The following is a 51,559-nucleotide window of genomic DNA, read 5'->3' on the forward strand; positions in this document are numbered from 1 at the left end:
CTGTCTGGTCACTCTAAACAAAGTGTTCACCCTTAACATTGAAAATGGCTAAATTGTTTATGCTGAAACTTTAAAAACAAAATCAAAAACAAAACAAAACCCAGCATGGAAGATTTCAGCCAAATGGATAAAATTTAGCAAAGTTACAAGCAACTGAAAATAGGCTGTTATAATGGGACATGCCAGGCAACATTAACTAAAGTAGTGCTACTAGCGATGCTTATAATAAAGTAAGTTTAATTTAGATTAAGTACATCCACACCACATTTTGTAGCCATTTAAGTAAATTGATTTAAATCTGATTTAAAGTTAAAACAATGCAACCATGAATATAGACAAGACATCCATCCTTTGTCAGCCATCGCTGTTTAGATTTTGAGCTCATGGGCACAGCGACTATCTCTCATTGGTGTCTGGGCAGCGCTCAGCACAATGGGGCCCTGATTTCAGTCACTGTTTTCTGTGCAGTGCCTGGCACAATAGGGCCCCGATCTCAGTTGGCAACCTTCTGGGGGATACTATAATAGAAATATTAATAAGTAAATACATCTTAGGAAGGCCAAAAAAGTATTTGAAAAACAGCTAGCCAAAGACTCAAAAAGTAAAAGCAAAAACGTTTTTAAGTACATCAGAAACAGGAAGCCTGGTAAACAGCCAGTGGGGCCACTGCGGGATCGAGATGCTAAAGGAGCATTCAAGGACGATAAGGCCATTGCACAGAAACTAAATGAATTCTTTGCATCTGTCTTCACAGCTGAGGATGTGAGGGAGATTCCCAAACCTGAGCCATTTTTTAGGTGACAAATTTGAGGAACTGTCTCAGATTGAGGTGTCATTAGAGGAGGTTTTGGAATAAATTGATAAACTAAATAGTAATAAATCACCAGGACCAGATGGTATCACCCAAGAGTTCTGAAAGAATTCAAATGTGAAATTGCAGAACTACTAACCGTAGTTTGTAACCTATCATTTAAATCAACTTCTGTACCAGATGACTGGAGAATAGCTAACGTGACACTGATTTTTAAAAAGGGCTCCAGAGGTGATCCTTGCAATTACCTGCTTCAGTACCAGGCAAACTGGTTGAAACTATAGTAAAAAATAAAATTGTCAGACACATAGATGAACATGATTTGTTAGGAAAGAGTCAACATGTTTTTTGTAAAGGGAAATCATGCCTCGCCAATCTACTATAATTCTTTGTGGGGGTCAACAAGCACATGGACCAAGGGACTCCAGTGGATATAGTGTACTTAGATTTTCAGAAAGCCTTTGACAAGGTCTATCACCCAAAGGCTCTTAAGCACAGTAAGCTGTCATGGGATAAGAGGCAAGGTTCTCTCATGGACCAGGAACTGGTTAAAAGATAGGAAACAAAGGGTGGGAATAAATGGTCAGTTTTCAGAATGGTCACTATTCATAAATAATGGTGTACCCCAGGGGTCTGTACTGGGACCAGTCCTATTTAACATATTCATAAATGATCTGGAAAAAGGGGTAAACAGTGAGGTGGCAAAATTTGCAGATGATACAAAATTACTCAAGATAGTTAAGATCCAGGCAGACTGTGAAGAGCTTCAAAAGGATCTCTCAAAATTGGGTGACTGGACAACAAAATGGCAGATGAAATTCAATGTTGATAAATGCAAAGTAACGCACATTGGAAAACATAATCCCAACTATACATATAAAATGATGGGGTCTAAATTAGCTGTTACCACTCAAGAGAGATCTTGGAGTCATTGTGGATGGTTCTCTGAAAAAATCCACTCAATGTGCAGCGGCAGTCAAAAAAGCAAACAGAATGTTGGGAATAATTAAGAAGGGGATAGATAATAAGACAGAAAATATCATACTGCCTCTGTATAAATCTATGGTACACCCACATCTTGAATACTGTGTGCAGATGTGGTCACCCCATCTCAAAAAAGATAGATTGGAATTGGAAAAGGTTCAGAAAAGGGCAACAAAAATTATTAGGGGTATGGAACAGCTTCCATATGAGGAGAGATTAAGAAGACTGGGACTTTTCAGCTTGGAAAAGAGACAGCTAAGGGGGATGTGATTGAGGTCTATAAAATCATGACTGGTGTGGAGAAAGTAAATAGGGAAATATTATTTACTGTCTCAACACAAGAACTAGGGATCACCAAATGAAATTAATAGGTAGCAGGTTTAAAACAAACAAAAGGAAGTATTTCTTCACACAATGCACAGTCAACCTGTGGAACTCTTTGCCAGAGGATGTTGTGAAGGCCAAGACTATAACAGGGTTCAAAAAAGAACTAGATAAATTCATGGAGGCTAGGTCCATCAATGGCTATTAGCCAGAATGGGCAGGTGTCCCTAGCCTCTTTTTGCCAGAAGCAAATGGGTGACAGGGAATGGATCACTTGATGTTCACCTGTTCTGTCCATTCCCGCTGGGGCACCTGGCATTGGCCACTGTGGGTAGACAGGATACTGGGCTAGATGGACCTTTGGTCTGACCCAGTATGGCCGTTCTTATGTTCTTATCTGTATTGCAATGTTTTGATGCACAAATCCCCAGCCTGGAAAAAAAAAACTTTCAACCAGCATTTTCTGGCTCGGTTTTGTGTTTTTATACAATCAAACTTTTCACTAATAAACAGGGAGCATTGCGTCCTGGAAAATGATTAAGTCCCAGTTGTTCCTTTGCTCAGCAATTATCAGAAGAAAAGGCAGAAGCGATAGTGTAGAGTTGACCCAATGCTGAATGGATAAAATCAGTCTGGGTAGCTCCATTCTGGGTCACAGCCATTCAAACAAAGCACCATATCCCACATACCACACTCCAACCAGCTGGCACTGAGTGCACATTCATGTCATAATGGGCCATGCTTTCAGAAGGGGTTCATGATATTGACAACAGCCTGATATCTGCTCCCAGATCTGGGAGGGGAGTTGGGTCTAGAGGGTCAGAGCAGGGGGAGCTGGGAGTCAGGACTCCTGGGCTATATCTCTAGCTGTGGAAGAAGAGTGGGGTGTAGTGCTTAGCACTGAGACCTGGGAATCAGGACTCCTGGCTTCTATTCTCAGTGCTACTGTTAGAAACATCTCCAGAGCAGGATTTAACTGTCACCTGAGATCAGGGCCCTATTGTGCCAGATGCTGCACAAACACAACAAGAGACAGTCCCTGCCACAGTTGAGATCAGGTCCCTGTTGTACCAGGTGCTGCACAGACACACGAGAGGCAGTCCCTGCCTCCAAAAGCTCACAATATAGATAGACAAAGGAGGCAGGAAGTGGGACAAAGAGGGGGAGAGGCCAGCCCAAGGTCCCACAGTACATCAATGGCAAAGCCAGGAACAGAATCCAGGAGCCCTGCCCCCCAATGCAGTGTCATTGCCACTAGGTCCCACTGACACCCAGTGGCAAAAGAGATTTGCCAAAAGATGAGTGCAAACCAACCTCAACCAAGGCACGATGATTCCCGACAGGCTGCTCCTCATGGTCCTACACAGTCCTAGCGCTTAATGTCCTGAGTGATGAGGCTTTCACCCCACTCAGGAGCTGATTTCCCAGCTGCCCAGAGCCCTCTTGGTGGGGAATGGCCATTGGGTCCTACCATGACATTCTTCTCACCTTCGTCTTCATGGTGATGAGGCATTGGGCACTCTGAGAATGAATGTTAGTCGATAGATATGGCAGAATGGCCACACAATGATAGATAGATAGATAGATAGATAGATAGATCCTGCACCCAGCACTAATGGCTGCCCCCATGTGGCAGCTGGCAGTACTTCAGCACAGCACTGGGCGGGTCCCACTGGCTCTCCAGAAGGATCCAGCCCACCGTTCCCGCCTACCGAGTCTCTGAGCAGCCAATGAGCAGGAGGCACCACCCACCCTGAAAGGGGCTGGGGATGAAATATTGCTGGAGGGTGCCAAGTGGGCATGTCCCTCGCGCCATTGGCTGGACCCCCAGACGCGGATAGTACAAAAGCCTGACAATCCAGATGAGGTTTCAGCCAGATGGCCCTGACGAGGTAAGTCCAGTCATGTGGTTACAGCATGGGGGGGGGGGCTGGGTGCCAGGGTTCCTGGGTTCTATCCATGGCTCTGGGAGGGGAGGGGGATTGAGTGGTTAGAGCAGGGAGGGGCTGGGGGTCAGGACTCCTGGGTTCTATCCATGGCTCTGGGAGGGGAGGGGGATTGAGTGGTTAGAGCAGGGAGGGGCTGGGGGTCAGGACTCCTGGGTTCTATCCTGGGCTCTGGGAGGGGAGTGGGGTCTAGTGGTTAGAGTGGGGGGTGTCAGTCTATTTCTAGCCCTTTCTTTTCCAGGTCCCATTTTTTATTGTCTCTTGTTTGTTGCAGAAATGGGGCCCATCCGAACGCTACTGCTCTGGGCCTGGCTCGCTCTCCTCTGTGGTGAGTTGAACTGTGGGCTAGGTGCTGTATACTGGATGGAGGTTCATGCTGTACGCAGGGGGGCATATGCTATATGTCTTGGGGGGAGGGCCTGCGTATATGGGGTTACGCCATGTTCTTGGGGAAGGATCTACCAAATTCAGGGCCATGAAAAATGTCATGGACTGTGAAATCTGGTCACCCCCATGAAATCTGTCTATTTTAGGGGGGTCGCAGTGCCACCCTTACTTCTGTGCTGCCTTCAGCAGCGCAGAAGTGAGAGTGGCATGATATGGGGGCATTGTCAGGGCTGGCCTTATGGGTGGGTGATGCGGGCAGCCGCCCAAGGCACCATGGAGGGGGGGTACTGTGGTCACCACCACCCTGCCCCCCACACACACACACATACACTGCCAGCCCAAGGCTCCTTTAATCCCTGAGGGATGGGGCCAGAGCCAGGGAGGGGCAGGGCTGGGGGCACCCCAGCCAAGGGCTCCTACTGGGCTCGAGCTGCTAGTCCCGGCTGGACTGAGGAGGGATTGGACTTCCTCTTCTCCTGCACAGGCCACTCCAGGGCCAGGTCAGACCCACCTCCAGGAACCTCCCCTGGCTGCAGGAAGCTCCATCGCTGTTGCTGGTGGCTATACAGAAGGAAGGGTGGCAATACCCTAGCACGCCACTCTCACAGATTCTTAAAATCCTGACCACAAAATTTACCAAAATGGAATGTGAATTTGTTAGGGCCCTAGCTGTGGGGGACGTGTTGTATACGGGAGGGAGGGGATCAGGTTCTGTGTACCTGCAGTGGTGGGAGGATCTGTGTACACGGGGGAAGACATGCCGTGTCGTGTGCCTGGGGGAATGTGCTGAATACAGGAGGGGTCAGGTGTTGTATACCTGGTGGGAGGTTCTGCGTACATGGGGGGACATACCGTGTGCTTGAGGGATGTGCTGTATACGGGAGAGGGAGAAGGTGCTATATATGGGGGGGGTGCTCCCCACTCTCACAATTCATTAGAATAAGTTACCAGGCAACGTTGTACCTGGGGCCCCCACCCCTTCCTCCTGCACTGGCTAAAGGGGGGAGCCACAGGACCCCCTCACCTGCCATGACACAGCTCCCCTCTACCCCCTACCTCGCTCCCCAGCATGCCCCCCAACTAAGACACCCTTCCTTCCCGCTCAGCCTCCCTTCTGCCCCCTCAGTCTCCCTCCTGCCCCCCAGATTTATCTGCTTCCCCCAAGCCTCCCTCCTCCCCCATCCCACTCCACCTCCCTTCTGCCCCCACATCCTCCTGCTCCCACTCAGCCTCCCTCCCACCCCCAGAACCCGCTATTTCCCCCTCAGCCTCTCTCCTGCTCCCCCTCAGCCTCCCTCCCGCCCCCACATGCCACTGTTCCCCCTCAGCCTCCCTCCTGCCTCCACAACCCCCTGCCCCCTTCAACTTCCCTCCTGCCTTCCACAACTGCCTGTCCCCTCAGCCTCCCTCCTGTCCCCCACATCCCCTTGCACCCTCAGCTTTGCTGCTGTCCCCACATCCCTCTGCCCCCAGTCTCCCTCCCCCCACATCCCTCTCCTCCCCCCAGCTTCCCTCCTGCCCCCCACATCCCTCAGCTCCCCCATCAGTCTCCCTCCCACCCCCCCAGCTTCCCTCCTGCCCCCACATCCCCCTGCCCCTTCAGTCTTCTTCCTACCCCCCCCCACATCCCCCTGCTCCCCCTTCAGCCTCCCTCCTGGCCCCCACAACACCCTGTTCCCCCCTCAGCCTCCCTCCTACCCACCCCACATTCCGCTGTCCCCTATATCTCCCAGCTTTCCTCCTCTCCCCTTCAGAAAGAGGACCAAAAAATGCCACCATGGGAGCAAACGGGGTGGTTAGAGACCAAAGGGCATCCTTTAAAAAATGGAAGTCAAATCATAGACTGGCATGGCAGTAAAATTAACCAGGCCAAAAAAAAATCTGAAGAGCAACTAGCAAAAGACATAAAAATTAACAGCAAAAAATCGTTTAAGTACATTAGAAGCAGGAGGCTGCCAAACAGTCAGTGGGGCCAGTGGGTGATCGAGGTGCTAAAGGAGCACTCAAGGAAGACAAGGCCATTGGGGCGAAGCTAAATGAATTCTTTGCATCAGTCTTCACTGCAGAGGATGTGAGGGAGATTCCCACACCTGAGCCATTCTTTTAGGCGACAAATTTGAGGAACTGTCCCAGATTGAAGTGTCAATAGAAGAGGTTTTGGAACAAATTGATAAGTCACCAGGACCTGATAGGATTCACCCAAGAGTTTTGAAGGAACTCAACTATGAAATTGCAGAACTAATAACTGTGGTATGTAACCTATTGCTTAAATCAGCCTTTGTACAAGATGACTGGCGGATAGCTAAGGTAACGCTGATTATTTAAGAGGCTTCAGAGGCAACCCTGGCATTTACAGGTCGGTAAGCCTGACTTCAGTAGCAGGCAAATTGGTTGAAACTATAGTAAAGGACAGAATTGTCAGACACGTAGATGAACACAATTTTTGGGGGGGAGAGTCAACAGGGCTTTTGTAAAGGGAAATCATGCCTCACCAATCTCCTAGAATTCTTCGAGGGGGCCAACAAATTTGTGGACAAGGGTGATCCAGTGGCTATAGTGTACTTGGACTTTCAGAAAGCCTTTAACAAGGTGCCTCACTAAAGGCTCTTAAGCAAAATAAGGAGTCATGGGATAAGAGGTCCTCTCATGGATCAGGAACGGGTTAAAAGAAGGAAACAAAGGGTAGGAAGTTTTCAGTATGGAGAGAGGTAAATAATGGTGTCTCCCTCCAGGGGTCTGTACTGGGACCCCTGGAGGAAGTGATCATGGAGGGAGTGACCCCTGAAGGGAGTGATCATGATTACTGGGTGAAAGTGATCATGAAATCATAGAGTTTGCAATTCTAAGGAAGGGTAGAAGGGAGTACAGCAAAATAGAGACAATGGATTTCAGGAAGGTGGATTTTGGGGAACTCAGAGAGCTGATAGGTAAGGTCCCATGGGAATCAAGACTGAGGGGAAAAACAACTGAGGAGAGTTGGCAGTTTTTCAAAGGGACACTATTAAGGGCCCAAAAGCAAGCTATTCCGCTGGGAAAGATAGAAAATGTGGCAAAAGACCCCCTTGGCTTAACCATGAGATCTTGCATGATCTAAAAATAAAATGGAGTCATATAAAAAATGGAAACTAGGACAGATTACAAAGGATGAATATAGGCAAACAGCACAGGAATGCAGGGGCAAGATTAGAAAGGCAAAGGCACAAAATGAGCTCAAACTAACTACGGGAATAAAGGGAAACAAGAAGACTTTTTATCAATACATTAGAAGCAAGAGGAAGACCAAGGACAGGTAGGCCCATTGGTCAGTGAAGAGGGAGAAACAGTAACAAGAAACTTGGAAATGGCAGAGATGCTTAATGACTTCTTTTTTTCAGTCTTCACCGAGAAGTCTGAAGGAATGCCTAACAGAGTGAATGCTAATGAGAAAGGGGTAGGTTTAGAAGAGAAAATAAAAAAAGAACAAGTTAAAAATCACTTAGAAAAGTTAGATGCCTGCAAGTCACCAGGGCCTGATGAAATGCATCCTAGAATACTCAAGGAGCTAATAGAGGAGGTATCTGAGCCTCTAGCTATTATCTTTGGAAAATCATGGGAGACAGGAGAGATTCAGAAGACTGGAAAAGGGCAAATATAGTGCCCATCTATAAGGGGAAATAAAAACAACCCAGGAAACTACAGACCAGTTAGTTTAACTTCTGTGCCAGGGAAGATAATGGAGCAAGTAATTAAAGAAATCATCTGCAAACACTTGGAAGATGGGGACTAGCCAGCATGGATTTGTAAAGAACAAATTGTGTCAAACCAATCTGATAGCTTTCTTTGATAGGATAATGAGTCTTGTGGATAAGGGAGACGTGGTGGATGTGGTATACCTAGACTTTAGTAAGGCATTTGATACGGTCTCGCATGATATTCTTATCGATAAACTAGGCAAATACAATTTAGATGGGGCTACTATAAGGTGGGTGCATAACTGGCTGGATAACCGTACTCAGAGAGTAGTTATTAATGGTTCCCAATCCTGCTGGAAAGGTATAACGAGTGGGGCTCCGCAGGGGTCTGTTTTGGGACCGGCTCTGTTCAATATCTTCATCAACGACTTAGATATTGGCATAGAAAGTACACTTATTAAGTTTGCAGATGATACAAAACTGGGAGGGATTGCAACTGCTTTGGAGGACAGGGTCATAATTCAAAATGATCTGGACAAATTAGAGAAATGATCTGAGGTAAACAGGATGAAGTTTAACAAAGACAAATGCAAAGTGCTCCACTTAGGAAGGAAAAATCAGTTTCACACATACAGAATGGGAAGAGACTGTCTAGGAAGGAGTACGGCAGAAAGGGATCTAGGGGTTATAGTGGACCACAAGCTAAATATGAGTCAACAGTGTGATGCTGTTGCAAAAAAGGCAAACGTGATTCTGGGATGCATTAACAGGTGTGTTGTGAGCAAGACACGAGAAGTCATTCTTCCGCTCTACTCTGCACTGGTTAGGCCTTAACTGGAGTATTGTGTCCAGTTCTGGGCACCGCATTTCAAGAAAGATATGGAGAAATTGGAGAGGGTCCAGAGAAGAGCAACAAGAATGATTAAAGGTCTTGAGAACATGACCTATGAAGGAAGGCTGAAAGAATTGGGTTTGTTTAGTTTGGAAAGAAGACTGAGAGGGGACATGATAGCAGTTTTCAGGTATCTAAAAGGGTGTCATAAGGAGGAGGGAGAAAACTTGTTCACCTTAGCCTCTAAGGATCGAACAAGAAGCAATGGGCTTAAACTGCAGCAAGGGAGGTTTAGGCTGGACATTAGGAAAAAGTTCCTAACTGTCAGGGTGGTTAAACACTGGAATAAACTGCCTAGGGAGGTTGTGGAATCTCCATCTCTGGAGATATTTAAGAGTAGGTTAGAGAAATGTCTATCAGGGATGGTCTAGACAGTATTTGGTCCTGCCATGAGGGCAGGGGACTGGACTCGATGACCTCTCAAGGTCCCTTCCAGTACTAGAATCTATGAACTCATAAAATCTAAGAACTCATACTCATAAATGATCTGGGAAAAGGAGTAAACACTGAGGTGGTCAAGTTTGAAGACGATACAAAATTACTCAAGATAGTTGAGTCCAAAGCAGACTGTGAAGAGTTACAAAGGGATCTCACAAAACTGGGTGACTGGGCAACAAAATGACAGATGAAATTCAATTTTGATAAATGCAAAATAATGCACATTGGAAAACATACTCCCAATTATACATATAAAATGATGGGGTCTAAATTAGCTGTTACCGCTCAAGAAAGATCTTGGAGTCACTGTGGATAGTTCTCTGGAAACGTCCACTCAGTGTGGAGCAGCAGTCAAAAGAATTAACAGCATGTTAGGAAAAAAGGGACAGTAAATATAATGCCACTATATAAGTCCATGGTCCACCCACACCTGGAATTCTCTGTGCAGTTCTGGTCACCCCATCTCTGAAAAGACATATTAGAAATAGAATTGGAAAAAGTACAGAGCTGGGCAGCAGAAATTATGAGGGGTGTGGAACAGCTTCCATATGAAGAGAGATTAATAAGACTGGGACTTTTCAGCTTGGAAAAGAGACGACTGGGGGCGGGGGTGGAATATGATTGAGGTCTATAAAATCACAAATGGTGCAGAGAAAGTAAATCAGGAAGTGTCATTTATTTATCTCTTCATGTAACACAAGAGCCTGGGTCACCTGATTAAATTACTAAGCAGCAGGTTTAAAACAAACAACAGGAAATATTTTTTCACACAATGCACAATTGGTTGAGGGGGGAGCAGGGGGTTGTGGGGCAGGAGGGAAGCTGAGGGGACAGCAGGTGGAATTCATTGCCAGGGGATGTTGTGGAGGCCAAAAGTATAACTGGGTTCAAAAAGGAATGTGCTACGGTCCGTCAATGGCTATTAGCCAAGAGAGTCAGGGATGCAACACCATGCTTCAGCTGTCACTTGCCAGAAGCCAGGTGTGGAGGACAGGATGGATCACTCCATGATTGCCTGGTCTGTTCATTCCCTCTGAAGCATCTGGCACTGGCCATTGTCAGGATGCTGAGCTAGATGGGCCATGGGTCTGACCCAATATAGCCGTCCTTATGTCCTCCCCCCCACACATCCTGCTGCCTTCCCTCAGCCCCCCTTTTTGCCCTCCATTGCCTCTGGATCTCAGTGGGGTACCACACCAGTAAAGACATAACCCATCTGCTGTCAAAGAGAGTGACTCCAGTTTAGGATCATATGGAGCAGTGGTTCTCAACCAGGGGTACATGTACCCCTGGGGGTACGCAGAGGTCTCCCAGGGGACACATCAACTCATCTAGATATTTACCTAATTTTACAACAGGCTACATAAAAAGCATTAGTGAAGTCGGTACAAACTAAAATGTCATACAGACAATGACTTGTTTACGCTGCTCTATATGCTATACACTGAAATGGAAGTACAGTATTTATATTCCAATTGGTTTATTTTATAATTAGGGCTGTCAAGCGGTTAAAAAAATTAATCATGATTAATCACCCTGTTAATAATAGAATACCATTTAAATATTTTTGGATGTTTTCTACATTTTCAAATATACTGATTTCATTTACAACACAGAATACAAAGTGTACCATGCTCATTTTATATTTATTTTTATTACAAATATTTGCACTGTAAAAAACAAAAGAAATCGTATTTTTCAATTCATCTAATACAAGTAGTGTAGTGCAATCTTTGTCATGAAAGTTGACCTTACAAATGTAGAATTATGGATAAAAAATGACTGCACTCAAAAATAAAACAATGTAAAACTTTAGCGCCTACAGGTCTGCTCAGTCCTACTTCAGCCAATCGCTCAGACAAACAAGCTTGTTTACATTTCCAGGAGACAGTGCTGCCTGCTTCTTGTTTCAGTGTCACCTGAAAGTGAGACCAGGCCCTTCACATGGCACTGTTGTAGCCAGCATTGCAAGGTATTTATGTGCCAGATATGTAAAGATACATATGTCCCTTCATGCTTCAACCACCACTCCAGGGGACATGCGTCCATGCTGCTGCTGGGTTCTGCTTGACAACGATCCAAAGCAGTGTGGACCAAGGCATGTTCATTTTCATCATCTGAGTCAGATGCCACCAGCAGAAGGTTGATTATATATATATATATTTTTGGTGGTTCAGGTTCTGTAGTTTTCTGCATCAGAGTGTTGCTCTTTTAAGACTTCTGAAAGCATGCTCCACCCCTCCTCCCTCTCAGATTTTGGAAAGCACTTCAGATTCTTAAACCTTGGGTCGAGTGCTGTAGCTATCTTTAGAAAGCTCATATTAGTACCTTCTGCGTTTTGTCAAATCTGCAGTTAAAGTGTTCTTGAAACAAACATGTGCTGAGTCATCATCTAAGACTGCTTTAACATGAAATATATGGCAGAATGTGGGTAAAACAGAGCAGGGGACATCTAATTCTCCACCAAGGAGTTCAGTCACAAATTTCATTAACGCATGATTTTTTTAATGAGCGTCATCAGCATGGAAGCATCTGCAGCGAGTTATATGGGCCCGTGGTGCCCGTGGTCCAACAAATTCAGGTCACAGGAGCCTGGCTCCACCAGTGTTTGGGGCCAGGTCTCTCCCTTGGCCCTGCCTGCTGCCCCGTGTGCCTCCCCTGGAGTGTCCCCCGGCCCCACCTGCCACCCCTGCGCACCTCCCCTGGAGCATCCCGGGGCACTGGGCGGCTGCCCTGCTGCTCCGCGCTGCGTTCCCTCACCAGCTGCTGCTGGCTACAAAAGGGACCAGTGCTGGTGGCAGGCTGAGGTGGTGGCACCGCCGCCGCCTGCGGAGGGAGGAGGGGAAGAGGCACGCACATGATGGTAGCCCTCCCACCCCTTCCCTGGCATCCACCACAGGGGAGGCGAGGGCAGGGCCGGTGCCTAAGAGGGCCCTGCGCCCTAAAGAAGAGCGCCTTTTTAATTTTTACTCACCTGGCAGCACTCCGGGTCTTCGGCAGCGGGTCCTTCACTTCGCCGGCTTAAGACCCGGAGCGAAGACCCGGAGTGGCACCGGGTGAGTCATCCTTGCTAGGGCCCCGTCAAAACTATTCAAATCGGGCCCTGCACTTCCTAAAGCCGGCCCTGGGCGAGGGGCTTCCTGGACCTGAGAGGGGCCCAGCCTCTAGTAGCATGTGCAGTGCCGGTGCTGGGTGAGTGAGCTGCTGCGGGGGAGAGGGCTGAGGGGACTGTGGAGTCCTCTCTGGCCCCAGCCCTGGGACAGCCTGCCTGCACCCCAAACTCCTCATCCCCAGCCCTGCCCCACCCAGAGCCCACACACACCCCACACCCGAACTCTCTGCCCTAGCCCTGAGCCCCCTCCTGCACCGTGAACCCCTCATCCCTTGCCCACCCTGCAGCCCTCACCCCAACCCTCTTCCCTAGCCCTGAGCCCCCTCACACCCCAAACCCCTCACCGGCAGCCAGAGCCCCCACACCCCAACCCCTCTACCTTAGCCCTCACCCCCCACCCCACATTGTTCAATATAGGGAAAGTGTTACATGTTTACTGTTTCCAGTCCATTAAAATATGAGATAGATAGATAGATAGATAGATATCGGCTTACGGGGGGGAGGGGTGGCACGCACGTGGGACTTGAACCCATTCTGGGCACCACCAAAAATTATACAAACCTGCCACCCCTGGAAGCGTGTCCTGTGGAATGGTGGTAGAAGCATGAAGGGTCATGCAAATGTTTAGCATATCTGGCACATAAATACCTTGCAACACCAGTTACAAAAGTGCCATGTGAATGCCTGTTCTCACTTTCAAGTGACATTGTAAATAAGAAGTGAGCAACATTATCTCCCTGTAACGGGGGCGAGACTCACCCCTGCGGCGCCTCCTGTCGGTCGTTCTGGGAATTAGCTCTTTTGACCCAGAGCGCCCTCTGCAGGCTGCTGCCTCGCTGCCGCTGGCCCCCGTGTCCCTCCCGGACCCGGTGCCCCTTGTCCTTGGGCGCTGCCCCCTGGCAGTACACCCGCTCTCTGGGTCTCCCCACCCAGGGGAACCCTCACCTACTATCCCCACCTTGCCTCAGTCTTCGGCTACTGCCAGTCACCACCTAGCCCCCACTCACTGGGGCAGACTGCAGTGTACAAGCCACTCATCACAGGCAAGGGGGGTTTGGACCAACTGCCTCTGCCTACCCTGTCTGCACTCTAGTACCTTTCTGGCCTTTGACAAGGCCGCAGCCTGGGGCTTTTCCGGGCAGGAGCTCCCCAGGTCCCTTGCCCTATTCCCCAGCCCTGCCCCTCTCAGGTACCCTGTTCGTCTTCCCAACATCCAGGCCCTTCTCCCTCTAGAGCAGGGGTAGGCAACTTATGGCACATGTGCCGAAGGCGGCACACGAGCTGATTTTCAGTGGCACTCACACTGCCCGGGTCCTGGCCACTGGCCCAGGGGGCTCTGCATTTTAATTTAATTTTAAATGAAGCTTCTTAAATATTTTAAAAACCTTATTTACTTTACATACCACAATAGTTTAGTTCTATATTATAGACTTATAGAAAGAGACCTTCTAAAAGCGTTGAAATGTATGACTGGCACGCAAAACCTTATATTAGAGTGAATCAATGAAGACTCGGCACACCGCTTTGGAAAGGTTGCCGACCCCTGCGCTAGAGACGGAGAGAGACTGACTCTGCTCCTGGCCCACTGCCCTCTTATAAGGGCCTGCTGAGGCCTGATTGGGCGTGGCCACAGCTGAGCCTGCTTCCCCAATCAGCCTGGGAACTGCTTGCTCCCAGCCACAGCCCTCTCCTGGGCTGTTTTAAGCCCTTTGAGGCCGGAGCGGGTGACCACCCTGCCACACCCACACACACACCCCTCAAAACCCCACCCATGGGGGAAGGGGGGCCTCTTGGTCTGGGCTTCCTGAAATTAGCCCTCCAGAGCCACCCCTCCAGTCCCGCACGCTTCCTCTCCGAGGCCTCCAGCCTCAGGCTATCTCCCGGGCCTGCGCCTCGGCCTTCCAACGGGGCAGCTCCGCCGCTTCGAGCTGTGCCCTCAGGCCAGGGTCCCCCAGGCCCTCTTCCTTCAGGGTCTGGGTCCATTTCGTCTCTTGTTCCTGGGCCACTTGGGCCGCAGCCTCATGCTGTGCCCACTCAGTCTGGGTTTCTGTACTGGCGACCTGCCCAGCAATGGTCTGGGTCCCGACCTCCTTCGGGGTCCCCTCCATCCTGGTTACTGTCTTCTCCAGCTTTGGCCCTTCTGGGCCCACTGGCACCTCCTCTGGCCGCCTCTCAGTTCCCCCGTGCTGCCCGGGGCTTCTCCTGGTCCATTTGGAGTTCCGTCCTTTTGCCAGGACTGACGTGGACCTTTCGCATCAAGCCTGGGCATGTCCACTGCATGCGGCCCTGTCGCCCACAGGCCCAACAGGTCGGCAGCCGCCTGGGTTCCCTCACCCAGCAGACTGTCCTAAGGACCTGTCCTTGTCCCTGCTTCGGCCGCAGCGCCCTGCCTCCACCCCAATAGGGACAGTCCCATCTTAAATGCCTATGCCTGGCACAGGTGTAACACGTCTTCCGTTCCGCACCAGGCCTCCTAGCCCTGGCACTGGGCTCCTCCCCGGCCCTCGGTAGTTCCTCCTGAACTCCCTCCGGAGGAGCTTTGTCAGGGCCCACTGTTCCTCCACCAGCTGGGCCATCTGTCTATGGAGGGCCCATTGCATCTCCCACAGTCCATTCTGGGTCTCCGGCCCCCCTGCAGGTCATTAGCCCCCTTCCACCAGGGCGCTGACCTCGGGGCCCACCCAGGGACAACACCCGGGGTCTCCCCATAGAAAACCCCAGTGTATCCAGGATCTATCATCCCCTGTTCCTTTTAGTTCAATAGTCCCACCATCCTTCCCATGCCCCTTGTATCGGGGCGAACCGCCTATGCCCACATTCTCCACCATCGTGTAACAGGGGCGAGACTCCCCCCTGCAGCACCTCCTGTCGGTCATCCTGGGACTTAGTTCTTTTGACCCAGAGCGCCCTCTGCAGGCTAGTGCCTCACTGCCACTGGCCCCCGTGTCCCTCCCGGACCCGGTGCCCCTTGTCCTTGGGCGCTGCCCCCTGGCAGTACACCCGCTCTCTGGGTCTCCCCACCCAGGGGAACCCCCACCCACTATCCCCACCTCGCCTCAGTCTTGGGCTACTGCCAGTCACCATTTAGCCCCCGCTCACTGGGGCAGACTGCAGTGTACAAGCCACTCATCACAGGCAAGGGGGGTTTGGACCAACTGCCTCTGCCTACCCTGTCTGCACGCTAGTACCTTTCTGGCCTTTGACAAGGCGCAGCCTGGGGCTTTTCTGGGCGGGAGCACCCCAGGTCCCTTGCCCTATTCCCCAGCCCTGCCCCTCTCAGGTACCCTGTTCAGCTTCCCAACATCCAGGCCCTTCTCCCTCTAGAGACAGAGAGAGACTGACTCTGCTCCTGGCCCACTGCCCTCTTATAAAGGCCTGCTGAGCCCTGATTGGGGTGTGGCCACAGCTGAGCCTGCTTCCCCAATCAGCCTGGGAATTGCTTGCTCCCAGCCACAGCCCTCTCCTGGGCTGTTTTAAGCCCTTTGAGGCCGGAGCGGGTGACCACCCCACTACACTCCCATAAATGTAAACAAACGTGTTTGTCTTACCGACTGGCTGAACAAGAAGAAGGACTGAGTGGATTTATAGGTTTTACACTGTTTTGGTTTTGAGGGCAGTTATGTAACAAAAAATCTACATTTGTAAGTTGCACTTTCACGATAAAGAGATCGCACTACAGTACTTGTATACCTCTACCCCGATATAACGCGACCGATATAACACAAATTCAGATATAATGTGGTAAAGCAATGCTCCGGGGGGGCAGGGCTGCGCACTCCGGTGGATCAAAGCAAGTTTGATATAACACGGTTTCACCTATAATGCAGTAAGATTTTTTGGCTCCCGAGGACAGCATTATATCGAGGTAGAGGTGTATGAGGTGAATTGAAAAATACTATTTCTTTTATTTATCACTTTTACAGTGCAAATATTTGGAATCACAAATAATATAAAGTAAGCAGCGTACACTTACATTCTCCCCGGCCCTCGGTAGTTCCTCCTGAACTCCCTCCGGAGGAGCTTTGTCAGGGCCCACTGTTCCTCCACCAGCTGGGCCATCTGTCTATGGAGGGCCCATTGCATCTCCCACAGTCCATTCTGGGTCTCCGGCCCCCCTGCAGGTCATTAGCCCCCTTCCACCAGGGCGCTGACCTCGGGGCCCACCCAGGGACAACACCCGGGGTCTCCCCATAGAAAACCCCAGTGTATCCAGGATCTATCATCCCCTGTTCCTTTTAGTTCAATAGTCCCACCATCCTTCCCATGCCCCTTGTATCGGGGCGAACCGCCTATGCCCACATTCTCCACCATCGTGTAACAGGGGCGAGACTCCCCCCTGCAGCACCTCCTGTCGGTCATCCTGGGACTTAGTTCTTTTGACCCAGAGCGCCCTCTGCAGGCTAGTGCCTCACTGCCACTGGCCCCCGTGTCCCTCCCGGACCCGGTGCCCCTTGTCCTTGGGCGCTGCCCCCTGGCAGTACACCCGCTCTCTGGGTCTCCCCACCCAGGGGAACCCCCACCCACTATCCCCACCTCGCCTCAGTCTTGGGCTACTGCCAGTCACCATTTAGCCCCCGCTCACTGGGGCAGACTGCAGTGTACAAGCCACTCATCACAGGCAAGGGGGGTTTGGACCAACTGCCTCTGCCTACCCTGTCTGCACGCTAGTACCTTTCTGGCCTTTGACAAGGCGCAGCCTGGGGCTTTTCTGGGCGGGAGCACCCCAGGTCCCTTGCCCTATTCCCCAGCCCTGCCCCTCTCAGGTACCCTGTTCAGCTTCCCAACATCCAGGCCCTTCTCCCTCTAGAGACAGAGAGAGACTGACTCTGCTCCTGGCCCACTGCCCTCTTATAAAGGCCTGCTGAGCCCTGATTGGGGTGTGGCCACAGCTGAGCCTGCTTCCCCAATCAGCCTGGGAATTGCTTGCTCCCAGCCACAGCCCTCTCCTGGGCTGTTTTAAGCCCTTTGAGGCCGGAGCGGGTGACCACCCCACTACACTCCCATAAATGTAAACAAACGTGTTTGTCTTACCGACTGGCTGAACAAGAAGAAGGACTGAGTGGATTTATAGGTTTTACACTGTTTTGGTTTTGAGGGCAGTTATGTAACAAAAAATCTACATTTGTAAGTTGCACTTTCACGATAAAGAGATCGCACTACAGTACTTGTATACCTCTACCCCGATATAACGCGACCGATATAACACAAATTCAGATATAATGTGGTAAAGCAATGCTCCGGGGGGGCAGGGCTGCGCACTCCGGTGGATCAAAGCAAGTTTGATATAACACGGTTTCACCTATAATGCAGTAAGATTTTTTGGCTCCCGAGGACAGCATTATATCGAGGTAGAGGTGTATGAGGTGAATTGAAAAATACTATTTCTTTTATTTATCACTTTTACAGTGCAAATATTTGGAATCACAAATAATATAAAGTAAGCAGCGTACACTTACATTCTGTGTTGTAACTGAAATCAATATACAGTAAAAGCTGTGCTATCTGGCACTTTACCAACTGGAAAGCTCTAGAAATCAGCATTTCTGATATCCATTAAAAGTCCAGTTGGCGCGGGGCTCCCTACCTGCTCTGCGTGGCTCCCCAGAAGTGGTGACATGTCCATGCTGCTCCTGGGCGGAGGAATGGCCACGGGTGCTCCATGCACTGCCCCCTCCCCGAGCGCTGTCTCCGCAGCTCCCATTGGCCAGGAAGCCACGTCACCTAGGAGCAGCAGCAGGGACATGTCGCCGCTTGCGGGGAGCCGCCCGAGGTGAGCGCCTCCTGGATCTGGCTCCCTGGAACCCCTCCCACACCCCAACCTCGTACCCTGAGCCCCCTCCCGCACCCAAACTCCTTCCTAGAGCCCATGCCCCGCACCCCCTCCTGCACCCCAGCCCCCTCCCACACCCAAACTCCATCCCTCTTAGTTAACCGGAATTATTGACTTACCGGCACCCCCCATTCCTCCAACATGCCGAATAACAATGCTTTTGCTGTATTTGAAAATGTAGAAGAACATCCAAAAATATTGAATACTTTCACTTGGTATTCTGTTGTTTAGCAGTGCAATAAAAACTGCAATGAATCATGATTAATTGTTGTGAGTTAATCACCTGAGTTAACTGTGATTAATCGACAGCCCTATTTATAATGATATGGTAAAAATGAGAAAGAAAGCAATTTTTCAGTACTAGTGTGTCTGTGACCGTTTCGTATTTTTATGTCTGCAAGTAGTTTTTAAGTGAGGTGAAACTTGGAAGACAAATGAGACTCCTGAAAGGGGTACAGTAGACTGGAGAGGTTGAGAGCCACTGATATAGAGAATCCTGGAACCATAGGGGGGTACCTCACCACCTGTATATCACAATCCCCCAACATCCCCCAGCACCCCCATGCTCAACCCAATCACCAAAATGAGACCAAAAAGTTACACCTCACAGGAGACGGGACTACGATGTGCCACAGGCAGAGAATAGGAGGAACCAAGGTCCACTGGTGCCCGAGGCCCCTGTAATAGCAGGGCAATGATTAAGTGAGAAATATGCAGATAACCTGGCAAGTGACCCACCCGCCCACGCTGCAGAGGAAGGTAAAAAATCCCCCAAGATCCCTGCCAATCTGAGCTGGGAGGGGGAGGGGAATGCCTTCTTGAGCCCACCTATGGTGATCAGCCAGACCCTGAGCATGTGGGTGAGAACCAGCCAGCCAAGCACCCAAGGACAGAAAGCTGGGTGCCGCTGCAGAGCCCTGGCCCACATGGCCCGGTGTCCCCTCGTGGCTGCCCCCAGTGCTTCAGAGGCAGGAGAAAAATCATAACCCAGAGTAGAGATGGGGGTGGATCCCTTCCTGACCCCTGCAGGTGACTGTCTGAAGCCCTGAAGCATGAAAGTCTAGGAACATCAGACATAAACCAGAAGGGACCCCCAATGCTGCCAAACCCTGCCCTCCACCATGACAAGAAGCCCCATCGTGCAGTCCCACTCATAAATTTGTCAATATCTCTCCGAAACGAATTAAATGATGCCTGCCCTAGGCAGAGGAAATGTGTGGGGGAGGGGGGCACACCAGGTCACATGCCTCCCCCACAGATTTCTGCCTTCCATTTAGCACAGTAGTTTTCAAACTGAGGGGTCTGCCCCAAAACCGTCACCTCCTGCCAGGAGCTGGCAGATCAGAAGCTGGTGGGAGCCACCCAGCCTACTCAGGCCCCTGGCCTCTGCATTGTAGGAAATGGGATGCTGACTGGCTGCCCGGCAGCCCTCCCTGCCCTGCTCCCTGGGCCAGGCCGCCTCTGCATGGCCGTGCGCTTCTCAGACAGGGCGAGCAGCACAGCTCTTGCCTCTCCCCCGAAGGAGCCCCATGCCGGACCCTTGGAGCTGGCCCCTGCCCATGGAGCCCGTCTGCATGAGATGCTCCCAAGGTGATCGCTCACCACTGTCCTGGCGCTCCTGGCTCTGCTGCTGCTCCTCAGCCCAGAGGCAACATGTGGGGTGGTTATGTGCCACCCCAGAATTGTGCCCCACCACCATCAAGAGTTACACATCGTCTCTGGCCATAGGCCAGCTCCCCGACTCCCCCAGCTGTGGGCAACGCAAGAACCCTCTTCTCAGCCTACGCCGGCCCCACTGCCTCTCTTCAATCAGCAATAGGACACACCAACCCCCAAGTCTGCTGAGCGTCCCCCTGCTCCCCCAGGTGCTCCCCAGCACACCCCAGTTTACCCATCACTGCCCCACGGAACACACAGCACTTACATGTGAAACAGACACAGAGCAAAGGGATATCAACTGGCCATCAGAAAGTTTAGGCTTGAAATTAGGCAAAGGTTTGAAGTGAAGTTCTGGAGCAGCCTCCCAAGGGGAGCAGTGGGGGCAAAAAACGTAATTGGCTTCAAGCCTGAGTGAGCTTGATACGTTTATGGAGGAGATGGTGTGATGAGACTGCTCACAATGGCATGGAGCCCATTGGTGACTGCTAGCAGCAAAATCTCCAACAGCCAGTGATGGGACACTAGATGGGGAGGGCTCTGAGTTACAACAGAGAATTATTTCCCAGGTGTCTGGCTGGTGGGTCTCACCCACATGATCAGGGTCTAACTGATCACCAGACTTGGGGTCAGGAAGGAATTTTCCCCCAGGTCACATTGGCAGAGACTCTGAGGGGTTTTCGCCTTCCTCTGCAGCATGAGGCATGGGTCACTTGCTGGTTTGAACTAGAGTAAATGGTGGATTCTCTATCACTTGAAGTCTTTAAACATGATTTGAGGACATCAGTAACTCAGCCAGAAGTTAGGGGTCAGTTACAGGAGTGGGTGGGTGAGGTTCTGTCAGCTGCAGCGTGCAGGAGGTCAGATTAGATGATCATGATGGTCCCTTCTGACCTTAAAGTCTATGAGGCATGGTGGGTAATGTAGTACCTTTCACGGGACCAACTTCTGTTGGTGGACGAGACACTCTTGAGTTTCACAGAGTTCATCTTCTGCTCTGGGAAGCTCAAAATCTTGTATTTTCCCCCACCAGAAGTTGGTGCAATCAAAGATAGTGCTTCATCCAGCTTCTCTCTTTCATATCCTGGGACCAACGCTGCAAACGGCACATAGATATGTTTATAGTGGAAACAAATTTATTTAACAAAGCACTGAAATTCAAATGACAGCAAGTAGAAATATTGGAAACAGATGGTTACATATAAAATAAAAACCTAACACACATTTCAGACTTGCGTAACTAGACTTACTTATCCTGGAGGATAATCAGCTAAACCCTGGCTCCCAGTGCGATGCTGTGGCCAAAAGTGCTAATGCGATCCTGGGATGCATAAGTGGGGGAATCCTGAGTAGGGGCAGAGAGGTTATTGTACTTCTGTATTTGGCTGTAGTGTGATCGATGCTGGAATCCTGTGTCCAGTCCTGGAGCCCACTTTGCAAGAAGGAGGTTGATAAACTGGAGAGGGTTCAGAGAAGAGCCACAAGAATGATTAAAGGATTAGTAAACATGCATTATAGTGATAGACTCAAAGAGCTCAATCCATTTCACTTAACACAGAGAAGGTTAAGGGGTGATCTGATTGCCATCTATAAATACCTACATGGGAAACAAATATTTAATAATGGGCTCTTCAATCTAGCAGAGAAAGGTCTGACACGATCCAGCGGCTAGAAGCTGAAGCTAAACAGATTCAGACTGGAAATAAGGGTAAATTCTTAACAGTGAGAATAATTAACCATGGGAACAGCTTACCAAGGGGCATGGCAGATTCTCCATCGGTGACAATTTTTAACTCAAGATTGGATGTTTTTCTAACAGATCTACTCTAGGTATTATTTGGGGGTAACTCTCTGGTGTGTGTGACACAGGAGTTCAGACTAGATGGTCTCAATTGTCCCATCTGGCCTTGGAATCTATGAAGCTATGAATTAGTTACTGTTGTGTCTCAAAGGGCAAAGCTTACCCAAAATCCTGCCAGCATCTTAAAGACACACTTGGCTGTGATTTTCCATTCCCAAGACAGGACATGCTGTCAGCTTGCCTCTCCAGTGGAAAAGATCCAGAGTGTATCAGGGTCATAGCCCCCAAAACCATTGTCTTTACTCATGACTTTCCTGTGTGCCTCTTTCCTGTTGATTCCACAATCTTTTGATTAGCACTCAGCTGGGTCTGTGACAAGCGGACAAGCCCCGATACAATAATGGCCAGCTGGAGAGAAAGAAGCATCTCTCCCTCCTACCTGACAGAAGCATGTTTATCGCCCTCTTGGTGTTACCCAGGGTTTTCTGAACCCAAAACTATGGTAATCTTTGTTTCCCAGGCAGTTTCAGGACATAAATCCCTGGGGACACAGCTCCTCCATCTGATAAATGATTGGTACACACAAGAGTGCTTTCACTCCCAAATCCTTGTTTTTATTGGGTCTAAAGCAGCAAGTTTCCAGTGGCCAGCCTTCCTCCTAGCCGCTGCGGAGTTGGAAGCCAGTCTCCTAGCTTGTTGAAATCTCTCTCCAAACTTCTCCCAAGTACACACTCTAATCTTTGTATCAGTTGTTCAAAGCCAAGCACATAACTTATAATAACCCCTAATAGGTTTACAATTTCCCTAGCAACACCAAAAGTAACTAATAATTCTACTTATCAGTAAAGCAACTCCCAAACAAAAGCACTCATAGCAGGGCCGGCTCCAGACCCCAGCGCGCCAAGCGCTCGCTTGGGACGGCATGCCGCAAGGGGCTCTCTGCCTGTCGCCGGGAGGGCGGCAGGCAGCTCCGGTGGACCTCCCGCAGGCGTGCCTGCGGAGGGTCCGCTGGTCCCGCGGCTCCGGTGGACGTCCCGCAGGCACATCTGCAGGAGGTCCACTGGAGCCGCGGGACCGGCGACCGCCAGAGCGCCCCCCGCGGCGTGCCACCATGCTTGGGGCGGCGAAATTACTAGAGCCGCCCCTGACTCATAGTCAGAGACACCCAGATTCAGGGTTAGCAATCCACATTCCCTTCCTTTCCTGTGAATCTGTTACTTTATCTATCCTTGGTAGCAACACTGAATCTGTGCAGCTGTTTTGTCTGCTCTACTTAGACAAAGGCCAAATTATTCCTGACTCCATGGTGTTCTCAATTCCAGGTAATGGTGGCTCAATACACAACCGAATTATGTCAAGTCCAATTCTTTCATAACATGGGGCCCTGCCGTATTTCACAGGCTTTCAGAACATCATTTTCAGCACAGATACGTTATTCCTTAAACATGATCCATACGTACGTTTCGCAACAACTAAGATGACCAGTGGTTTTGGGGGTCTTGGTAGAGACCTCACATGCCGCCTTTTGGTATGTGCATACCTCTGACTGTGAAACTCTAGCCCCTCCTCCCCCCCCCCCCCACCACCACCACCAGCTGGAATCAAGAAATTCCTGGATCACAGCCCCCACAATGGTTCTTGTGCCGATGTTCTCCTTCAGTTTCATAGATCTTCCCCCTCCCAGACATTTAGCCCCTTGATGTATTACATATTGGCGTTAAGGCTGCATTTTAGTCATGGGTATTTTTAGTACAAATCATGGACAGGTCACGGGCAGTAAACAAAAAGTCATACCCCGTGACCTGTCCATGACTTTTACTATATACCCCTAAATAAAACTTGGGCCAGGGGCCTCGGGTGCTGGGCAGGGGTGGCCCGGGACCCCCACTGGTGCTGGTGGGGGATGGGCAATGGCACACGACCATGTTTAAGAAGGATGAATTCAAACTGGAACGGGTACAAAGAAGGGCCACTAGAATGATCCGAGGAATGGAAAGCCTGTCATATGAAAAGAGACTTGAGGAGCTCGGTTTGTTTTCCTTAACCAAAAGAAGGATAAGAGGAGATATGATTGCACTCTTTAAATATATCAGAGGGATAAATACCAGGGAGGGAGAGGAATTATTTCAGCTCAGTACTAATGTGGACACGAGAACAAATGGATATAAATTGGCAGTCGGGAAGTTTAGGCTTGAAATTAGACGAAGGTTTCTAACCATCAGGGGAGTGAAATTCTGGAACAGCCTACCGAGGGAAACAGTGGGGGCGAAGGACCTCTCTGGCTTTAAGATTAAGCTTGATAAGTTTATGGAGGGAATGGTTTGATAGGATAACACTATTTAGTCAATAGGTCAATAACGTGCTGCCACTGGTAATTAGTACCGAGAGTCAATGTTGGGATATTGAAAGTCTTTTTCCTGAGTGTCTGGCTGGAGAGTCTTGCCCGCATGCTCGGAGTTCAGCTGATCGCCATATTTGGGGTCGGGAAGGAATTTTCCTCCAGGGTAGATTGGCAGTGGCCCTGAAGGTTTTTTGCCTTCCTCCGCAGCATGGGGCAGGGGTCGCTTGCTGGAGGATTACCTGCTACTTGAAGTCTTTAAACCAGGATTTGGGGACTTCAACAGCTGAGTCAAGGGAGAGAATTATTTCAAGAGTGGGTGGGTCAGCTTTTGTGGCCTGCATTTTGCGGGAGGTCAGACTAGATGATCATAATGGTCCCTTCTGATCTTAAGTTCTATGATTCTATGATTCTATGACCCAGGACCCCCACAGGTGCTGGGGGGAGAGGGGGCTCAGGGCTGGGGCAGGGTGTTGGGGTGGGGGCAATGCTTACCTGAGGGGGAGAACTTCCTGGCTCCCACTGATGACCCTGATGCTCCTCAGGGGAGGGGAAGCCAGGGGGGATCCGCATGCTCCCACCACAAGCGGCAGTTCCGCAGCTCCCATTGGCCGGGAAGCGCAGCCAATGGGAGCTGCGGGGGCAGCACTTGCGGGTGTGGGCAGTGCGCGGAGCCCTCTGGCTCCTCCGCCTAGGCGCTACAGGGACATGCCGGTGGGAGCCAGGGAGCTTCTTCCCCCACACCAGGTAAGTGCCGCCTTGCACCCCAACAACCCTGCCCAGCCCTGAGCCCCGTCCCACACCCAAACTGCTGTTGCTGCTGGCCCAGAGGTTGCCCGGCTCAGGCAGCCCCTTAGCCAGACACACTGGCTGCAGAAGTCACAGAGGTCACGGAAAGTCACAAAATCCATGACTTGCATGCGTGGGCGGTGGGTGAACCAGTGGCTTGGGGAGGCTAGCCCCTGGCCTGGCCCCTGGCCTGGCCTGGCCCCGTCCCTCCCTCCTCCTTTCCCCCAAGCCCAGACACACCCTCTGCAGCCCCAAGCCCTGGATCACTGGACAGGCAGGTGGCCCCCAGGCCCGGAACGCTGAGCAAAGCGTGGGCATGCACCTCCCCCAACCCCAAAGCACCGGGCCGGCAGCCCACCCCGCCCCCAGCCCCAGAGCACCAGACACCGCATAGCCCCCAGCCGTAGCGCACTGGGCAGGCGGGTGGCATGTGCCCCCCCCAGCTCCCTCCTAGCCCTGGAGCACTGGGTGGCGCAGCCCCTGTGCCAGGGGCCCTCCCAACACTGGGCACCCTCAGCTACTCCAAGTCCCAGCCGCCCAAGCCCCAGCCCCAGCAGGCTTCCCTTCCTGGAAGAGGAGCAGCCTGCCTGGGCTGGGGCCAACAAACAGCAAGAAGGGACCTCCGGACAGAACGTGGGCAGGGCAACGCGGGGGTGTTTGGGGAGGCACAGCTTTCCCCTGCGTATTAGATGTACCACTCATGCTCCCATGACCTCCGTGACAGACACACAGGCTTAATTAGAGTCAACTAATGGGGACAGATGCAGGCTGCCTATGTGCAATGCCATAGATGGCTGACCCAGGTGGGTACTTGTGCCATCCTTCTCACACTGCTGTTTGCAGAAACCAGCTTCGTTTCCAGCTCTCACTAGATACCACCCAAGTGGCAGGTCTTGCCCTGAGCATGAGTGGATTCTTCCACGGTGGCCTTTTCAATTACTTGTGTGTATTTTTCTTCCTCAGCTGTGAGTTCCGAGCATCCCAAGCACCCAGATCCCTGCAGTGGGGTGCAGTGCCGAAGGGGGTACCAGTGCATTGACAAGAATGGAGAGCCAGATTGCATCCCTGACTTTCGAACCTGCAACTCAGTGCACTGCAAAGAAGGGACTACTTGCAATATTGTACACGGCTGGCCCAGGTGCGTCCCAAACCTGCTGTCCTGCCATCACATCAAATGCAAACAGGGGACTGTGTGCAAACTTCAGAATGGCTGGCCCAGCTGTGTCCCTGTGCCATCCTGCCAGAACACCCATTGCAAGGACGGGACCTTTTGCCAGATGGCAGACAGTGGGCCCAAATGCATCCCTGTACCATCCTGCCAGAACACGCATTGCAAGGAGGGGACAGTGTGCAAAATCATAGATGGCTGGCCTAAATGTGTTCCCGTGCCATCCTGCCAGAACACCCAATGCAAAAAAGGGACCATGTGCCAGGTTGTAGACGGCTGGCCCAAGTGCATCTCTGTGCCATCCTGCCAGAACACCCACTGCAAAAAGGGCACAGTATGCAAAGATATAGACGGCTGGCCCAAGTGTGTCCCTCTGCCATCCTGCCAGAACACCCACTGCAAAAAGGGTACAGTGTGCAAAGATATAGATGGCTGGCCCAAGTGCGTCCCTGTGCCATCCTGCCAGAACACCCACTGCAAAAAGGGCACAGTATGCAAAGATATAGATGGCTGGCCCAAGTGCGTCCCTGTGCCATCCTGCCAGAACACCCACTGCAAAAAGGGCACAGTGTGCCACATGATATATGGCTGGCCCAAGTGCATCCCTGTGCCATCCTGCCATGACACACTCTGCAAAGAGGGCACCGTGTGCCAGGTCATGGATGGATGGCCCAAATGTGTCCCTGTGCCATCCTGCCATAATACTCATTGCAAAAAGGGTACCATGTGCCAAATCATAGATGGATGGCCCAAGTGCATCCCCGTGCCATCCTGTCAGAACACACATTGCAAAAAGGGGACCGTGTGCCAGGTTGTAGATGGCTGGCCCAAGTGCATCCCTGTGCCATCCTGCCAGAACACCCACTGCAAAAAGGGCACAGTGTGCAAAGATATAGACGGCTGGCCCAAGTGCATCCCTGTGCCGACCTGCCAGAACACCCACTGCAAAAAGGGCACAGTGTGCAAAGATATAGACGGCTGGCCCAAGTGCATCCCTGTGCCATCCTGCCAGAACACTCACTGCAAAAAGGGCACAGTGTGCAAAGATATAGATGGCTGGCCCAAGTGCATCCCTGTGCCATCCTGCCAGAACACCCACTGCAAAAAGGGGACATTTTGCACCATAGTAGATGGTTCACCTATGTGTGTCCCCATGCCATCCTGCCAGAACACCCAATGCAAAAAGGGCACTGTGTGCCAGATCATAGACGGCTGGCCCAAGTGTGTCCCTGTGCCGACCTGCCAGAACACCCACTGCAAAAAGGGCACTGTGTGCCAGATCATAGACGGCTGGCCCAAGTGCATCCCTGTGCCATCCTGTCAGAACACCCACTGTAAAAAGGGGACAGTGTGCAAAGATATAGACGGCTGGCCCAAGTGCATCCCTGTGCCGACCTGCCATAACACCCACTGCAAAAAGGGGACATTTTGCAGCATAGTAGATGGCTCACCTATGTGCGTCCCCATGCCATCCTGCCAGAACACCCACTGCAAAAAGGGGACTGTGTGCAAAGATATAGACGGCTGGCCCAAGTGCATCCCTGTGCCGACCTGCCAGAACACCCACTGCAAAAAGGGCACAGTGTGCAAAGATATAGACGGCTGGCCCAAGTGCATCCCTGTGCCATCCTGCCATAACACCCACTGCAAAAAGGGCACAGTGTGCAAAGATATAGACGGCTGGCCCAAGTGCATCCCTGTGCCGACCTGCCATAACACCCACTGCAAAAAGGGCACAGTGTGCAAAGATATAGACGGCTGGCCCAAGTGCATCCCTGTGCCGACCTGCCATAACACCCACTGCAAAAAGGGCACAGTGTGCAAAGATATAGACGGCTGGCCCAAGTGCATCCCTGTGCCGACCTGCCATAACACCCACTGCAAAAAGGGCACAGTGTGCAAAGATATAGACGGCTGGCCCAAGTGCATCCCTGTGCCGACCTGCCATAACACCAACTGCAAAAAGGGGACAGTGTGCAAAGATATAGACGGCTGGCCCAAGTGCATCCCCGTGCCATCCTGCCAGAACACACATTGCAAAAAGGGCACAGTATGCAAAGATATAGACGGCTGGCCCAAGTGCATCCCTGTGCCGACCTGCCATCACACCCACTGCAAAAAGGGGACAGTGTGCAAAGATATAGACGGCTGGCCCAAGTGCATCCCCGTGCCATCCTGCCAGAACACCCACTGCAAAAAGGGCACAGTGTGCAAAGATATAGACGGCTGGCCCAAGTGTGTCCCTGTGCCATCCTGCCAGAACACCCACTGCAAAAAAGGGACTTTTTGCAGCATAGTAGATGGCTCGCCTAGGTGTGTCCCCATGCCATCCTGCCAGAACACCCACTGCAAAAAGGGCACTGTGTGCCAGATCATAGACAGCTGGCCAAAGTGTGTCCCCGTGCCAACCTGCCATAACACCCACTGCAAAAAAGGGACTGTGTGCAAAGATATAGACGGCTGGCCCAAGTGCATCCCTGTGCCATCCTGCCAGAACACCCACTGCAAAAAGGGGACAGTGTGCAAAGATATAGACGGCTGGCCCAAGTGCATCCCTGTGCCATCCTGCCATAACACCCACTGCAAAAAGGGGACTTTTTGCAGCATAGTAAATGGCTGGCCCAGGTGTGTCCCTGTGCCGTCTTGCCAGAACATCCAGTGCAAAAAGGGAACCAGGTGCCAGATCATAGACGGCTGGCCCAGGTGTGTCCCTGTGCCATCCTGCCAAAACACCCACTGCGAAAAGGGGACTTTTTGCAGCGTAGTAGATGGCTCGCCTAGGTGTGTCCCTGTGCCATCCTGCCAGAACACACAGTGCAAAAAGGGGACTGTGTGCAAGGTTGAAGATGGTTGGCCTAAATGTGTGTCTGTACCATCCTGCCAGAACACCCACTGCAAAGAGGGGACCCTCTGCCAGGAGGAAGGTGGCTGGCCCAAGTGTGTCCCTGTGCCATCCTGCAAGAACACCCGCTGCAAAGAGGGGACTGTGTGCAAGCTTGACGATGGTTGGCCTAAGTGTGTCCACATCCCACCATCCTGCAAAGAAATCCAGTGCAAAGAAGGAACAGCATGCAAGATGGTAAACGGCTGGCCCAACTGCCTCCCTGTGCCGTCCTGTCAGAACACTCATTGCAAAGAGGGCATGGTGTGTGAGATGCTTCAGGGCTGGCCCATGTGTGTCTCCTCCCCGCCTTTATCATGTGCTGCCTTTTTGTGCCAAGAAGGGACCATGTGCGAGATGGGGAAAGATGGCCCCAGGTGTGTTCCCGTGCCACCATCCTGCCTGAATTTCCAGTGCCCTCCGGGGACTGTGTGCGAGATCGTTCACGGCTGGCCCAGTTGTGTCCCAGTGCCATCCTGCCACCACTTCAAGTGCAAAGAGGGCACTGTGTGCAAACTGGTGAATGGCCAGCCAGAGTGTGTGCACACCCCACCGGCCTGCGACGGAGTACATTGCAAGGAAGGGACTGTGTGTAAGTCCATAGATGGCTGGCCCAAGTGTATGCGATTTTTCAGAGCTGCCCCATTGTCTCCGCCATCTTGTGCTGAAACTGCCTGCAAACCGGGCACCGTGTGCCAGATGGTGGATGGCTGGCCCAAGTGCATGCCAAGGAAGCCCTCCTGTGATGGCATCCATTGCAAACCAGGTACCATGTGCCGGATACTGGACGGTTGGCCCAAATGCGTGCAAAAGAAACCCTCCTGTGAGAACATCCGTTGCAAACCAGATACTTTGTGTCAGATGGTGGACGGTTGGCCCCAGTGTGTGCCAAGGAAACCCTCCTGTGATGGCATCCGTTGCAAACCGGGTACTGTGTGCCGGATGGTGGGCGGCTGGCCCAAGTGCGTGCCAAAGAAACCCTCCTGTGACAGTGTGCATTGCAAACCGGGCACCGTGTGCCAGATGGTGGACAGCTGGCCTCTGTGTGTGCCAAAGAAGCTCTCCTGCAACAGCATCCATTGCAAACCAGGTACTGTGTGCCATATTGTGAATGGCTGGCCCCAGTGTGTGCCAAAGAAACCCTCCTGTGAAACCATCCTCTGCATACCGGATACCTTGTGTCAGATGGTGGATGGTTGGCCCCAGTGCGTGCCAAGGAAACCCTCCTGTGCCAGCATCCGTTGCAAACCAGGAACAGTGTGCCAGGTGGTGAATGGATGGCCCAAGTGCGTGCCAAAAAAACCCTCCTGTGCCAGCATCCGTTGCAAACCAGGAACAGTGTGCCAGGTGGTGAATGGCTGGCCCAAGTGCGTGCCAACCCACAAGTCCTGCGACACTGTCCAGTGCAGCAAAGGGATGGTGTGCGAGGTGGCAGGTGGTTGGCCCCAGTGCGTCCTGGCATCGCGCTCCCAGCCCGTCTGCTGGGCCTCAGGCCACCCCCACTACCACACCTTCGACGGGCACAGCTACGACTTCCACGGCACCTGCAGCTACACTGTGGTCAAGACCTGCCGCCATAAGCCCAAGCTCCCTGCCTTCCACATCATCGCCAAGAGCCAGAAGCGCGACAACACGCGGGTCTCCTTCGTCAGCCAGGTCACCGTCAAGGCCTACCACTACAACATCACCATGGTCAAATACGAGTACGGGCTCGCCAGGGTAAGGAACTCAGCGCCACCCACAGCCAGGCCGCTGGGGTCAGCGGGGCTAAGTCACCTCTCACTCACCCGGTGTAAATCCAGAGTGACTCCACTGGAGCTAACGGAGTTACACCTTTGTGTGCAAGTGGAGAATCAGGTCCCCTGACTACAACAGAGTGGATCAGATGCATCCAGTGGCCACCCTTTTTTGCCAGGTGCTGCCCAGACAGAGCAAGACACAATCCCTGCCCCAGCTGAGGTTGGAGCCCTGTTGTGTCAGGCACTGCCCAGACAGAGCAGGACACAGTCCCTGCCCCTGATGTGCCAGGTGCTTCCCAGACACACAGCGAGAGACAGACCCTGCCCCAGCTGAGATCAGGGCCCCGTTGTGCCAGGCGCTGCCCAGACTCACAGCACGAGACAGGCCCTGCCTCAGCTGAGATCAGGGCCCCGTTGTGCCGGGCACTGCCCAGACTCAGCGTGAGACACTCCCTGCCCCCAAGACCTCACAAGCTGAACAGGAATAGGAGGCAGTTGCAGCACTAGCCTACAGGGTAGAAGACCTTGGTTTACAATTCCCTGCTGTGCCACAGATCCTCTGTTTGATCCCTGTATTCTGTGGATAATGGCCCTGCTCTCCCTCCCAGGGGTTGTGATCTGTTAATGCTTGTGAGGGGCCTAGATGCCCCAGTGGAGGAGGTCCTGGCACTGCACTGGGAGATTATGGCCGAGTTCTGCCGGGTAGGCTGCCTGGTTCCAAGGGAAGTTGGCATCCAGATCTCTTGTAAAGGGTGGTGGGAAAAAATCCCACCCTAGTCCAAGGGACAGAACCAGGAATCAACACTGCTGAGGCCTAGCCCAGCTCCCAAACCAATGCTGAGGGAGAGCCCAAGTGGCACCGGTGGGACTTGAACTCAGGTTTCCAAAGACCCCAGCCAAGGCCTTAGCCACAAGGCTGCTCTTCCCCTCAGCCTGGTGTTTGGCATTTAGCCTGATGGAGGCTGTTCCTTTAACCCTCCCCAGGTGAACGGCCAGCGGACCCGCCTGCCCGTCTCCCTGCACGACGGGAAGCTCTGGCTCCACCAACGAGGAGGCCAGCTGGTCGTGGAGGCCGAGTTCGGCCTGAAGGTCTACTACGACTGGAACTACTACCTGGTGGTCAGGGTCACCAAGGCCTTCCTGGGCCAGCTGTGTGGCCTGTGTGGCAACTACAACGGGGACCCCAGTGATGACTTCCTCACCCCCTCGGGGCACCCTGCCGCCAATGCCGTGAAGTTTGGCAAGAGCTGGAAGGTGGAGGATGGTGACAGACAGTGCCAGCATGGCTGCAAGGGGAAGTGCTGGGGCTGCTCGCCGGAGTTGGTGAGGCGCTACCGCGGAGAGGCCTACTGTGGTCTGATCACCAAGACAGCCCAAAATGGCCCCTTCCGGCGTTGCCATGCCCTGATCAACCCCAAAGCCTTCCTGGATGATTGCGTGGCCGACCTCTGCACCTACGATGGCTACAAGCAGATCCTGTGCCGGGCGCTCAAGACTTACGCGGACGCCTGCCAGCGGGAGGGCGCAGTGGTGAAAGACTGGAGAAAACAGGCTGGCTGCCGTGAGTAATAAGAGGAGATGGGGCCATGGGCAGCCATATCATTGAGTGCTGGGAGCGTGGGGAAGGGCTGAGGACATGGGTGTTCTGTCCAATGGGTGCATTTTGTTGGGTTTCCAGCAGCATGGGGCTCTGGGTCCCAATATGATGGAATGTGGTGTAAATGTCTGGATGGAAGGGTAGGTATAGGTCCTGCAGAAGGGTGGATAGTCAGAGTAGATGCATATATGGACAGACATCTATTAAATTGATGGGTGGATACCATGGATGGATGGAGAGGTGAACACATAGATAGAGACAAATGGAAGATACCTGGATAGACTGAGGGATGGATGATAGATACCGCAAATGGATGGAGAGATATGGAAGATGGATGGATAGATATTGCAGAAGGGCGGTTAGATGTATGCTGTGGATGGAGATGGACTGTAACTGGTTGGATGGATGAATATACTGTCTGCAGTGTGCATGAGTAATAACTACCACCTCTCGCAGGATGTGTTGCATCTGGTCTGTGTGTGTGTGTGTGCCCACACCCACTTCTGGATGGAATCAGATTTGAACAGCTGTGTGTCATATCCCCCATACTGCTGTCAACAGAGAGTGATTCCCCTTTAGTTCAGGAGGCCCAGGCCTGTGTCTGCACAGCAGGAGGAGACCCTGTGGCTCCTGTATAATGCAGCTGAGACTCCAGTGGCCATAGCTTTGTTAGGGAGAAGTAACCACTGACGCTGGTGTCCTTTCCCTTTGACAGCTCTGCCCTGCCCAGAGAACAGCCAGTACCAGCTCTGTGGCTCCGCCTGCCCTTCCACGTGTAACAACTTTGCATCCCTGGACAAGTGCCGCTTGCCCTGCATGGAGACCTGCCAGTGCAAGCAGGGCTACATGCTGGACGGGGGTCAGTGCATCCCCAAGGGGCGCTGCGGCTGCATCCACAAGGGGCGTCTCTACGCCCCCGGAGAGCATTTCTGGGGAGATAGGAAGTGCCGGCAGAAGTGCCAGTGCAACCTGCACAGCAGGAAGGTCACCTGCCAGCTCTCCCGGTGCCAGGAGGGTGAGGAGTGCCGGGTGGCCAACGGCATCCGGAGCTGCTACCCCACCCGCTACGGAACTTGCTCTGCCCTGGGGGAGTCACACTACATCACCTTCGACGGGCTGCACTATGACTTCCGTGGAACTTGTGTCTACCTCCTGGCTGGCTTGTGCCACAAGAACTCCAGCCTGGTGAAGTTCCAGGTCCTGGTGCAGTACCAGAGGAAGGGCAGCCAAAGTGGCTCTGGCACCAAGGTGGTAGAGATCCATGTCTACGGCGTGAAGCTTGTCATTATCCACGGAAAGGTCCGGGTAAGTGTGCAGTCACTGCAGGGTAAGTGTGCAGTTGTTGCAGGGTAACTGTGCAGTCGCTGCAGGGTAAGTCACCAGCAGGGCCGGCTCCAGGCACCAGCTTATCAAGCAGGTGCTTGGGGCGGCAACTCCGGAGCAGGGCAGCACTTTCAGGTGTTCGGCGGCAATTCGGCAGAGGGTCCCTCACTCCCGCTCGGAGCGAAGGACCTCCTGCTGAATTGCCGCAGATCGCGATCGCGGCTTTTTTTTTTTTTTGGCTGCTTGGGGCGGCAAAACCCATGGAGCCGGCCCTGGTCACCAGTCATTGCAGGGTAAGTGTGCAGTTGCTGCATGCAGCTGCACAGATGCAGGCACCTTCTTTTGACATCAAGGAGTACTATCCAGTAAAGAGTGAGTAAATACAGAATAAAGAATGAGTAAAGAGAAACTACTGAGTAAGGAATGAATAAGGAGTTATTAGCGAGTAACTAATAAGTATTGAATAAGTAGTGGGTAAGGAATGTGTAATGAGTAGCTACTAAATAAGGAACAGGTGTTGAGTAAGGAGTGAGGAAGTGAATAAATACTGGCTAAGGATCAAGAAATTAATTTACTACTGAGCAACTAGTAGGGAATGAGTAAGTCATGAATAATGAATGAGTAAATAGCAAGTAAATATTGAGAAAGAATGAGTAAGTACAGAATAAGGAGAAAGGAAGTAGTAACTACAGAGTTAGAGGTGAGTAAGTACAAAGTAAGGCATAAACACTGATGAAGGTATAACTTCTTAGTAAGTAGTGAATACTGAGTAAGGAATGCATAAGGCACAAATACTGAGTAAGGAGCAAGGAAGTTATAACTTCTTAGTAGGTAATGAGTAACTACTGAGTAAGGAGTGAGTAATCAACGAACAGCTCAGTAATGTAATTTTCTAACAGCGCCTTGTTCAACAGAATTATTTTAATAGTGTTGATTTTGAAACAATCTTGTGTTGTTAAGATAAGGAAGTGTTGTTTACTACATCTCATAACACAAAAACTATGGGTCACCAAATGATATTAATAGGCAACAGGTTCAAAACAAATAAAAGGAAGTATTTCTTCACACAACACACAGTCAGTCTGTGGAACTCCTTGCCAGAGGATGTTGTGAAGGCCAAGACCATAACAGGGTTCAAAAAAGATCTAGATCAATTCATGGAGGACAGGTCTATCAATGGCTATTAGCCAGGATGGGCAGGGATGGTGTCCCTAGCTTCTGTTTGCCAGAAGCTGGGAATGAGCGATAGGGGATGGATCACTTGATGATTACCTGTTCTGTTCATTCCCTCTGGGGTACCTGGCACTGGCCACTGTCAGAAGACAGGATTCTGGGCTAGATGGACCTTTGGTCTGACCCAGTAGGGCCGTTCTTATGTCCTTGTTTGAACATGAATTGTTAATTTTGTGAGCATTCATGGCCTGCCATACAATTCCCATACCCAGATGTGGCCCTCAGGCCAAAAAGTTTGCCCACCCCTTAGTTACTAAGGGGTAAGGAATAAGTAGGTAGTGTGTAGGGAATGAGTAACTCCTGAATAAGGAATGAATCATGAGTAATTAATAAAAACTACTGACTAAATACTAAGGACTCTGGATTAGGCTCTGAGAGTCAAAGATGTACAAGATGTTCCAGTCTCAGTCCTGTCCCCACTGAGCGGGATCTGTATTCACCTAGACACTGATGGGTGTTTTCTCCTGGGCTAAAGACATTTCCATGGCCAGAGATCAGTTTTAATCCTGCAGTATTCTCTCTCCCCTCGTATTCCACTGCTGCCCTCCACAGCTGAACGGCCTGCAGATCAACCTCCCCTACAATATCGACTATGACAAGATCTCGGCCTATCACCGGGGCTGGGACATAGTAGTGAAGACGGCCTTTGGCCTAACCGTGACCTTTGATGGCCAGAACCACATCCGGGTGAAGGTGCCAGCCACCTATGGCCGCTCAGTGTGTGGCCTGTGTGGCAATTTTGATGGGGAAGATGACAATGACATGACCATGAGCAACCTGCTGCCGGCGCCCACCCCATCGGACTTTGGGAGGAGCTGGAAGGCCCGGGACATCCCAGGCTGCATAGAGATGGAGAAGGAAGACTGCATGGACATAGCGAGGGTAGAGAAGCAGCATAGGAAGAGCAAGAAAGAGTGCGGGCTCCTCCTGATCAGGGACGGCCCATTCAAGAAGTGCCACAACAAGGTGAACCCGGAGGGGTACTTCAAAGACTGCATCTTCGACCGCTGCTCCCACAAGGACAACCAGACTGTGGTCTGCCACATCCTCGCCTGCTATGCTGCTGCCTGCCAAGCAGCTGGTGCCAAGGTCTATGAGTGGAGGACCAACAAATTCTGCCGTGAGTGTGCCCACTGCATGGTGTGTCATCTCTTCCCCCATCCCTGGGGCTCGTGCTTTTAGATCCAAGGGTCCCAGGTTTGATTCCCACTGGGCACTCTGTATAAATACATTCCCACGGACAAGCCAGCTGGTGACACTTTCACGGTCCCAGTCGTCCAGGGATGGGGTGGGATCCAAGAGGCAGGTCCTCTCTCCAGTTTCTGGTTGGGTGGGATAGGGGCAGGGACATGTGGGAGGAGGGGATGGGTTGTTGGGGGATGGAAAAGAGGGGAAGGGGGTTTGGGAGCATAGAGGGGATGAGGGGAGGATCACGGGAATAGGGGTCATAGTCAGCACTAGGAAGCTGGGACGTCCACATCCTTCTGATATTCCTCGTAGGGCCACCCTGCCCCCAGAACAGCCACTACGAGATGTGCTCCAGCAGCTGTCCGGCCACCTGCCGCAGTCTCTACGTCCCAACCCGCTGTCCCAGCAAGTGCCGGGAGGGCTGCGTGTGCAACGAAGGCTTTGTGCTGAGCGGTGATCAGTGCGTCCCCCTCTCCCAGTGCGGCTGCGTCCATCGGGGCTTCTACTACAAGCCGGGAGAGACCTTCTACCCCAACGGCTTCTGCAAGCAGAAGTGTTCATGCCAGGCAGGCGGGATCGTGGAATGCCACCATTTCTCCTGCGGCCCCAATGAGGAGTGCCGGGTAGTCGACGGCATCCAGAAGTGCCACCCAGTGGTGCCCAGGGCTGGCACATGTCATGCTGCTGGTGACCCCCACTACCTGACCTTCGATGGCTTCCCCTTCGATTTTCAAGGCAATTGCACCTACGTCCTTGCCAAGAGCTGTGTCCGAAAGGGCTACCTGCCCTCCTTTGCCATCCATGTGAAGAATGAACGGCTGGGCAGGAGCAAGGCTGCTGTCACCAACACTGTGTCCATCATCGTCTACAGGCGCACATTCACATTGGTGCGGAACAGGAACGGCATTGTCCTGGTAAGAGCGCACACAGCGCTCCTGGGGAGCCTCTGTCTCTGATTGGCTGCCAAAGGGGGCAGGGCATGGGGGAAAGGCGGGATGGGGAAATGGAGAAGAGGGATGGAGGGATGCAGGAGGGTAATGGGTGGAAGGATAAGGGGATGCAGAGAGAGAAGGGTGGAGAGATAGATACTAGACTGGTGAATAGGTGGGTGGATTAATGGGTGGATAAGGAGATGCATAAATGGATTTTAGTGGATGAATGGATACAGCTCATTGGGTGGGTGGATACTGGTGGATGGATGGATGGATAAGGTGAGTGGGTGAATTGGTGGCAAGATGGATAAGGTGGACGGACAAGGGGGATGGGATGGAGAAGGTAGATGGCTGGACAGCCAAGGCGGGGTGGGTGGACAGAAAAGGTGGATGGATGGATGGACAAGGGGAATGGGAATGGGATGGATGAAAGGATATGTAAGGGGGCCTATCATAGGCAGTAGCTGCCTTATACAGTAAATGCCACAGTTCCTATTAAACCCACTCTCTCCTCTCCCCTGCCCCAGGTGAATGGCATCTCCTACTACCTTCCCTTCCAGCTGGAGAGCGGCTTGGTGCGTGTTTACTACCATGGTGCCAATGTGGTGTTGCGCACCAAATTTGGCCTGCACATCTCCTTTGACCTGAACTACTATTTGGCCATCACTGTGCCCAAGAGCTACCGTAGCCAGACCTGCGGCCTGTGTGGCAACTACAATGGCAAACCACACGACGATCTCCTGCGGCCCAACGGCCACCTGGCCCGAGACCTGCGGGACTTGGGTGTCTCCTGGAGGGTGAGAGTCCCCGGGGCGGTGTGTGACCACGGCTGTGCCAGCCTGGTCTGCCCTGCCTGCCAGGAGTCCCGGAAGGCAAGCTATGTCCACAACAACTACTGCGGCATCATCCGGGCACCCTATGGGCCCTTCAGCACCTGCTACTCCACCCTCAACCCCACCGTCTTCTTCAACAACTGCGTGCACGACTTGTGTAAAGCTGGGGGGAACCGGCGGCTGATGTGCAGGTCCATCCACAGCTACGTCACTGCCTGCCAGGCCGCTGGTGTCAAAATCAAGCCCTGGAGGACCAAGAAGTTCTGCCGTAAGTGTTGCCTGTGGCTGAAACCTCCTCGATATCCCTCTGCTTGTGTCATGGACTCACAGGTCGGGCCCACTCTTGGCCCCGTACGGTCTCTGCGGGAAACCCCCTTCAGTGTGACAGCCCTTCTCGGGGGTGCACTCTCTCTCGGGTTAAGCCCCTCCACCTCTCTGAGCCTTAGCACACCTGTTTCTCGCCGTGGGCCCCCACTTGCTCTGGACTCCCGAGGCCTCCACTTCCAGAGGGAATAATGCCACCCTGATCTCTGGACCAGAGCGACTCTCAGCCAGCGTAAAACAGGAGGGTTTATGGAGCGTCTGAACCCAGCACAGGAAACTCTCAGGGCCTCAGGCCTGGCCTCATTCAGCACAGCACATCTAAGTCTCCCCTGCATCCAGGTGGGCTCTGCCTGCTCTCTCTTTCTCCAGTCCAGCTGGGCATCGAATATCACCAGCCCCAACAGCTCCTCCCCTGTCCTTTGTCTTCTGTCCAGGTAAATAGGTCGCTGGGTCCCTCTCTCTTCAGTTCTTTGTTCCCCTCTGGTTGGAACTGGTTGGTCAGGTCACCAGCCTCAGCCCTTTGTCCTCCCACTGGCCTGAACCAGCTGACTGCCAAGCTGGGGTGGGCCTCTTAGTCACCAGGTCACCAGTTGTTAGGGTTCCCCAGCTCCAGGCTGTTGTTCAGGGGTCCTGGCTGATAGATGAGGTCACCCCTGGTCCTCTGCAACAACAAACCCTATCCCATCACCTTGTTAAACATGCAACACACAGGGAAACTGAGGCACACTCACACTATTCATGTAAAACACTACAAAAATCCCCAACTTCGTCACAGCTTGTCTCTGCATCCCTCCATCCACCTCTTTCTTGGTCCATCCATTCACAGCATCCAGCTGTCTTCAGAATCTATTTCTCTCTCCTTCCACAGCATTCATCTACTAACAATATCTATATCTCTACCCCACCGTCCATCCGTCCTTCCTCAGTATCCTTCCCTCCACATTCATCCATCCATCTGTTTGAAATCTCTCTCTCAGTCCCTCCATCCCTGCTCAGGATCTATCTCTCCACAGATCCTTCCATCCAAGGTATTTATCCACCCATCCATTCACAGTATCCATTCCACCATCCATGATATCTCTCTCCTCATCCTTTTGCAGTATACATCCAGCTAGCCACCCACAATAGCTTTCTTTCCATTTATCCAATTCATCCATCTATCCCTTTATTTGAAATATCTGTCCATCCAACCACAGTAGCTGTCCACCCATCCATACCTCCATCCATCCATCTGCAGTCTCTGACCATCCATCCATCCGTCAGCAGTATCTGCATCCGCGCATCCATCCATCCACAGTAACTCCATCCATACATCAGCAGAATCTGTCCATCCATCCACCCATCCCTTCCTCCATCCATCCTAGTATCTCTGTCTATCCATCTATCCATCAATCTACAGTATCTCTGTCATTCCTTCATCAGCAGTATCTCCGTTTAGCCAGCCATCCCTCCATCCATCAGCAATATTTGTGTCCATCCATCCATGAGCAGTATCTCTGTCCATCCATTCATCCCTTCCTCCTTTCATCCATCAGCAGTATCTCTGTCTATCCATTCATCCAGCCATTCCTGCCTCCATCCATCTAGCAGTATCCCATCCATCCATCTGCAATATCTCCACTACTGCTTTCCTCCATCCATCCATCCTCAGTATCTCCATCCATCCCCTCCTCCATCTTCCATCCATCAGCAGCATCTGTCCATCCATCCACCCATTCATCCAAGAGTAGCAGAAAGAGAACACTCTTATAAAACCCCTTCTCCCCACTTCTACTGTTCCATTCCCTCCCCATCCCTCCTCTATGCACTAACCCTGTCCATTCCCCTCTCTTCCCCTCTAGCCATGACCTGCCCAGCCAACAGCCATTACAAACTCTGTGCCAACCCCTGCTCCAGCGGCTGCAAAGGAGTGGCCAACATCACCAAGTGCCCCAAGATCTGCGCTGAAGGGTGCCAGTGCAACAAAGGCTATTTCTGGGCCGGCAATGAGTGTGTCTCCATTCGGCACTGCCACTGCTTCCGCAAGGGCAGGTACTACAAGGTGAGCCCTCGCCCGACAGGGCCAGCCCAGCGCGGTAGGCATCTGGAGGCAGAGAAGGACCCAAATGAGAATCCACAGCTGCCCCACACAGAGCTGAGGAACCAGGGGTTCAGCACAGGACTGGATGTGTGAGGGGGGAACAGAGAGAGATAGGGGGCTGTGGGGAGATGGATGGAGGGGTGTGAATGGGGATGGATAGCTCAAAATACCCTAACGTTGGAATCCATCAGTCTGAATCTGCTACTATGAAATCAGAAAGGATGTAACATTCCATTCTGGATATTCCCAGAGCTGGGGTTAGAACCCAGGAGTCCTGACTCCCAGCCCCCCTGGTCTAACCCACTAGACCCCACTCCCCTCCCAGAACCCAGGACTCCTGGCTCCTAGCCCCCTCTCTCCCACTGTAAGCACCAGTCCCCACCCACCTCCCAGAGCTGGAGATAGAACCCCGGAGTCTGCTCTCTGTCCGACCATGTGTCTGTCTCTCCTGGCAGCCAGGTGAGAGGGTGCTCACACCACGGTGCCGGCAGCGGTGCAGGTGCATCCCAAGAGGAGGGGTGGTGTGCCAGTCATTCCAGTGCCCAGCGGGAGAGCTCTGCGAGCTGAGCCAAGGCCGATGGGGCTGCGTGAGACGGGACGGGAACTGCACCATCACCCGAGGCGATGTCTTCACCTCTTACGATGGGGTCTCAGGGAAGGTGCCCCTGGATGGCACCTATGAGATCTCCTCGCTCATCGACACCAGGGCTGCCAGCTGGTTCCGGGTGGTAGTAGAGTTCCAGACCTGCAAAAAGTGCCGTGCACCCAGAGTGACGGCCGTCACCGTCTACTTTCACAAGCTCACCATCCTGGTCAACCGCAATGGCAGAGTCTTGGTAAGGGGAAATGCTGGGGAGGTGCCACTGGGGGCCTGTCAGTCTGTCTGCCTATTGCCCCTACAGTGTCTGTCCATCCATCTGCCATATCACCAACATTGTCCATCCATCCATCCGTCAATAGCATCTGTCCATCCATCTAACCATCCATCTATTGTATCTCCCATCACCATCCATCCATGCCATGTACAATGTCCATCCTTCCATCCATCCATCCATGCCACCTACAATGTCCAGCCACTCTTCCATCCATCCATAACACTTATAGCATCTGTCTATCCATCCGTCTGTCTATTGTACCTGGAGTATCCATCCATCCATCCCTGGCACTTACAGTGTCGATCCATCCATGCCATCTGCAATGTCTGTCCATCCACCCTCCATCCCTGGCACTTACAATGTCTGTCTCTGTACCCACCCGACGCAGACCCTCTTTCCTCAGTCTGAGGTATTTCTCTATCCCCTCTCTTTGTCTCTCTGGCATCTCTGGCAGTGACCTCTCCATTTGTATGTTCCAGGTGAATGGGCGCCCTGTGCGGCTCCCAGCCAGGCCCTCCAGAGCCGTGTCAGTGAGCCGGGCAGGGAACGTGGTGACCGTGGCCCAGGGCTCGGCACTGCGGGTTCTCTTCAGCACCAGTGGGGATGTGACGGTGAGAATTGATGGGAAGCTAGCCAGGAAGGTGCAAGCCGCCTGCGGGAACTACAACGGGAACAGCGCCGACGACCTGCGCCTGCCCGATGGGACAGTCCTGGACAACATCGGCGAGGTCCTCAGCTACTGGAGATTCTCCGAGAACCCCCAGGATGGTACGTGGGGCAGAGCAGAACCAAGAGTCTGGGTCCAAAGGAGCTAAGGGGCCAGTGTCCCAGATTGGTATCCCCTGCCCCAGATCAGATCAATGGGCCCATCTAACCTGATATTCCACCTTCACCTGCCATCCATGGGCCCATCTACCCTGATATTGTTCCCCCAACCCCCATCGCCACCCCAGATCAGATCAATGGGCCCAGTATCCCTCCACCAAGGCCCCACTTCAGACCCATGGGCCCATCTAGCCCTGTATTTTTGGAATAGCAGAATTTTTACTCTCAAATTAAGAGGAAGTTAAGTGGTTGCTTTATTTAACCTCCCCCACACACACCCTTTTTTATTTTATTTTTAGATTACGACTGAGATACGAATTTCTGAAGCCCTCTAAGGATTCAGGTCGCCCTCTGGAAATCCACCAGGCTCTAAGACACAACGGATCCCAGCTTAGCACAAGCACTAAATTCCCTTCCCTAGATCCCTGTGCAGAGCAGCTGACTTTGTGGATTGCTTGCAATGCAGAGATGCTGTTTAAACGCTATGGCGGTGGATGTCCTCAGCTGCTGTCAATCGGCGTAGACCCAGCAATGGATTTCCACCAGCTGAAGATCTTAGTCTAGATGCAAATTAATGCCTGATTTCAAAACTCTCCGTGTTTTTTACTCATATTACCAAGCCCCTTTTTGTCTCAAAGTGTTATGCAAATTATTTATGTTGAGGTCGCTTTACCTGCCACTGAGATGCAGCCACCTCTGGGGAGGCAGCTGGCGAACAGCCACACAGCGACGCTTCACAGGGATGCTTAGCCCAGCACTGAGATGCAGCCACCTCTAGGGTGGGGCAGCTGGGAACAGCCGCACGGGGATGGCTCGCCCAGCGCTGAGATGCAGCCTCCTCTGGGGTGGGGTGCAACAGGTGTTTAACACACAGATGCACAGCAACACTTTGGGACAGTAAGTGAAGGAGAATCCTGAATTCAACTGAAAGCACTCTAAGAATCTATGAATCAATAAACGCTTCTGGCAAAGGCTTTGGATTTGCTTCTGTGTCGTTATTTTTCTCCCACCTACATCTTAGTTAGTTAGCCATTTCTCTTTGCATGTGGCTAAATTGACAGCCTCCTTCTGAGCCCCCGCTGCCCTGCTCTCTGCAGCCTGAAGCCCCCTACTCAGCCCCCATCCTGCTCTCTGAATAGATAGAGAGAGAGGGAGAGAAAGAGAGAGCAGTGGACGACGGATGGAACAATAGGTAGATGCACCAAAGGATGGTGAAAAGCAGTATCACACTGACCCCTGGGCATCGTAGAAGGAAATTCAGGGAAATGCATCGAATAAGGAGGGAAAACTTGTGCCAGGAGGCAGATTCATAGGGTCACGAAGTCCAAGGCCAGAAGGGAGCATTGTGACCATCTAGTCTGACCTCCTGGATAACACAGGCCAGAGACCTGCCCCACAATAATCCCTTGAGCAGATCTGTTAGCAAAGCATCCAACCGGGAGTTAAAAATGGCCAGTGATGGAGAATCCACCACGCCCCTGGGGAAATGGTGTCAATGATTCATTCCCCTCGCTGTTCAAAATTTACACCTCAGTTACAGTCTGACTTCATGAAGCTTCTTCCACTTCCAGCCGGCGGATGGTGTTAGACCTTCCTCTGCCCGATGGAAGAGCCCATTACTAAATATTTGCTCCCCACACTGGAGGAGTGTTTAGAGCACCAGCAGCCAGGGCACAAAGCAGACACTTGGGGAAAGGCATTGCACCAGGGTGATCCGGAGCAGTTGTGGAATGGTTGTCCATCAGAGTTCAAGGTGGACACTCTATAAAGAACCTGCCCCAGTGGTGGAGGCAGCTGAACTGGCCAATGTGCCAGAGAGGAATCAGGGAGCAGAGAGCTGTTAATTCCTTGGAAAAGAGATTCAGGGTGACTGGGTCAAGAGAGGAAAGCCCAGGGAAAGTTGTCCCAAAGGAAGGCAGGATGGTGGGAAGGCAGATGGGAAATATGCAGCTATAGAAAAGAGATCAGGTTGGTCTGGCATGATCGACCTTTATAAAAAAGAGTTTCCCCCAGATCAGATTGGCAGAGACTCTGGGGGGCTTTTGCTTTCCTCTGCAGCATGGGGCACAGGCCATTTGCTGGAGTAAATGGTGGAGTCCCTCTAACTTGAAGTCCTTAAATCAAGATTTGAGGACTTGAATCCCTCAGCCAGAGATTCCCAGATGGGTGGGTGACATTCTGTGACCTGCGATGTGCAGGTGGGAGGCAAACACAGGTGGGGTGGATGGTGGGCACGTCACTGCTCCCAAGTTACACAGAAACTCTCTCCCTTTAAATACATTTACACATCTCATATTCCATCACACATTCTTGGCTTGGGTTGGTTACTTTGTAGGAACCAATCCCTGTGCAGCATGCTCTGGGCACATATTGTCCAAGTTCAACCTACTCTTTACCTCATCTCTACATTCCTAATTTATCTTGTCCACTGTGAATTTGTTCACAGTAAATATTTCCCTGGGAGTTCTCCCTCTTATCTTAGCTAGCTCAGACATTCTGTCTTGTCGCTTACTGACCTATTTACTTACCTTGGTTAGCAAAAACATTTGGTTTCCAGCGTGATGATTTATTTACCTCCCTAATCCTATCATCCAAAGACTGAGGCATCGCCCCATGTGTTTAATGACAGGCCAGGCAACCTGCTACTATGCCTCAGCCTTGTACCCCTATTCCAGGGGAAGCAATTTAACCCTTATATACGCAGTAGGTAACAGCACAACGTTAGTGGTTAGGTACAGGTAGTACCATGGACAAGTAGTAATGGGCATAATCTGCAGCAAGGGAGATTGAGGTTAGACATCAGGAAAAACTTTCCAACTCTATGGGGAGTTGTGCTCTGGGATAGGCTTCCAAGGGAGGTTGTGGTATCCCTGTCACTGGAAGTTTTTAACAACAGGTTGGACAAACACCTTGTCGGTGCTGGTCTGGGTTTACCTGGTCGTGCCTCGGCGCAGGGAATTGGACTTGAAAACTTCTCGAGGTCCCTTTCAGCTCACAATTTCTTTGATACCGTACTACAGAGGTTGATGGGGGTGGAGAAACGCCGGGTCTCAGTTTACCATGGTTCAGTCCAATTTAATAGAGCTAAAGACAGTTATCCCCTGCAGGGGGTTGTCTCCAATCGGCACTGAGGGCACGTTGTCCGAGATCTCTCGGTCTCGTGTAGACATGAAACAGCCTGAGGATTCAAGTCTGGTTGAAGTTGGATCATCAGACACAATGCATGTAGGTATTCTTGGGGGTAATAACTTAACAATAGATGCCAATATTGCTTTTATGGTCACACACAACCAAAGGGAAAAGCTGGCTGCAAATCAGCAGAAAAATGAGCTCATGGTCACAGTGATGCTGTATGGAATTGTGAGACACTTTATATTATTATTATTATTAATACTAATATTATAAAATTGCAATGAATCCTGCTAGATATGCCATGTAAGGTGTGAGTGAAAATGTTATGAACTGCCAAGTATGATAAACTTGTTTATATGTTTGTATCACCTTTGTATTATGAATTATAGATACGTAGGGTATATTTGTATTTCAAACTTATGCTGTGTTTCTGGGTGACACCCCCAGACAGACTGGCATCAGCACTGCCTAGCCTGTTTAATGGCCAAGCAAGTGTCATCAACTGGAGTGACTTTTCTACCAACGAAGCTCTGAAAAAAGAATTGAATGACCCATCCAAGCTGTGGATGTGTTCCAGAGGGACTTTCAAGCCAGCAAACTCACCAGCACTGCAAAGAATCTGTAATATGGACTTTGAAGTCTCTGTATGTATGTGATTGCTTTACCATTTAACAACACTCTTCTTCTTTCTTTTTTCTTTATAATAAACCTTTAGTTTTAGGCACTAAAGAATTGGCTGGCAGTGTGATATTTTGGGTAAGATCCAAACTAATATTGACCTGATAATGTGGCTGGCCTTTTGGGGTTCAGAAGAACATTTTGTATAGGTGAACAGAATTTTTAAATAACTCCTCACTGTACTGGACCCATGTGCTGACTGGGAGCCAGAGAACTGGAATGCAATGAAGGGGGCTGGGTGATTTCTTTTTTCAGCTTCTCAATAACCAGTGTGGGGGATCAGGAGCACAGTCTGTGACTGGTTGGGGAGTTTAATTTCAGTGTGACCCACTTGTCTTGGGAGAATCTGCTCTCCTTTTTGCAGTCTGCCCTGTCATTGACATTTTCAGTGAGGGATGCCCCAGGTACATCAGGGCACAGTCACGAAGCAGGTATAGCCATGGCCTGCGATAGTAAATACATGTCCTAACGGGGGCAGTGATTGAAAACCTCCCTTATAGCGATGGACTCAATGCGCTCACTCTAGTTAGCTTAACAAAGAGAAGGCTTAGGGGTGACTCGATTGTAGTACCTACATGGGGAACAAATATTTAATAGTGGGCTCTTCAGTCTAACATGATCCAATGGCTGGAAGTTGAAGCTCAACAAATAAAGATTGGAACTAAGGTGGAAATTTGTAACTGTGAGTAATTAGGCATTGGAACGATTTCCCATGGGTGGTTGTGGATTCGCCATCAGTGACAATTTTAACTCGATATGTGATGTTTCTGAAAGACCTGCTATAGGGGTTATCTGGGAGCAGTTCTTTGTCCTGTGCTGTACAAGAGGTCAGCCTAGATGACCACAGTGGACCCTTCTGACCATGGACTCTATGAATCTGTGACAGGAATGATGTGACTGCTGAATGCTTCAAGGCTGAGGAGCAGAAAGATGAAGGGTGAAGCCCCAGCTTTGAAACAGAACCCCTTGAAGCGTTGGAGCACAGCAAGGAATTTAGAAGAATTCATAGTCTTGTAGAAGATTGAGGGTGGAAGAGACCTCAGGAGGTTATCTAGTCCAACCCCCTGCTCAAAGCAGGACCAACCCCAACTAAATCATCCCAGCCAGGGCTTTGTCAAGCCAGGCCTTAAAAACCTCTAAGGGAAGAAGATTCCACCACCTCCCTAGGTAACCCATTCCAGTGCTTCTCCACCCTCTTAATGAAATAGTTTTTCCTAATATCCAACCTAGACCTCCCCCACTGCAACTTGAGACCAGCAGAGGGATGGATCTCAGGCCCAATTCAGGGAACTAGCCACTGGGAAAGTGGATGCTCTCTCCCTGAGAGCTGTAGGTGTCATGCTTTGGGGTGCTGTGACACAGAGTCCACACACAACAGCCAGAAGACAAGCATGCCAGTATCCTGAGTGCCTGTGTTGTATGCTGCCCTGATTCAGCACTCCTGACCCCAGCAGCCTGCTGGCAACACCACAGCCCCACCCTATTTTCCACCAGCTTTGCGGGTGACCTCACCACTCTTCCAGTCCCAAATTCTTCTTGGCCCAATCAACCCCGAAGTGGCCAAACCCCTCCCGGGCCACTCAGAGAAATAACGAGGTTCATTTGCTCCTTTAAAGAGACAATCCCCAGCAGCTTGCCATGTTGACTGGAATTAACAATCACTCCCATTCCAAGGCAGCACTGGGTTGGTTTAGACTAAAATATGACAAGTTGATTAACAAAAAGACTTGGTTCAGTGGCACCGAGGAAACACAAATGAAGGTGGAGATGGTCACAAGAAAATAAAAGTGAAAACGTGCATTGAAAAGTCTATAACTTACTTTAGCAAGGCCCGTTCTTTGGTTAAGATGGTTTCACTCACAATTACTCTTGGTCCATCATGAGTGACTGTCTGTCAGGCAGGGCCTTCCACAGAAGTACGAGGCACTGGGCTTCCCTTATCTTCTTAGGTGAAAGGTAAAGACAGAGTCTCTGTTCCGTATATTCCCAGAGAATTGCCTTTGTTCTCAAAGTTAGGAAGGCACCTTGGAGATTGTGCTTCCTGTGTCTCTTGAGATGCAGGAGCCAGGTTAATTCTCTGGACTTGTCTGCACTTACAATGCTACAGCAGCGCAGCTATAGTGCTTCAGTGTAGACACTACCTACGCCAATGGGAGTTTTCCCATCAGTGTACATAATCCACCTCCCTAAGAGGCAGTAGCTATGCCAAAGACAGAATTCTTTCCATCAACCAAGCATTGTCTATATGGGGACTATACCCATAGACTCATAGACTCATAGACTTAAGGTCAGAAGGGACCATTATGATCATCTAGTCTGACCTCCTGCACAACGCAGGCCATAGAATCTCACCCACCCACTCCTGTAACAAACCCCTAACCTATGTCTAAGTTATTGAAGTCCTCAAATTGTGGTTTGAAGACTTCAACCTGCAGAGAATCCTCCAGCAAGTGACCCGTGCCCCATGCTGCAGAGGAAGGCGAAAACTCCCCAGGGACTCTGCCAATCTGCCCTGGAGGAAAATTCCTTCGCGACCCCAAATATGGCGATCAGTTAAACCCTAAGCATGTGGGCAAGACTCACCAGCCAGCACCCAGAAAAGAATTCTCTGTAGTAACTCAGATCCCATCCCATCTAACATCCCATCACAGACCACTGGGCATACTTACCTGCTGATAATCAAAGATCAATTGCCAAATTAATTGCCAAAATTAGGCTATCCCATCATACCATCCCCTCCATAAACTTATCAGGCTTAGTCTTAAAGCCAGATATGTCTTTTGCCCCCACTATTCCCCTTGGAAGGCTGTTCCAGAACTTCACTCCTCTAATGGTTAGAAACCTTCGTCTAATTTCAAGTCTAAACTTCCTAGTGTCCACTTTATATCCATTTGTTCTTGTGTCCACATTGGTACTAAGCTTAAATAATTCCTCTCCCTCCCTAATATTAATCCCTCTGATATATTTATAAAGAGCAATCATATGCCCCCTCAATCTTCTTTTGGTTAGGCTAAACAAGCCAAGCTCTTTGAGTCTCCTTTCATAAGACAGGTTTTCCATTCCTCGGATCATCTTAGTAGCCCGTCTCTGAACCTGTTCCAGTTTGAATTCATCCTTTTTAAACATGGGAGACCAGAACTGCATACAGTATTCCAGATGAGGTCTCACCAGTGCCTTATATAACGGTACTAACACCTCCTTATCTTTGCTGGAAATACCTCGCCTGAAGCATCCTAAAACTGCATTAGCTTTTTTAATGACCATATCACATTGGCGGCTCACAGTCATCCTGTGATCAACCAATACTCCGAGGTCCTTCTCCTCCTCTGTTACTTCCAACTGATGTGTCCCCAATTTATAACTAAAATTCTTGTTATTACTCCCTAAATGCATGACCTTGCACTTTTCACCATTAAATTTCATCCTATTACTATTACTCCAGTTTACAAGGTCATCCAGATCTTCCTATATGATATCCCGGTCCTTCTCTGTGTTAGCAATACCTCCCAGCTTTGTGTCATCCGCAAACTTTATTAGCAGATCCCCTCTTGTTGGTTCTTCAACTACTTGGTGAAGAAATCCATCAGCTATCACATCCAGAAAAATCTGAGCCCTATTATTGTTACTAGCACTTGTCCTCCAGTCTATATCTGGAAAGTTAAAGTCTCCCATGATCACACAATTCCCATTAGTGTTTACTTCATTAAAAACATTAAAGAGGTCTCTATCCATATCCAAATCAGATCCCGGCGGTCTGTAGCACACCCCAAGCACTATCTCAGGGGAGGCTCTAGTAGCTTTCTTTCCCAATGTGATTTTTGCCCAGACAGACTCTGTCTTATCCAGGCCATCCCTTCTTATTTCTTTACAGTTAACCTCATCATTGATATACAATGCTACTCCACCACCTTTGCCTTTATTTCTGTCTTTCCTAAACAGCACAGAGCCTTAAATACCTGTACTCCAGCCATGACTGCTATTCCACCATGTTTCTGTTATCCCTATAATATCTGGTTTCACTTCCTGCACCAGTAGCTCTAGTTCCTCCATTTTGTTACCTAGGCTCCTCGCATTAGTGTACAGACATCTTAATTTTTGCCGTTTGGCTTCATTGACATTCTTTACCCGGTTAGGCACAGACATTCTACCACCAGTATCACCTGTTAGACTGGTATCTACACTACCCTTCCTCCTTATGTCCATTCTCCTGCCCACAGCTGTATCCTCTCTTACTTTGTTTTCTTCCCTCTCAATGTTGAATTCCGGCGTGGAGATTACCTGGACATCTCCCAACCATCTCCCCCGAATTCCTAGTTTAAAGCTCTCTTAATCAGTTGTGCCAGCCTCATCCTAGACGTCTATTTCCCTCCTTACTCAGGTGAAGTCCATCCCAAGAGAACAGTCCTCTGTCCATGAATGCTTCCCAGTGGCCATAAATCCCAAAGCCCTCCTTACAGCACCACTGCCTGAGCCATCTGTTGATCGCCATAATCTTGTCACACCTTTGTTGACCTTCTCTAGGAACAGGCAAAATCCCACTGAAGATCACCTGAGCCTCGATTTCCTTAAGCGTCTTCCCCAGCCTGGCATAGTCTCCCTTGATACGTTCCAGTGAGAATCTAGCCGTATCATTCATTCCCACATGAAGGACAATCAGCGGATTCTTTCCCGCTCATGTTAGGATCCTTTTCAGCCTCAGGTCCACATCGCGTATCTTAGCACCCGTCAGACAGCGCACCCTTCTGTTCTCCGGATCAGCTGTGGTTACAGGCCTGTCTATTCTTCTCAGTAAGGAGTCCCCAATCACGTAGACCTGCCTTTTCCTGGTGACAGTGTGATTCTCCAGTCTATCCCCTGCTCCCACTGGCTGCAAGTCCTCTCGATTCCTATTCACCCTTGCAATCCTCCGCAACCCATCCTGTATCCTCCTGGGGCTCATATTTGGTGTTGTCTCCATTGACTCTTCCCCTCTTCCTGTAGGACTAGCTGCTCTTTTCTTCTTCCTTGCCCTCTCACCTTCAGCGACCATCTGCTGTGCCCCTTCTTCATTTTCCAACTCTGCAAACCTGTTCCTGAGCTCTATTTCTCCTTCACTGGCCCGACTTGTCCCCTGCCTGGTTCTCTTCGGCTTTGGCTACACTTACCCTGCAAAGCGCTGCCGCGGCCGCGCTGCCGCGGCAGCGCTTTGAAGCGCTAAGTGTAGTCAAAGCACCAGCGCTGGGAGAAAAACTCTCCCAGCGCTGTCCGTACTCCACATCCCTGTGGGGAATAACGGACCAGCGCTGGGAGCGCGGCTCCAGCGCTGGGGCTCTGACTACACTGGCGCTTTGTAGCGCCGCAATTTGCAGCGCTGCAGAGGGTGTGTTTTCATACCCTGCTGCAGCGCTGCAAATTTGTAAGTGTAGCCAAGCCCTCAGTCACATGCTTCCACCGTCCACTTTCCTCACCCAGCAGTCTCCCCTCAGAATTCTTTGGTCCTGCTTCCATCTGCAAGTCTGAGCTTTTCCCTTCAGCCTCCTCATGTCTTTGCTCCATCATCCGCTCGACCCCCTTCTAAACTCCACCAGAGTTTCCACCTGCATCTCCAGTCCTCGGATCTTTTCTTCCATCAGCTCTATCAGTCAGCTCTTCATGCAGACAAAACTCTTTTCAGGTACCCCTTCCAGGATCATATACATGCCGCAGCTTCCACATCCAGTCATCTTCATTGTGTCTTTCACTGCTGCCTCTCTATCGGTCATAGCCTCCCCACCTAAAACCTGTTAGTCCAAG

At 51.1% G+C, this 51,559-nt stretch overlaps 1 protein-coding gene across 1 annotated transcript; it reads left to right on the forward strand.

The window, feature by feature from the left end:
* The first annotated feature begins 4,341 nt into the window (after positions 1 to 4,341).
* On the forward strand, positions 4,342 to 42,808 carry LOC123351484 (IgGFc-binding protein-like). Its single transcript, XM_044990870.1, has 11 exons — positions 4,342 to 4,393; positions 25,943 to 30,747; positions 31,752 to 32,328; positions 33,080 to 33,669; positions 35,473 to 36,040; positions 36,421 to 37,022; positions 37,568 to 38,141; positions 40,039 to 40,238; positions 40,733 to 41,113; positions 41,632 to 41,920; positions 42,277 to 42,808. The coding sequence occupies exons 1-11, from the start codon at positions 4,342 to 4,344 to the stop codon at positions 42,285 to 42,287; spliced, it is 8,649 nt and encodes a 2,882-aa protein (XP_044846805.1). The 3' UTR covers positions 42,288 to 42,808.
* Positions 42,809 to 51,559: the final 8,751 nt, after the last annotated feature.

Source organism: Mauremys mutica, chromosome 17 (genome assembly GCF_020497125.1).
Source record: "Mauremys mutica isolate MM-2020 ecotype Southern chromosome 17, ASM2049712v1, whole genome shotgun sequence".
NCBI classification, from domain to species: Eukaryota; Metazoa; Chordata; order Testudines; family Geoemydidae; genus Mauremys; species Mauremys mutica.

Excerpts from the sequence above, each read along its gene's own strand:
- LOC123351484 (XM_044990870.1), top strand. The coding sequence starts at position 4,342 with ATGGGGCCCATCCGAACGCTACTGCTCTGGGCCTGGCTCGCTCTCCTC. Across the intron at positions 33,670-35,472 it reads TTATCCACGGAAAGGTCCGG|CTGAACGGCCTGCAGATCAA; the intron begins GTAAGTGTGCAG and ends TGCCCTCCACAG. Across the intron at positions 37,023-37,567 it reads ACAGGAACGGCATTGTCCTG|GTGAATGGCATCTCCTACTA; the intron begins GTAAGAGCGCAC and ends CCCCTGCCCCAG.